Source organism: Camelus bactrianus, chromosome 3, assembly GCF_048773025.1.
Source record: "Camelus bactrianus isolate YW-2024 breed Bactrian camel chromosome 3, ASM4877302v1, whole genome shotgun sequence".
Lineage (NCBI taxonomy): Eukaryota > Metazoa > Chordata > Mammalia > Artiodactyla > Camelidae > Camelus > Camelus bactrianus.
Window position 1 is genome coordinate 10,747,026 of NC_133541.1, and position 72,089 is coordinate 10,819,114.

The 72,089-nt window shown below is 33.7% G+C and overlaps 1 long non-coding RNA gene across 1 annotated transcript; it reads right to left on the reverse strand.

Moving 5' to 3' along the window:
* Positions 1-6,425: 6,425 nt before the first annotated feature.
* On the reverse strand, positions 6,426-21,627 carry LOC141575215 (uncharacterized). Its single transcript, XR_012502628.1, has 5 exons — positions 21,549-21,627; positions 20,316-20,382; positions 11,372-11,463; positions 10,703-10,851; positions 6,426-7,913 (listed from the first exon to the last, which is right to left on the reverse strand). It is a non-coding gene; the product is annotated as an uncharacterized LOC141575215 (long non-coding RNA).
* Positions 21,628-72,089: the final 50,462 nt, after the last annotated feature.

Genomic DNA, 72,089 nt, shown 5'->3' on the forward strand with positions numbered 1-72,089 from the left:
CTCTGTACAATTATCTACAATTATCTACATCTAAACATACTTTATTATTTACTTGTAATTATTCTCTGTATTCATGTCACTTTATTTGTTGTGTGGTATTTCTTTTCCTATTATAAAATGTATTTCAATACCCCCCCTTTGAAGATAATTAATGTGGTTTCTTTATTTTTCTTTATTAAAACAGATATTCGAAAAACATCCAACAGTTATTTATTCTAGCAATGTGGCTCCGAAACAGAAATTGCCGGTCATGTTCAAGATGATGCCATAGCAACATTCCATGTGGTTGTAACTGATGACATGGTTAACAGTGAGCAAAGATTTCTTTTTTCACATTCAGACAAACAAACAAACAACAAAAGAAATGAAAATACAAACAACTAATTTAAACTTTAAAACTTGAATTGAGTCAATGGAAATTGTGAAATAATGTTATATTTTCTCTTGCTCTATTACAAGTGAGAGTAAAATATCTTTTCCTACGTTTACTGCATTATTAAGGTGTCCCTTCTTTTGAGTTAACTGCTCACTTCTCTTTTATTGTGTTGCCTAAATTTACTTATGGGTTTAAAGTATTGTTTATAAAGCTTGGGTACTAATCCTTGGTTCTTACATGCTTGCAAATAATATACACACTCTCGCTTACCTTTTGTTTTGTAACATAATTTTAAAAAGCACTTATTTGATACAAATCTGTCTCTATCAAGATTTTCAATTTTAGTGATTTGGATTGTTTGTAACTTGTGTTATTATTCTACTGTAATGACGAGATTATCCTTTATTCATTCTAAAAATTTGTTCTTTGTGTTTAGGTCTTTTTATTCAACTGTAATACAGTTTTGCACATAGTGTATAAGAAAACTGTTACTCTTATGTATCACTCTACAACTATACATACATGTGTTTTCAGCATAGAAAGACTGTGTCTAGAACCATACATTCACTGGTCCCATATTTTTCCACTGGTTTTCACTAGTGCTCTGTCCCAGAGCAATAGTCATATGATCACATGCCTTTGGCTTGGCTCACTACTTTATTCCAGTTTTCCCATGTCATCCTTGGATACAAGAAAAATTAAATGGGGATCAACGACAAACTTCAGTACATTAAATTATCCTTATAACCAAGTACAATTTTTATGTGAATCTTAAGGAACATGCTTTCAAATAGATATAATAGACTAAAAGGACCAGTTGCCAAAACACTTGAAGAAACCCTTCTAGTGGATTATATCAAGTCCAACAAGCCAATTTAAATTATTGAAAAAATATTAGCATGGAACTGAAAATGAATCACTGTTTAAAAAAACACTCTAACTCACTATTCAGGAATTGCAGTTTTATCTAAACAATATAATTTGTTGTGGACAAATTAGGAAAATTCATGCATTTTTTTATTGGAGTGCAATTTTGTATAGCCATGTTGAAGAAAAATCAGGTGTTTGTAGTAAAATGAAAATCTGCATGCTTCATATTCTAGCACGTCCTCTTCTTGATAAATTCCAAAAAGAAGGAGGCGTACACAAATACAAGCGTCACGAGCAAGCACGCATATCCAACCTGGTTTTCCTAGAAAATTCAAAACATCTTAATTGTTCATCTATACTGTATAAGAGTTCATAAGAATGTAAAAATGCCTTCCTCTCTGTTTTTCCCTCAAAAAGGTTTGCACAAAACTCCCAGTCTCGTCCTCTAAACCCCCTACTGCTCCCTTACCTGCTCCTTTTCCTGGGAAAAGAACCTCAGTGGTCATGACTCCACGTTCATTAGAGATGAGTTTGCTTCAATTCCTTCATCTTTTGTGCTTCCCTTTTTACGACAGCTAGGTCAGTGGAGTTGGCTGCATTCTTACGTACAGTATACAGAAAACTTTTCTGAGAGTTTGTTTCGAAGATACGGATCACTCAAGAGAGAGCCAAGGTGTATAGTTATCAGAGATCCAATCCACATCCTCCTGTTTTGCCAGAGAATTGTTTACTATGGGCTTTGTTCTTCAAATGTGTGAGTCTTAAAATACACTAATGCTTTATTCGCTCTCTAGCGATTTCTGGTCTTTATGCACAATTAATACCATGGGGGTGTATGTCAAATGTACATCTCTAAATTCAGTTTGATTTGTCCATCCATTTTCAAGGACACAGTTGAAGGTGGTTGTCATGATGTTGTCCAAATGTCGACTACAGATAACAATTCTCCATGGTTTTTCCCAGCCAAAGGCTAGAAAACAGTTTAACTGTAACCACTAAAGTTGAACCAACACATATGACTCACCAATTTCACTCTAAGCATATACTTAGAACATGCATGCTAGATCACCAATATACTCACATTGAAATGCTTATAACAATACTATATGAGTGAGACACTGACTGAAAACCATAGCAACTTGTAGAATAATCACATATTGGAAACCTATACTTACTACAAAGAGAACGGACAGTGCAGAACATCATAGATAATCTTCACAACCAAAAAGGAGCTGTACACAAAAAACTAGATATATGCCAAATGATCTCATTTTTTATATATAATGCATAGTCACAATATTGGTGATCCTTGGCGAGGTGGTGACTTAATGATGGCAAGAGGGACAAAGCAGGGAAGTTCAGGGGTGCTAGTAACATTTTTTCTTGTTTTCAATGATATGATATGAGTGTGTTCATTTTGTGAAATCCAATTCAGCAAATCACTTGTGCACTTTCTTTGGGATATGTGTATAATTGTTTAATAAAAAGTAAAAAAAAAAAAAAAAGAACAATTAAAATACAACAAAATAAGGTGCCACTTGAGATGTACCATCCTTTTCCTAGCCTTTTCCCTGGTCCCTTGAATGTTTACTGGAGAACGCAGGTTCTCAGCTATAAATGACCAGGAAGAACTGAGAAACAGTAGAGCGACTGTGACATCATTGCACTTTAAATCTCCTGGAAGAATTAAAACTATTTTTTTGTGGAAGCATGTGCTTCCATGTTAGGTATGGTTTAACAAAGAACAGACTCTCTTGGTTCTAAAACCAATCGCAAAATCAGTAATGCTGTATAGTTGTCTAATGGGAGAAAATCAAAGCACCCAGGTTTTTAAAATTTATATATACACAGCTCTTCCGAGACTTCCATAAACTTTCCACAATGAAAGAGAGAGAAAGAAAGAGAGGGGGAAAGAGAAGAAGAGAGTATAAAAGCAATAAAAATGAGAAATGGACTATAATATTAACAAAAATAGTTTATTTTAATGAGAATGCTATGTGCAGCATTTATGTAAAAATTTTACATAAATTTTTTTTTACACTCTTAAAAATTTCCTACTTTTTAATTTTATCCTATTATTTATGTTGTGGTAAGAACATTTAACATGGGAACTAAACTCCTAATACATTTTTTAGTGTGCAATGTAGTACCGTTAACTACAGGCACTATGATGTACAACAGATCGATAGAAATTATTCATCTTGTGCTACTGAAACTTTATACTGTTGAACTCCCTATTCACCCCTCTCCTCAGTGCCTAGGAATAACCATTCTACTCACTGTCTGCTTCTATGAGTTTGACTATTTTTGGACATCTAAGTGGAATCTTGAAGTTTTCATCTTTTGGTGACTGGGTGATTTCATTTAGCACAACGCCATGTTGTAGAAGGTCGTGTTGTTCAAATGAGCTGCTTCCACATTGATTTTCCTTCTGATCTATCCATTGTTGAAAGTGGGCCATTAAAAGGCTCTACTATTTTTGTATTGCTGTTCATTTCTCCCTTCATTTCTGTCAATGTTTGCTTTGTGTATTTGGGTTCTCTGATGTTGGGTGCATATATATTTATGATTGTTATACCTTCCTGATGAATTGATTTTGTTTTACCATTATATAATGTACTTTTTTGTCTCATGTCAGTTTTTGATTTAAAGTACATGTTGTCTGATGTAAGTATAACTACCCCTACAATCTTTTGGCTACAATTTGCATGGAGTATCTTTTCACTATCTTTTCACTTTCAGTCTACAGGCATACATCATTATATTGCCGTTTGCTTTATCATGCTTTGCAAATGTGGCGTTTTTTACAAATTGAAGATTTGTCACAACTCTGGGTTGAGCAAGTCTATTGGTGCCATTTTTCCAATGGCATTTTCTCACTACGTGTCTCTGTGGTGCGTTTTGATAATTCTTGCAATACTTTAATTTTTTCAGTATTATATATTTCTTAAGGCACCTGTGATCTTTAATGTTACTATTGCAAAAAGATTATGACTTGCTGAAGGCTCAAATGATAGTGTTTTTTTAGCAATAAAATATTTTTTAAATTAAGGTCTGAACTTTTTTTAATAATGCTATTACACACTTAATAGACTACAGTAGAGTATAAACATAACTTTCATACACACTGGGAAACCAAAAAATGTGTGTGACTTGCTTTCTGTAATATTAGCTTTGTTGTAGTGGTCTGGAACTGAACCCATGATACTTCCAAGGTATGCTTGTGTATGTGTACTTAACCCTAAAGTGATTCTCTTAGACAACATAGTTGGATCTTGTTTTATTTAGCTACTCTGTCTTGTGATTTGGAAGTGTAATCCATTTACATTTAAAGTAATTATTGTTAGGGAAGGAAACAATGGTGTCATTTTTAAATTGTTCTCTGCCTATCTTATAGTTTGTCATTTTTTTCCCCTCTATTGCTCTCTTCTCTGTGTTTTGTTGATTTTTTGTAGGGGTGTGATTCGTATTGGTGTCTGCACATTTGAAAAAGTTCATCTCTTCCATTTTTTATAGACAGGCTTTGACAGAGTGAGACCTTTACCAGTCAGCCCAGTTAGCAATTCCTGGGATCCTTTCAATCCTTTTCTATGAGTGCACACTCTCCATTCCTTTCCTTCCCTTTTGGGGAGGAGTTTCAGGGTTGTGTACCTTGTGTGAATCTCTCAGAGCTGATTTGCCACCATTTATTTTCCCTGAGGCAGTGCACTGAAAGGCCAAGGTAGCTGGATGAACATTCAACCTCTCTTTTTTCCTCCCATTTCAATGGGATTGTTTTATGTACTTGTCTAGTGTATTACAACTTCTCAACTAGAAACTCTTCTTCTCATAAAGATATTTTAGTCCACGTATCATTGTTGAATTAGCATTTTTCTGGGGTCTGAGGGCTGGGACTTCCCATTTCCCATTCCACCATCTTGCTGACATGAAGGAAAATTTATCTGTTTCCCAATGTTATACCAACGATTCACGAAAGGAATCTTTCATACTTCAAAAATACATAATTATCATTTCCAAGAGGTGTGTTTTTAACATTTTAAAATATGTTATCATGTATTACATTATGAATGTGATTATAAATTTTAAATATAGTTTCAAAATTTATTAATGTTGTATGCAGCTGGGTATATAGCATGGCCAATGACAAACTGAATGATTCTTTTAGTATATTTTTTCATAAATTCTTCAGTAAAGGTGAATTCATTCAGAGAAAAGTGTTTTTAGTTTGAGGTCCATTTCTGTTTAGTTAACCCTCAAGTTAAATAAAAGATTAGAAGTAAAGTTAACAAAGATCCCATCTGGATTCATGCTTCTCCACATGGAATGAGTTCACATGTCAAGTGGGAGCCTTGTCAAAGTGAAGATTCCAGTTCATTAGATCTGGGAAAGGGCCTGATATTCTGCACTTCTCATAAGCACTCATGTACCAATGCTGTTGGTTCATAAACCACACTCTTTGGTAGTAAGATTCTAGGTAAAGATTCTTCTGAGATCCAAATATATATTTAGAGACAATGTACTTAGTTCCAAGGGAACAACAGGTGAAGAGTGACAGATAAATTTGTTCAAATAAATTATAGCAAACCCTCATCTGGTAAGCTGAAAGAAGCTAAATTTCACTACAATTTTAGGCACAGACTATAGTATTATGTGCTGCACACCTCTTCTCCATCACGTCTAGATAATTAGTCCCATTTTATCTCTTATTCCAGGTACACCTGCAATAACTAGTTTTGCACAACATCCTTCCATCTTCACACAAGTAGATACTGACAGTACGTTGACACAGGATGGTGTTGACTTTTGCTCCTATGTTCAAGACGTCTCTGTTATTACTGCAGTGTGGGCTTCTGAGAAAGCCTATTCAGCACCCATCATATGAAATAAGCAGAATTAATGTCTTACTGGGCAAACTTTTGGACAATGAATAATGAGAGCTGATGTATAAATACATCACTGATTCAGCTTCCCTGTGCTGGGTCCAGCCAGTCATCACCCTTAGCAGTGGTCAACTTGATGATGCTTCCTTCATGTATCCACTTCCTTCCTTGCATCTCTCCTCCACCCCTTCCTTCTGCTTTTGGGATCACATTCCTCAATCAAATGACTTATCAACAAGCCTTCACCTCAGTACTACTTCCCGTTGACACAAGGCTGTTTGGTTAAATGATTTATTTTTTCCAGGATAAAAAAATCACTTATCTAGATTAATTCCATACATAAACAAGGAAAATCAATATTTCTAAGGAATTTGTGTTCTGACCAAAGGGTATTGCAATTTACAGTAAATCCTTTTCACCACAAGCCATCTTTAGCTAATTACAAAATAATTAATTACAATTGTACTGTATTTTCCTAGACTTCTAGTTTTGGCAGTGCTTTCAATTTAATCCTCCTTACTGCTGTGTGATTTTAACTGCTCTCATGGTGGGATAACTCTGTCCTACATAATATATTTAAGAATTTTATTCTGTACATGCTTTGGAGTTTACATTTTCTGGCATCAAGTTCCTCCTTTTGCTTATAATACTGCATCTCATTGAAATTCCACTTTAGTTTCTCTTTATTGATAGCACTAACATTGTCATTTTTCCTCATCAGTTGCATTGATTTTCTTTGATTGAAACTTAGTCATCGTGTATGCCTAAAAACAAACCAACACAAAATAAGGAAGAGAAAGAACAACTTAACCAGTGCTTATGACCAGTTAAAATTCACTGATAGACATCTTCTATATATTACTGTATTTTCAATGAACCTATTTATATCTTATTCAAATAGCCAAAATCTTCTAAGGCTATTTTTTAAATTTTTTTGTTGTTTCTATATTTTTCCATTATCCTTGTATACATATTCCATCCTGGATTGTCACTTCATTGTTGATAATTTTCTAGATGACTGACTAGGAACTCCAGATAGAATTAAACTTACATCACTCTTTTCATGAAATTGGCTACTATCCAACAATTTCCATGTTCTTCTGCTGACACAAGATATTTCTTGAGGTTAGTCTGTTTTTCACCCCTTAGCTATATACCTGACTTTGCATAGATCATCTGTTTAAGTCTGTCAAATAGAATGTAAAATGTAGCATCTCAATAACTTTTCCAGCTTAAAAGTAGCATCATCCATCATACATAATAGCATCCTTTCAAGCACTCAAACACAACGTATTTAAACAATAAACACATGAATCAAAACAAGAGATGACTTGAAAATACTCTCTATTAAGTATACACAGTTAAAATGTTTAGCACCATTGCATAATTATAACCTTTTACTGAAATAAATAATCAAAGTACCAAATTAAATTTAGTTTTCACATTTACAGTAATTCTTGGCTTTCTAAATACAATATTAGACTTTGGTTATACATTTTGTCTTTAATGTTGGGAATAGCATAGATCTTTGGCACCAAAAACTGTCCTCAGGTACCCAAATTCCTTCTAAGGTATTTTCAATACAGCTTTCCCTACTATCCAAAAGTAGAGCATACGTGAAATGGCTAACAGATGCACAAAATAAATCTAAGTAAAGAACAGATGCTCACAGACACAGTTCAAAGCTATGGCATCTTGATCCTGAAATGCTGACTGTAGTTCCCTGGAAAGAAGCTTGAAGGTGTCACTCCACTGTTTGGGGTGCATGCTGCTTTTATAAAGGTTTGCTGCAAAACAAATGCAGAAGAGTATTTTTGCTTTTGGACTTTTTTTTTTTTTGTAATGTCAAAAATTCTCTTTGAATTTCCTTCTGTTAGCAAAAGCTGGTACTAACGTGGTCTTTGGAAAAGTCAAGAGTGTCAAGTGAATTTTCGAAAAGCAAGGAACAGCTGTATACTCATGTTTGCCTTCTAAATGACTTCATTCAGGACCAGAGCTTGGCTGCCTGTTGACTTAGAGTCTAAATTTCCTGTGTCTTTAATATAACTATAGAATTATGGAGCTGAATCACTCACAAGAGCTTGAAAGTCACATACCAAATTAGTCTGTAAACAAAATTTTCAATACAAAGAAAGATAGTTAAGGTGGTCAAACAGAAAATTAATGCATATGTTTCAAATGTGTCAGAAGAAAATGAAAAGATGTCATTACATGGAAAAATAAGAAACTATAAAACTATACAGATAGAAATTTTAGAAGAGATAGAAATAGGATAAAAAAGATCATATAATTTAAAACATATTTACTACAATTAAAATATTGACATATGGATAAATTCTAGTCTGGAAAAATATAAGAGAAAGTTGAAATTGTTCTATGAATTCTCAAGGAGCACAGCTCAGATAACAAGCAGTTTAAAATATATAAAAATATTAAGTTAAGTGGAAGACACATTTAACAGCCTGAGAAAATATCCTATAATGAGACACAAGGGGAAATAGTAAATCAATACAATTTGAAGGGATACTTGCTGAGAATTATTCAAGTGTGAAGAAAAATCATGAATCCTAGGAAAAAATGAGTTCTGAATACAAACTGAAAATGCAAAAGTATCTGTATCTAGACACAAAAGTGTGACTATAGAATGTTATGTACAAAGACATCAGCTAGTGATACTAAAAAAAATTACAAATTATTTTTTAAAATTACAGTTAAATAGTTGACTTAGAGAAAAAGCAACACACAATAAAATTATATCTTAAAAGTAATTAGGGGAAACTCTGGCATACTATGTGTTCTTACCCAGTTAAACTATTATTTAATATTATATAGTATGTAATATAATATAATAATATATAATCTAATATCAGTATTAACAAAACTAAGTTAAAACTTCTAGCATCCTTGTTAAAATTTTATCCACAGCTTTATTTCACCAAGTATTTTACACACACACAGAAAGACTGCAAAAAATTGTGATCTAAGACATGGGTATGTTTCTCTATACACAGCTATCTACATATTCATTTAATTAATTAAGTTAATTACACAGATTAATTTAAAAACATAAAAACACGAATTTCATATTTGGTTTCTGAAGATGAAATTTGCTTTTGGATGAAAATAAAATGTAATATAAGCATGGATAATTATAGATTTCTAAATTTGTTTTATTCTTTTAAATGATTACACATATGTTTTAAAGTTTTAGTATAATAAATATATAATATAAAGTAAAATAACAATCTTATAAACAAAATAATATTCAAAATATTATAGGATACTATTTATCAATAATAAAGTAACAAATAAAAATGATTAAACAGCTTTTATTCACAAATAACAACAAAAATGCTTTCCTAGAAAACTAAGAAGAGAGTTGAACTGTTTAAATTGATAAAATATAGCTATCAGAAACTTAAAATCAGCTTTGTCACCTGGAGAAAGTTTCCAATATGAGGTCAAGAACAAGACAAGTATGTCCTCTGTAACTGCTTCAGTTCAGCACAGTGCATTTGAATTAATTCAATACCATAACATAAAGAAATAAAATAAAATTATAGGGATTGGAGAAAAGAAATAACATCATTTTTATTTATAGACAATATGATTATACACTGAAAAAAGTAGATATTGTATAAATCAACTAGCAATTTGTGCTGAGTATGGTTACTGCATTTTAGATCAACATATAAAAAGTCTTTAGCTCTTATATATAGACTTGAATTGTAACTGAGTATACCATCTATTCATAATGCCAGAGAATATAAAAAGTATAGATGAATCCATGTAAATATGTATGTGGTGTGTTCAGTGAGTAACAAGGAAATATTAAAATTGCATAGACATCTTGAATAAATCTAGATGTCTACAATATTGGTTCATGGATAGAGAGATGAAGTGTAGGAAGGACATCAGTCTTCTCCAAATTAATCTATAATATTTTGCTATACCAGTAGAATTTCACACAAAACTTGGCATGCTGTTCCTAAAATTCACACAGGAAAGTAAAGAGTGAATAAATAGCAATGCAAGTTTAAATAACATACTTTGTGGAGTATTTGTTATAAACCGATATAAAAATACAAAATGTTGTATATATGGATATGTTACTAAATAAAGCATAGAAATATTGGCTGAAAGACAGACAGCAAACAAATAGATTTGAGACTATGTAGAATCACAATATATTATTATGATGACATCATAAGATAGGATGTCTAGATGTACTTTCAAATAAATGTTGTAGAAGCAACTGCTTATCACATGTGGGAAATAAAAACCTAAAAATAACCTACCTTACAGCACACTCAAAAGAGTAACTTAATATAAAGTTCAATTTTTTTATTATAAATTTAATTTTATTTTTAGAGTATACAAATCAGTATTCATTAAAGAAAACAAAATCCATGCCAGATAGCTTAACAGATAGGATTTAATGGAGCAACTGGTCGTAAAACTGATAGAAAAGTTAAAAGCCCATATTAAAGAGATAACCCAGAAACTAGTAATAGCAAAATAGAATTGAAAGGAAGAGTGGAGTAGTTGATGCAACTAGATATGAGGAGAGACTTACAGTGGGGGCTGCCCAGTGGGAACCAAGGTTGTAAAGGGAAGAGCTGAAGACATCATCACCCATTGTCCAATCTTCCCTTTAGTTATGAAGAAACCAAGCTGGCTGGACCTGACCAGAAGCTAGAAAATTTGGGGGAAAGTGTCAACCTTCTGCGAAACAAAACAAAATTAGAAAAATTTGGTAAGGAATATAACAGCAATATGACACAAAAACAAAATGTCAGAATATATTTATTATAAGTAAAGACTGATAGACGTATAAAAAAGAAGGCTAAATAAAATATTTTATAATTGACTACATTCATGTTTTGGCAATTTTTATTGAAGTATAATGTAATATTCATAAAGTAAATGAATTCTTAAATATACAACCCATTTCAAGATGTAGATCATTTCTAGCACCATAAAAATTCAAGTCAGTATATTTACTAATGAGAAAATTATACTATGTATTCATTTTCATCATTTAACAAATAAAGATAATATGAAATACAATACAGTTTATTTTAGGTAAATATTTTCACTAAAATATAATGAAATTAATTTGGGAATTACTCTCCCACTCAAAAAAAAAAAAAACCCCTCATTTGCCAAAACATAACAAGAGAACAGTGCAGTTTAAAATTCATAAATGTAGCAAACTTTGGCAAAAAGAGAGAAGAGGACACACCTGTGACTACTGAGTTGTGTGAAAGTTTCATTTCCTGATGTAAAATTCTAAAGCACTTGGCTTTTGTTCAGGCCAAATCCAAACAGCAACACCTGCCAAGTTTCATACAAATACCATTTAGTTCCCCAGAGCCTCTTGTCAGGAAATCCACACAACTTTTTGAATTTTCTAGTTAAGTGTGTAGTAAAAGATTTTTACAATGTTTTTGATGTATTTCCCTGCAAAATTTAAATGAGATACGTTTAAATCTGAAAATTCTTATCATTAGTATTAACCTTTGATTTTCAGAGAGATTAATGTTCTAAACATTACAAAGATTCTAAAATCTTTCCCCTCTCCTAGTATTTTTTGAAATTTATATGGTAACTCTTCTATAATCATTTTTATCATTTTACAATAGCCTTGTAATCAAGAATTCAAAACGTGACACATTATTCAGTATATATGATCATTAAATTTACTTACAATAGTACAGTGGGTTTGTGTTACAATTTATAGCATCAAACCATGAAGCTCCCTAACAGGTGGCACATAGCTCTGTTTGATGATGTCTGATCATAAGATTAACTCCTTTGTACATATCAATAAATATGCTATAAACTTTTAATTTAAGAAATTTTAATTTAAGTTCCCCAGAAAAAGCTGAAGGAAGGACAAAAGGAGAAAAGAAGAAATGGATACTTTTATATTTGTGGCATATTTTGAAATGTTTTGGTAAATGTAACAGGGAAGTGTGACAATTGTAATATCCTAGATGTGCAATCTCACTCCATAGTGCAAGCCTTTTTAAGTTATTTTATTATTAACTGAAGATTCCTGTGCATGTTTGATCCTGTTACAAAATAAATAATAATTAATGTCAAATTGATGGTTGATTCTATAACCTTATTAATGTTTCTGATGCTTCAACTTTTACCTTCTAGGTTGCTCTGTAGCCAATTCCTCTTCCCTTATCCTCTAAGGGATCATCAAACTAGTCCCATTTCTAGAATTATGAGAGCAAATATAAATTCTACTACACAGGAATGGAACAGAAACTAGAAGGATTCATGTTACTGAAATTCATGTTACTAAAAGATGACAAGTAATATGTTTTCACAAGATTTTTTTTCTCTAGGTATCTAATGGCAAATAATCTGAACTAACTACATCAAATCCGTCATGGGTTGGATATAGCTCATATAACGTTTGAACAATAACAGTTCAGTTGTTTACTTACATATATAAAGGCTTAGATCATGGCATCTTCTAGTCAAGTAGGATTATACTTTAAAATTAAAATTGAACTTAAATGCAATATCTTTCCAATGAACTAAAATGATTCAGTCTTTAGAACTTCAAAAATAATGCCAAGAATTTACCTTTTGTTAAAAAAATTTTTTTTCCCAGAAAACATTGATACTTTGCAGGAAAATTTGGATATAAGAAAATTTTAAAAGGGTCCTATTCCATAAACCCATATAATTTAAATATTCCATGAATGAAAGTGTCACACATTCAAATGTACCACTTAGTTGATGGCTATGAACAATGACTTCTTATTTAAGGACAAAAAAAAAAAAAAAAGATTACATAAAGAAATTGCTTTAAATCACAAAAGATCTACTTATTAAATATATATTAAAGTAGATTATTTTATTGCATTTAATATATTGTGTAAATAATTTATCAAGAATAAAATAGATGTTTTGTGGACTGACAATGGGATTAGAGCCTCTTCTATGAAATTGCTTTTGTTAAAACCATAATGTGCAAATATATTAAAATAAAAAGTATAATAGTAAGAGCTTTTTGAATTCACTAAATGTTAAAATTTTATTGAAAGTTTTTGCTACTGTTCAATTGAGTTGTTACTTGTTGGCGTTACATTATTGTCTAATACTGATATTAGACCATGAAAGACTAGAAAAATACCTGAAAACTAGTATTTTTGAGATCACTTTAAGAATAGAATAAAAAAATAGAGGCAAATCTTTATCTAAGTTTCCTAAATATCAAATATCTAATAATTAATGACAGAGCTGGGATCTAATTCCAGCAGTCCATCTCTAAAATCCACATTCTTAACTACTACTGCATCAAAAATGTATATGATATGTAATTTATAGTAAAAAGTTAATTGTAACTATTTCTGCTTTCCATACCAGTGGGCTGCAATGAGGTAATTCATTAATTCATATCAGTGAAAAGGAAATTCCCAGACTGATTTTTTCTAGTTAGAGATTTAATAAGAGGAAAGAAAAGACTTATCTAGTTCTCTCACAATCCTAAATTGTGAATTCCCAAGTGATGAGTATTTGTTTAAACCTAGAGCTGATTAAGCAGTCAAGACATTAACTCAATTGCGTGATGAAGTGTAAGATATGAATATTAAAGATGTTGCCTCGAGAACAGAAGAGCAAGAAGAGCAAATCAATTAGAGGGAGAAGGAGAGACAGACAGACAGAGGATCCTACTTGTGATTTAACAATTCTATTCCAGGTATAAACAAAACAGAAATGCATGTAAATGTTTACTAAAAGATGTGTGTAAGGAAGACCACAGTGGCAGTGTTCATAACATCCAAAACGGTTAAACTACTCAATGCCCATCAATTGTGAAAGATATTAAAAATTAAAATACATTAATACACTGGAAAACCATACAGAAATGAAAGACAACGAACACTGCATCAACACCGTGGATAAACCTTACAAAGCTAACATGAAGTCAATGAAGTCAAAGTCTTCATTTATATACATTTCAAAACCAAGAAAATCTAGTCTGTGTGATTATACACTAGAATCATATTTCTCCTGGGTAGGAGGAGTAGTAGTAACTGGATTTGACCATAAAGGTAGCTTTTGTGGATCCAACAATGTTCTACTGTTGCCATTGTTGCTTCCCCAGAAAACATCGATACTTTGCAGCATCAGTGCCGATTCACATGATGATTACACGTTTATTATCATTTTGTAAACATTTCTTACAGCAGCACACTTATGATTTGTTTTTCAAGATTGTTGTACATAAATAACATGTTTATATAAAATTGTCATCCAATCAAATATTTCACAAAATTAAAGAGCTGCAAAAGACCACAGGACTGTGATTCTGGAGTGGTGAGAATCACAGAAAGCTTGAATGATTTCAAGCTTCTTTTTCCTTGGGGTTTTGTCAGTCCTGAAACACTACAAATTGGCACTGTGTCAAGGCAGTTGGTCATTACTGGTGTAGAGAAATGAATGGAGTGTTTGGCCTTAATGTCTTCTAAAAATTCATTAATGTTTCCTCTTGGAGATGGAGTCATTTCATCTTCACATATTTTTTGTGAGTTTATTACTTTGATATACCATCCTGGACATTTCAATGATATTTTCAGATAGTCACTATTGCTGGATGTCCACTGAGTTTTATTTTCCTTTAGATTAATTTGCATTTTATTCCTGGAAATTTTGTATTAGGGATTTGTAGTTTACTCTTTGGAATGCTTTTTCTTATGGAAAGTATTCTATGCTTTTATAGCTTTTATCTTTCAAAGTATTTTATTTTCTTGCCAATTCCTATGCTTATTTTCTTTGTTCGTTATTATAGGATTTTAACAAAATTAATTTTTACATATTGTATGCTAACACTTTATCATTTTTTAATTGCCTGAATACTTCCCTACCACAAAATTTTACTTTCTTTTGTGATTCACAATCTGTCTAATAAATGGCATAATGGAAAAACAATCTCTTAACTCTTTTGGGTATTTCAATTTAAAAAATAATTCTTCTGTATAAATGTCATATCACTATAAAAAATGACATCCAATTCCTTCAAAGTCCTTAAATCTCTTTTTATATGATTTCTTTAAATCACTATTATATTCAAGTCTTCATGAGTTGTTTATATTTTTCCAAGAGAAAGGGCATGGAAATTATCAAACATTTTGCATTGCAATAACTTCATTATAAAAGATTGAAAATATTATTTTGGGTTATATACACTGATTTCAAAGACTCGTGTGTGTGTTTGTGTGTGTGTGTGTGTGTGTGTGTGTATTTAAGAATCATTTACTTCTGTGCTTCACTGTGGACAGATTTTGTTTTTTAACCAGAGATTGAAAGTGATTTTCTGCATTTAACACATAACTTTTTCCTCTTATAAGGTAATTTGCAGTATTATTAATATCTCTGCCTAATGGAATAATGGGGAATTAACATAGAATTATGATTGAGTTCTACATGATTGTATCACTGGTATATCTTATAAAAATGATAAGCAATCAAATTTGGCTTCTGACTGAGTACACAATAGGATTCACAATCACATTTCTAAACATCCTCAAAATTGAACAAAACATTAGAAACTTTCTAAAATCAGACAAGAGGCAGTGGAGTGCTATGACTCTTAAGATATGGGAAGCTATAAAGAGAGCTCCATATTCCCCCAGAGTTTTGGGCCATGAAATATTTGCATAGTGGCTGAGGAAGGAGAAACCCAAATAAAACTCTGCAATCTTGCTAAGTTGGAGGAGAAGGTACTAAGAAGAGTTCCAAATATCTGCATAGGTTTGGCCTTGAGCCTTCAGCGTGCATAAGGTGAAATTCTACAAGGAAAGGCTAAGCAAATCCTGAAAAAGAACTGTGAAGCAACTATACTGCAAACAATTCCCAGAGCTCACAAATGGCAGCCAAACTTTCAAATCTCCACCAACCAGCATAGGGTAGCTGGGGAGTTAAATACAGCAGCACTCAGTAGGGATCACTGTGCTTGCAAACTTAGAACAAATATTTCTAGCCCTTCAAAAATAAGATTTCCTTAAAATTGATTCTCTTTCATACTATCTTTACTAGCTTTTGGATTCAATGTGTAATCTTATATAAAATTTAGGAGAATTATTTTTTATCATTCAGAAAGTTTTACAAAAAAGAGAATTTTTATATCTAGAATTTTGAAATTATCCTTCCATAAAATTGTCTGCAACTATAAATTTTCAGGGAGTATCTTTTAAAACAAATCTATTTTTAAAAAAATTCTAGTATATGGCCTCAATATGTTCACTATAATAATATTAAATAAAATATGAGAATACCCCACATTCATGCTCTCTTCTTCAAAACTTTCTTTCTAAACTATACAAAACATATGGTTTTTTCAGATGTGTTAACGTGTTCTAAGATTTGATTACACTGTTACAGTACAAATTGCATTTGTATACTCTCTCACTTTAAAAATATTAGCTATTTAAAACAAACAAACAAACAAAAAACCAACACAATAACAGCAAAACTCAAGCTCATAGAAGTAAAGAATATTTCAGTGGTTGCCTGAGGCAGGGGTGGGGTGTTGGGAGATACAAAAAGAGTGAAAATAATCAAGAGATACACACTTCCAGTTATAAAATAAATAAGTTACAAGGATGTCACACACAGCATGGAGACTATAGTTAATAATACTGTGCTGCATATTTGAAAGTTGCTAAAACAGTAAATCTTAAAAGTTCTCATGGTAAGAAAATAAAATCTGTAGCTATGTATGGTGACTGATGAAAACAGGCTTATTGGGGTGGTCATTCTGAAATATATACAAATATCAAATCATTGTGTCGAACATATGAAATTAACATAATGTTACATGTCAATTATACTGCAATAAAATTTTTAGCTGTTTACTCTCTGGTTTATAATTATAATAAATACATGTATTAAAACACGTGCAAATACATTTGGCAATCACCATTCTTTCTAAATAAATCACCAAGTTACATCTTCCAAAAGAGATGATATGTATTAACATAACAAATTCCTTGCACATTTGCTAAGTTCTTGCTTATAACTCTTAAGATAATATTTTTCTTTTACCTTTGGTTTTCTTTCTAATTCTGCTGCGATGTGTTCTTTTGTTCTTCATTTTAATTTGAGAAGTTTTTAAATTACACATAGGAAGAAATTATAATAGGCACTCACAAATATTCTATCTAGAATGAAATGCAAATGTTAAGTTTTAATACATTTGGTCAAAACTGTTTATTTTAAAATAAATTACAAACTTTACAGGTATTGTTGAATATGTTTTTTAATCCTCCCCAAATCATATTCCTCACTATTCCAAGCTTTCCAAAGCATCACTATTCTTAATTTAGTAGCTTATTTACAATTCATGTTGTTAAGTTTTACTCTTTGCAAATAGATCTATTAAGGATGAGTTGGACAGTTTTACTTAAATTTATATTAATATCATTCTTAAAGTATGATCTGGCATCTTGTTTCTTGATCAACACTTTGACTTTGAAATCTAGCCAATGTTAAAAGTACAGTCCATACATTTCAACTGTTTCTACAATACACTAAGTTATGGCAATGAAATTTATTCACATTCTCCTAGTGATGGACTTTTTGGTATTGCTATTTCTGAACTCTGCTACAAAAAGATGTTATAATAAAAATCTTTGAGTATGTCTCTAATTCATAAAACTTGAGTTGAATTATTCAGCTGTTGGATATACAAAACTAGATTGAATATTGCTCAATTATTTCCAAATTATGTATAACAAGTCATCCTTGCTCAAGCAATGTATGAATATTGCCATTAATTTATTCAATCCAGAATTGCTCAGTTTTTCCCTCCCATTTCTCCCAAATCTGATAAGTGAATGAGTAATGTATAATACGTATATTTGCATTTGATTATCTGTCAGGATTTGTTAAATGTATTAAGAAGCTTTGCTATCATATGAAAATATGTGTATTGCTATGTATTATGAATTGATCCTTAGTCATCTTGAAAATTTGTCTTTATCTATGCTAATGTATGTTATCTCTGAACATCTATTTTGACTGTTTAATGTAACCATTAGTGCCTTCTTATGCTCAATTCTTATCCATCATTTTACTTTCATCTTTATTTTTAGAAGGTGTATCCTATAAATTGCTTATAGTAGGTCTTGTTTTATTTTAAATCAAATGAAAATCTCTGCCTTGTGATTAGCTCATTCAGTCCATCTATATTTAATTTAGTTGTTATTTGAAGACTTCATATCCAACCTTGCTATTTTTTTCTCCCTTTTCAATTTATTTGTTATTCTTTGTTTCAAACGTCTTGCTTTATTTTGGGATACTTGTTATTTTCCATATTCCATTAAATTTCCTTTATTGGCTTATAGCTGACCTATTGGTTTGTTTGTTTGTTTGTTTATACTTTAGTGACTGCTCTGGGAATATAAAAAATCACCACTAACTTATTATTGTCTATTTCAGGTTAATGGGTAGCATTTTATGCAACATGTAAGAATGTTGTAGCAGCACAATTTCATTTGCTAGCATTCTGTCTTTTGTAACAGTATTTTCTTATAATGTTACCTCTATACGTGATAACATACTAATAGTAAAATGTTGTGATTTTTATACATTGTGTTGGCTTGTAAGTAAATCAACAGGTGAATAAAAAAAAAAAGATATTCTTGGACTCTCATTGCCTGCAGAGATGGAGTAATAGAGGCCAGAATTGTGCTTCCAGTTGAAATAACAAACAAACAAATGAAAACCTGGACAAAATAAATGTGAACCGTTTTCTACCTCCACAAAACATCAGGCAATAAAGAGCAGTGACCTCTGAGAGATGGGGAACAAATGATGTGAGTCCTAATGTGCTGCAGCTTAGCTGCCTTGAGAGTTTCCAGCCTGCAGCCCTGGAAGGAGAACCTAGATGGAGTCCTGCAGACTCGAGTTGAGGAGCTGAAACTGAGATTCCAAAGCATCTAGATGTAAGACAGAGCACCAGAGACCTTCTGAGGTAATGTACAGCCCCCACTCCCATGGGTATTCAACAGATTACTGATTGGTCTAATCATGTGAGGAAGTTCCTGAAAGCATAAAGAGAACAGCATGCTACAGCGCTATACAAGTTCTGGGACACTTCTTGTTTCCACCATCCAGCTTGGAAACTTACTAAATAATGAACCATGTGGTAGAGGATTTAGAAGTTTCTAACCTTAGTAGTGGGCAATAATTAAGACCTAGGCCAAAAATTATTCAGCTCTCACCAAACAAATTTTAAGGACAAGATGAAAAGTGATCAAGTAACTTGAAAGCTAAATGATATCTATTTGAATATATGTATATGCAAACTTATTTAGCATTCAAACAAAATAAAATTTATAATATGTGACAACCAATTAAAATGTTAAAGGCATGCTAAGAAACAGGAAAATATGACCATGATGATGGAAAAAAATGAACCTGTTGAAATAGTCCCAGAAATGACACAGATCTTAGATTAGAAAACAAGGGAAATAGAAAGTATGCTCAAATGTTACATTTAGACATGTTCATTATAAATAAACCAGAATCAAACTTCTAGAAATTAAAATCACAACGTTTGAGATGAAAAATAAACTGGATAGACTAATGGCAGATTTAACAGCGCAGAAGAAAAGATTAGTGAATAAGAAGACACAGCAGGAACTCATAAAACAAGAAATAAGGAAAAAATAATAACTAGAGAATCAGTGAGTGTGGGAAAACTTCATTAAGTGTAATGAAGCATGATCGGCATTCCCACGGGGAGGAGGAGGAGAATCACTGGAGAAACAGCAGCTGAAAATGTCCCAAATTTGAATGAAAATGATAAACCCTTAGATCCAAGCACTTCAAAGAATCTTCAGGACAAGAAGAAGGAAGAGGAAGACAGAGAGAGGGAGGAAATTACACCCAAGGGCAAAATAATAAGATTTTCCAAAACCAGTGATAAAAATAAAATCTTAAAAGAAGTCAAATATGAAAGACACATAATGTATTAAGAAACAAAAATAAAAATGTCAGTAAATTACTCATCGAAAACAATGCAAGTAAAAAGAGAAAAGGGAGTGATATCTTTAACACAAGAAAGAAAAAGCAATCTTTCATCTTAGACTTTCTATATCCATCGGAAAGAAAATCTTTTAAAATGAGGACAAAATAAAAGACTTTTTCAAACTTACAGAACCTGAGGGATTCATCTCCAGCAGGTCTGCAGCGCAAAAAAGCTTGTACTCATTGAAGGCAGCTCTTCAGGCAGAAGGAAAAGACACCAGATGAATATGGATATTCACAAGGAAATAAAAAGTACAGGAAAGGAGATCTACATGAATAAATATGTAAGTATATATTGTAATTTAAGTATCTTTAAAATTCAATTTACTCTTTAAAACAAAATCAATAGCATATATTATTTATTTATGAATCATAAGCATTACATCCTTAGGAAAACAGGACGTAAAAATGTAAATTTGTAGAAACACAACACACTTGTTACTCACCTTGAAACATCTTATTGAAGAGATATTTCACTTTGCAAAGCAATGCCTAATTTTTCTTTAAGTAGAAATTTTTGTTTTAAGTTACCTTTAAGTTTTTTTTTTTTTTAACAAATAAGAATGCTTAACAATTAGAATATCAAAATATGAATCTCCCTAGCTATCAGTAATAAGCAATATATGCAGCCTCTGGAGTTATTCTGAAAGTTGCAATTAAAACTGTGACTTTCATAAATGTTTGATAAACATTTTACTGTTCAGAAATTTAACTCAGTTACCAAAACATATATCTGTATTTATCTTTGATTTTACAGTAGAGTATTTTAGTTTCCAAATGTTTGATAAACATTTTACTGTTCAGAAATTTAACTCAGTTACCAAAACATATATCTGTATTTATCTTTGATTTTACAGTAGAGTATTTTAGTTTCCATCTACTTTTTTTATGCTCTACAATATTGATAATTATTCTTTCCTTCACTGATTATGCTGTTTCATTATTAAACTATGTGAGCAGTGATTTGCAATTTTTTTTCCTTTGAGACACTTATTGCCCATATTCCACATAATTCCTCTTTCCTCATCACCGCCCCTATATTTTTTCCCTAAGATAAATCTTATTACATCACTTCTCTCCTTAAAAATCTCACAAACTTCTTTTTTCAGTAACGTTATTGTCTGGTCCCAGTTCAATGAACTGTCACATACAAAGAGCACTGGCAGCACCTGCACATAGTAGTGTTCAAAACATGTCAGTCCCTTGAATAACTTTATCCCACAACACTCCACCTCATCTATCATTTACTCCAACTATAGTGAACCCTCACTGTTATCTGAACACAGTTCCAAAGGCATCCTTCTTCACCACGTTATGCCTTTGTACATGTTATGCCCTCTGCTTCAAACACCTGTACTCACCCTTGACCTTTTAATGGTTTCACAGTAAAGATCCAGTGTGTTCCTGATGTGGAGCGGTTACTTCCTCCTCTGAATTCTCGGTCCTTTGCTTGAAAAAAGCTAAAGCAGTGGTTTACATGTCTTGTCATTTGTACATTTTCAACACCCATAAAAGCATTGCATATATTTAGGACTGTGAGTGATTTCTGAAACCATGGCATCAAAATAACATAGAAATGTATTTATGGAACTAAATAAACTCTGGTTAGCCTTTAGAAGTAGTTCCAATGGGCTCATTTATAAAATATATTTCTACCCTTTAAATATTGACATCCCTACAGCTGGCCTTGTAAACAATTCAACTGGCAAGAGAACCAGGTACTATAGGAGAAAAAATGATTTTTAGATGCAATATGATTGTGTGTTAGACTAAGATGACATGTGGCAGGTATTTAAAAAGTCTTTGCACTGACAATTTACTACAAATTTGAATATCTTACAAATGACTTTGGATAACGTTCTTTCAAAGACAGTTCCCAGAATGTGTGCTAGAAACTGTGAGTGGATAATCCTCAACCCAGGTGACACATCGGGACCTGGGGATCTCAAGAGTTACAGGACAGCAAGACATGAAGAGGCGCCTCAGGTGTGTTTAGATTGTAAACACTTCAGTCGTCTTGAGGAGCACTTTAACCCATCCTTCGCAGAGAGCTGCTAACACACTTAGTGTAACCCTGTGGCCTATTTTTTGCTTATTGAGAAATGTAATTTCCAGATGTGCTTTTGGTTATGCCAAAATTTTGCAGTCAACATATTTACAGGTGGCACAAAGTACAGAAATGTGACTGACAATTTGAGTGTCAAACTAAAAGTTTAATCATAATATAGACATTGAACTTAAAAATCACATAGTACTAAAAGCATTATATCAAAAACATCCGTTTTTTTTTTGTAATCCACATAACCATGCCCAGCCTGTTTCCAAGAATTAGTGACTTTCACTTCTACATTTTGATCTCTCTATTTTAGGCAATATGTCTATGATTTTTTTTCCTTATTGTGGGAGTCCATGATTGGGTTAACACATTGTAACAGACCCCAGCAGCTTATCTCCTTAAAGAAGAGCAAATGTGCTTAGTAACCGACTTGCTTGCATAGTTGAGGTTTTAGCAATGACCCAGGCCCTCGGCTATAAACGCTGGGCGTGCCTGCTGTTAGATAGTCTTCTATCCCCAAAACAGCCTTGGGCTGGAATGGTAAACAAGTTATAAAAAGCTGCAGACTCAGAGGTGAGAAGGCTGGTTAGCCAGTGACCGGTAAGATCCCCTGAGGGGGGCAACCTGAGACAGGCACAGCCTGAGCAGCTGATTCTCCTGCGTTCCGCCCTGGTAAGCTGAAAGGCTCAACACGAATATGATTTACCAAAAAGGGCCTTCTGACCTTGAGCCAAATGCCAACAATTAGCAAAGCCTTTGTACTCATTGTGATCCCACCCTGTCCTTCCCTAAATTCCTGCTTTCCACCTTTGACTGTACACAATAAATATGGGAGCATTTGAGAGGCTCATGGAGTTGGCTCCCGACTCCCTCTCACTCTTTTGACTTTTTTCCACAAAAACCAACAAACAAAAAAACCCAGTTGTGGGTTCTGGCCAGCAGAAGTCCCACCGAGACGGAATGAATTACTCACGACTCTGTGGAAAAGTCAAGAGAGTGAGAGGGAGTCAGGAGCCAACTTCCTGAGCCTCTCAAATGCTCCCATATTTATTGAGTACAGTCGAAGCAGGAATTTAGGGAAGGACAGGGTGGGATCACAATGAGTACAAAGGCTTTGCTTATTGTTGGCATTTGGCTCAAGGTCAGAAGGCCCTTTTTGGTAAATCATATTCGTGTTGAGCCTTTCAGCTTACCAGGGCGGAACGCAGGAGAATCAGCTGCTCAGGCTGTGCCTGTCTCAGGTTGCCCCCCTCAGGGGATCTTACCGGTCACTGGCCAACCAGCCTTCTCACGTCTGAGTCTGCAGCTTTTTATAACTTGTTTACCATTCCAGCCCAAGGCTGTTTTGGGGATAGAAGACTATCTAACAGCAGGCACGCCCAGCGTTTATAGCCGAGGGCCTGGGTCATTGCTAAAACCTCAACTATGCAAGCAAGTCGGTTACTAAGCACATTTGCTCTATAAGGAGATAAGCGGCTGGGGTCTGTTACAATGTGTTAACCCAGTCATGGGCTCTCAGACCTTATGTCATCAATTTTAAACAGCATTCATCTTTTGGCTTTTAATCTATTGGTTAAAGGATTTCTCTTGGTTAGACAAGAATTCTCATCTCTGTTTTCCTCAGTTATCTAAAATTCAGCTCCATTACAGTATTTGGTTTTATGCTCTTATTATTTTACATTATTATCACATTGAGGATCACATTCGATGTTGGCCCAAGTGATCTAGTATGATTGTTCCCTTTTCTGTATAATTTTTGTTTTTCCTTTAATTAACAAATTAAATTAAGTTTTTTTTTTTTTTTTACTTTTACCCATAGCAGCTGCTAAACTACTCTTGAAAGAACTGTCAATCACCTAGAAGTTACTGTTCGGATGTTTAAACGTTTTTTCAATGGTTTGTCAGTGCTGTTTCATTGGGTCGTTTGCAGTAACTCCCTCACCAAGGATGCTACACTTTTGATATGAGTTGGTCTCTGGACCTGGCATTCACTCTACCATTCTCTTCAGCTGAATCTTCTGTTTCTTGGATTACAAGTCTTGGTTTTTAATTTGCTTCCTCTTCTTAGTGGCACGTGCTCTCCAGAAGTTTCCTGTGTAAGAGGAGGGGCCCTGCGCCAGTTGTGATGGACTGCGCTGTGCAGCATTAGGATATGACCGCCAAGTCCCAGGACTTCACAAACAAGCGACCCTTTTAACTCGGGCTGCTTTTCTAACAGGCGACAGCAAGGAGCTCTGCTCACTGTGGTCCACCAGGGACCCAGGCTGCTGCAGGCTTCTGTTCCACAAGCTTCCACATCCCCCCAGAGATGGGAGTGGAAGGAGGATGTGGCCAACCTCACATTGGCTTTGAAAGCCCTGAACAAGAAGGAGCACACTTTATTTTCATTCACATTTTCTTAGTCAAAGTAAGTTAGAAGACCAACAGATAGATGTAAGTATGGAAGAAAATCCTACTACGGGCTTGGGAAATATTGGAAATATTTAGGGAAACAGAAATTAGGACCCAAACCATAGTCAACCTCTGTGAAGTTCCTTTGAGATCAGCTAGTGCTTTGATGCCTGTTAGACTGTTTGGGTTCTCCCCACCAAGTCAAAGACAGAATTAACTTCCATTCTGATGCTTTCATTACCCAGTTACTTTCACATTTAGCCACTCCTCCTTCAATGCCATGTGCAGATAAGGACATTAACTTATCTTTCTGACCACACAGATGGTGTCATCATCCATCTCTTACACAGAACATGACAACACCCACCCATACTCAATCTAATTCATTTCTTCATCTCTCTTTTCAGACAACATTGCTTAGCAACCTAGGACATTTTTTCCCCTATACCCACTATACCAATGATGTTCTGCTTGTCCCAGCTCCCCTATGCTCGTGACCTTTAAAAACAATAACAAAACCTGTAATGGCCAAGTTATGAGATTACTGAGAAGCAATTTCAGTAAGATGTATGTTTATATAATCATCTTGCCTTGAATGCCCCGTGTGTCTCCAAATGACTAAAATCACCAACTTAATGTGATCACTTGCTCCATTGCCGTGTTTTGTCTGGGGTCAGAATTGGAATGTGAGTGAGCTTCAGTTATTCAGTGCACAGTTCCACTGCCTCTTATAGATCTAACTTCCAGATTTTTTTTTCAATTATTGGGCTACTAAACATGCTTTCAGTAATTTCCCCAGAAGCCTGAAATATTAAGGCACCCTCCAAAACTGGGGCTAGTCATGCCCATACTGAAAACAAAAATTTCAGTCTCATTACCAAGTTATTGGTAAAAATGCCAAAAGGCTATTATAATTGTTTCTACTTTAAACTGACATTGAACTATTTGTCTCTCCTCTTTAGCATAATCCTTCTATCATTTGGAAATCCACAAAGCTGCATCTGAGCCTAAATGATTTTTAACTTGATTGATGAGTAGATCGTTTTAGACAGAATCAAAGCCTTCTTTACAGTTAATTTCACTGCCATGAGAATATTATTTTTCTCAATAATAGGGAGCTGGAGGAAAATATTCACAATTTAATGCACACTGGTTGCAGTGAGTAATGCAAATGCACCCAATGATTGATGATCTATTTATCCAATGTCAGACACTTTGAAACATTCTTTTAGCAGTGTGTTCTGAAAAAAAAAATCTACTTGTGTATGTAGGAAAACAAGGATATCATTTTATTTAATTTTTAGTAAATAAGAGATATGTTCAAAACTCCAAAGCGAAGGACCAATGTCTTACCTCAGTAAAGGCCTGGTATAAAATAATATAATAATGCAATCACAGTGTCGTCTTAAAACATCTAGCACCATGATACTTGCAAAACTTCACACAGTTCAAAAGCTTAGGAATAAGAGTTCGGTTGCTATTTCAACGTTGCATGATAGCTCTTCAGTGCATAGTATTAAAGATAGTTGAAGCCTATAACTTATTCCATTTTAACCCATGCCTTTTTAGTTAGAGCTATTTCCTCTTCTTTCAGTTACTGATGATTGAGACTTTGTTTTAGATTTATTTTAAAATAAGTTCCTTTAACTACTACTCAGCCCCTAATAAAATCACGAAGAGGTAAAGCTTGAGTCCAAAAGCCAACATTTTGCCACTAATTAATAAAATATTTCCAGAATGTATCCAATTTTGAGCAGTAATTAGTAAGAGTGAATTTCTTTCCATTGTGGCCTTATTTGAGCAGGAATGATTGCTTTTGTGTCCTCTGATTTCTGTAAGTCCCTCCACAGAGTTTTCAAGGTCACCATGGCTTTGACAATCCAGGTGTAACCCTCAGGTGTTTATGCCACATATATAAATTGAACATCCCCCCATTCAGATATGTCCAAGCTTTACTTACTCATTCATTCATTTATTTTCAGCCATTCACTGATCACCCGCAGATTAATTTTTCCAATGCCGGGTTTTGGACAATAGGGAAATAAGCTTTCTTGATACTTCCCTAGGTCAGAAAGATGTTTTCCAGTCTTCTTTAAAGAATAAGGCTACTTTCTTGCAAATTTCTGTCTTGCAAAAGCTTAGGTCAGTTCTGCTTACTATTTTGAAACTGTGCCCATGCCTCTGTAGGTAGACTCTCCCCACTTCACATACTTTTCGCATCAGGGAAGCTGATCTGTTTTGGTGACATCAAAGCCCTTCCATGACACCTGTCCTATTTTTGTTTGGTCAATGGAAAGCACTGTCAGGAACTGAATGGGGAGAGAAAAATGAGGTCAGTGTGACTAATTATGACCCTGGATCCACCTCTGCCCAGTTGCCTTTCTCTAACTGGCTCTATCTATAGCAGAATATCTCACCACTTATCAAGTGGTCCTTTCCGCAGAACCCCCTCCATCTCTGCATCCATGTAACACAGCCTTCCTTCTACCCATCAGACACAGGATTAGTAACAGTTCAGGTCAGCAGCCCAGGGTACTCTAAGATCCTGTGTGAGCTCACCACCCTATGTCTATATCTTATTCGATCAATTCTTTAAGTAAAATTTCCTCAAAGTCTCTAATTTGAGTGTGCCATGTTTCTTGTTTGGACTGTGATTGATTCAATAATCCTAATGCCTAGAATTTATTAATACAGAGATGTATTTGTTTTCTTATTTTGTTTTATCTGGTCAAGCATCTCTCTTTCCGTGTGTGTGTGTGTGTGTGTGTGTGTGTGTTACAAGAGAGTGAGGACATTCTCTACAACTGTATTGGTAGAAATTTACTACTAATATACACACCCTGCATGCCAATGGCAACATGAGTAGTCACTCACGCAGAGCTTAGAAAGAAAATGCTGTATTATCATTTTCCCCACTATGGAGAGTACAGAGCTGAGTCAAAGCCCAAGGATCAATGGGCTTTTTAGATAAATAAAGAAGAACAAATGGGCAAATCCATCTTAAATTTTGGGGAATGAGCTATTCCTTATTCAACTGATTTTGTCTTCCATTTTAGGGTAGGAAATTAAATTATTCAGAAAACTTCTTACAATAACTGCTGTGCTTGAAATTGGCTGACACTGTAATAATATATTTTAATTACCAAAGACCAGGTAAGTAAAATATTTGACTTACAAATTCTCTTATAAATTGTAATGCAGAGAAAAATGATGCCTAAGGAGAGGGTGGTAATGGAGAGAAGATCAGTCAAGACGGGTGATTGAAGGAAAGGCAGAAACATGGAGCAGACAACAACTCATGTGGTGATCATTGCTCAAGGCATCTCACGAAGTCCAGGACGTCAAAGACAGTTCCCTGCAATTTGTGAGATACGCAAGTACACAGTTAGGCTGTAGTTGATTAAAATTTGTATCAGGAACATCTACTAATCATCCTGAGGTCTACATTTTCCTGAGTCAGGTCAGAATGACCCTCGACAGAGAGAAATGGTTTCTCAGTAGCAGGTGCAGACAAACTAATCTAATTTTCCTGAGCCCTGCTCTCATCCTAAGATTATTCCTCCTTGTCAAAATATTTTAACTTTTCTTTGGTTTCTTCCAGGAAAAGTTTACTGTAGCAGTGATTCTATTTGGCTATGTAAAGACTTTTCCATTTTGCTCCTTCAAGGAGATTTATAGAAAATTTCAGAACTTATTTTATAGAAATAAATATACAAAAGAATTATGCAGAGGGCGTTCTTCAAGTTTCAGTACAGCAGGCAAAGAAATATTGCCACACAGTATAAGTATTATCAACAGTGGCTTCTGATTCTCAGAAGGAAGATGAAGTTGAAAGATCTAGTAAGACTTGGTAGCAGGTCAAGCTGAAATGGAAAATATCAATCTGCTCAGAGCTGTATATTAAAAACAGTGGTAATTATGGCTGAAATGTATTGATTGCTCATTTTGAGAAAGGTGTAGACATAGTTCAAAGACCTTTCTCTGTACTAACACAGACTTTTTTTTACACATTTTCTTCTCTAGTGACATACTAACATGAATATAGTATAATTAAAAAAAACCAAAGTAGATAAGGGTAAAATTCCCTTCATTCCACATTTTCCCACATAGACCTAATAAGCATCATTCATTTGGAATAAAATAATACAGTTATTTTTGTATTTTCTATATCATAATACACTTTTATATATGTTCAAATATTGTGATATCTCTTTAGGCAGGTTTACACATTATTTCCCCCCCCCAAATTATGCGGGCTATTGTTGATATTTCTGTTCTCAAATTCTTTGGAAATCCACTTGAGATTTTCATTACTTTCTAACATGTTGTATTACTCAGTTTACTCAGATCTCCTTTTCGCTTGTGAGCTAGAAACAGAAAGAGAAAGAGAGAAATAATAATTCTCATGTAAAGATACTGAAAACTTCCTGTTTGGCTTAAAAAAGAGAATAAACACATTTTTAGAAAATGCTCTTTTATTCTGAGACACACTATCATGTTGGTTTAGATTGTGGACTGGAAGAGCAAATATCCCTAAATTCAAGTCTTAATTTTGTCCCTAATTGGCTGTTTATTAATATTTCTAAGCCTCATTAACTGCATTATGAAATGAAGACAAATGGTAGCATCTGAACCAGTCATTTTTTGAACATAAGTCATAATGCAGTTAGAATAACAGGGGCTTGGAAATGTCAATACTTTTTGTCACCATTCTGTAGAGAGTTAGTTTAGGTGACTTTTTATTCATAGTACATTTAAGTTGACAGTTGTTTATATTAGATTATAATCTAAGCTCTCAAATAAAAATAAAGAACTTTCTATTTCACCCTGTTGTCCTTTCAAAATGTTCCAGGACCGTAATACAAAATGAAAAATTTAACATCTCAGATAAAAAGGACATTAAACCATCCCAAACACTTTACTTCATGCACCCATAAAGATAATTAGGAGACGGACGGATGGAACTTTGCAAGTGTTTATATTTATAAAATAGATAAAGCAAAATGCATCAAAGAAACAAAATCAAATTATGAAAACAATAAAATGCATGCTTAACTTGTTAAATAATGTAAACTATAAAAAAGATATGAACTAGATTTATAAAAATAATTTTAAAAGAGCAGATTCAGGATTCACAAGGCATTTAAAATAATTAAATAATTATAAGACTAACTATGTTTGTAGGCTATGTTAAAAAAAAATCCAACTAACAAAAAAATAAAAAACCTTTCAAAGACCTTTGTTATTTGTACTGACTGGATGTTGAAAAAATATTACTTATATGTGACTTATGGTAATCATTGTGATTCTGGAGATGGCATACTAAAATGGACACAAAAATTCACTTTGATAAGAAAAATTATTATACAATACACAAAACAAGGTCTTTTATCGGAGAGATACAGCTCTTCTGCATAAGAATGAGGTGGCATATTGGAATTTCTTATATTTGTAGAGATGTGTCAAGTACCAAAAATACTGGAATTGTTCCATATCCTTCAGATGTACTGTAGCTGGTTAAAAACAGGCCTCTCCAAGAACGGAAGATCTATCTTATAAATTGGCAAGCTTCTAATCCTTGTAAGTATTCATGCAGTGCTTAAATTCCTATTTACTTGTTATGCTGGGAAAATAAGTCTCAAGAATTTCTAAACTCTCTTTTAATGATAGAATTTTGTGATGTTATGCCCATGCCAATGACGTCTCACTAGAGAGTATATGCTTAATTTGGATTTAAAATGTAATAAACCATGGTTTTACAAACAAATAAACAGTTAATATAAGCAGGGATCAGTAAATATGAGTTTGGAATTAAGGAACAGAAAAGACAAATTGCTATGAAAGGCTAGGATAATTCTCAGCTCGTATAAATTACATTTTTATATAAAATATGTGTCAGGAAGATTGAAAAGCAGCCCAAGAGGCTTTCTGACTCCAGTTATCTATTCACAGTGTTTATTTCTTACTATGGTTGGCGTCCTTGTGGTAATGGGATTACTGCAGTAAAATTCAGGGCAGCATGCTTCCTCATTAAGTCCTGCCAGATTATAATGATGCTTCCTGAAATTCTCCCAGAAAAAAAGTAACCTTCTTTCCCAGAAGTTGCAAACTTGCCTCTTTTCACATTATCACCGGCTCAAATAGACTGCTCTTTTTTGCTTAAATATTGTAACAAGAGTTATGAAACTGTTCTGATGCATTTTATCACAACTTAGTCCGGGAGTTTTGATTTGCATTTTTCTGAAAATGAAGTATCACCTCACACTGATTAGAATGGCCATCATTAAAAAGCCCACAAATGATAAATACTGGAGCGAGTGTGGCGACAAGGGATCCCTCCTACACTGTTGGTGGGGATGTAATTTGGTGCAGACACTGTGGAAAACTGTATGGAGATCCCTTAAAAAAAAAAAGCAAAAAAAAAAACCAAGAAAAAACTAAAAATAGACTTACTATATGATCCAGTAAATCCACTCCTGGGCATATATCCAGAGGAAACTCTAATTTGAAAAGATACAGGCACCCCAGTGTTCTTAGTAGCACTGTTTACAATAGCCAAGACATGGAAACAACCTAAATGTCCATCAACAGATGACTGGATAAAGAAGATGTGGTATATTTATACAATGGATACTACTCAGCCATAAAAAAGAATGAAATATTGCCATTTGCATCAACACGGATGGATCTAGAGATTGTTATTCTAAGTGAAGTAAGCCAGAAAGAGAAAGAAAAATACCATATAATATCACTTATATGTGAAATCTGAAATATGACACAAATGAACTTACAAAACAGAAACAGACTCACAGACACAGAAAACAAGCTTATAGTTACTGGGTGGGGGATGGATCAATTAGGAGGTTCGGATTGCAGATACACACTATTATATACAAAACAAATAAACAACAAGGTTATACTATATAGCACAAGGAACTGTATCCAATATCCTGTAATAATTTATAATGAAAAAGAATAGGAAAATGAAGATATAAATCTCTCTCTCTATATATATATGAATCACTATGCTGTACACCAGAAACTAACATAACATTGCAAATAGACTGCAAGTCAAATAAGACAAAACAAAACAAAACAAAAAACTTAGTCCTGGAAATGGATGTGGAGTCATGTTATGTTAGAACTCATGTGGTACATGGGAAAAGTGAATATTTGAGTAAAACAAGAGTTATGTGTGGAGGGAAAAAAGGGAAGGGAAAGAGTTGATTCTGGAGAGGCAGCAAAAGGTTATACAATAGTCACCAAAGAAGTCAGCTTGTTTAAGTAATACATTTGACAGAAACAAAACATGTACTCCACTTACAAGATGATATTATGGTCATATTTTTATAGCCAAATTAGTGGTGTCAACCAAATAGTGAAAATCTCCATAAATCTTTACAAAATCTTCCAAAACGTTTTATGCATCGTACTAAACTATATAAAAAGTTATGCCTTCAGCAAAGCTAGAAGAGATGGAATCTTAAAAACTTTAATAAGCTAATAAGTTAAAAATAACTATTTGTAGCAGAGAAAACACTTGAGGGTGCGTGGCAAGCTGGGAAAGCAAAACAAAACAAAAACAGACAAAAAACAAAATCAACAAATTTAAAACAACAACAACAAAGGCAGATGGAGAAGAGAAAGCATATTGATATATGGACACCAGTGAGGCAGGCTTGGGAGGGCAGTGCTTCTGAAGGAGAGCGGATATAAAGGAAGCTGGAGGTGAGCTCTGAAACCAGATGATGAAAGAAAAAAGGAAACAGGAGAGGGAAGCTCGTGATCCAGAAGGACAAGATGTGGGCAAAAGGTGGAGGGTGAGCAGTAAGTGCACTCAACTGCACACTGAAGACTCAAATATAGCAGAGAAGAAGGCAGAAAAATAACACACGAGTGTTTTTCGTACCGTTACAATAGAAATAAAGCAACTAGAACAATGGGAGAAGAGCAAAGACGAATATAGGTGGAAGGAGAATAAACACGTTAATTGTGTAGGCAGTAGGTGGGAGTAAAGGCACATTTACTTCTGACACAGTGGTAACAAAAGATTAAACAAGGAAATAGGAGCATAAGGGCATCAGAAGAGTGTAAACTCAAAGGTAAACAAAACTATGACCATCTTAACTTCCAAAACCATTTATAAAAAGCAAAGAAAACACATCACATAATGAAGTAAAACAAACATAATATACACAGAATAATAAGGCAGAGCAGACATCAAACTGATTTTGCCAATAAATGCAAGTAACATTAACCGACTATTTAAAATATATTTTCAATTTCACTGATGGAGAAAGACCTAAGCGTATGCTGCACGTGAAGCACAAACATGTAACACAAGATAATTCGAATGTCTAAAAATAAAGCCTGGTCAAAACACGGAAGGGAGGTCAAAATGAAAGAAAAGCAGGATTTGTGATCTTCATTTCAAACAAATTAAAATGGAAGCCAAAAATCACTGAAGGAGCCAAGGAAAGACATGTTTTAATGTTAAAACCAAAATTTAAAATAAAGCTATTAACAGGAATATGCAAGCATCAGATAACACAGCTACTTGAAAAATCAGAAACTGCAGTAATTGCGAGGAGCTGTATATGGAAATACAATAATACAAATTTAAAAAAAATACAAGGTGTTAAGTCAGCTTTATTAGCATAAAATAAATAAAATTAATAAATATAAATAGAGAATACCTAACTACATTTTGATAAGGTGGATAGTAGATGCATGTGCCAAATGATACACTCAGTAATACAGAATAACATGCCTTCTATTCACATGTACTTTGAACACTCACAAAATTACTTACATATAAGGTTATAAAGAGACCATAAGTAAATACCAGACGGTATAGTAGAGATACTCTATGCTAGAAACAGTGCATTAAAATTAGACATCTAATAAAACTCACAAAACAAAAAGATCATTTTAATGGGAAATTAAATTTAAAATCTATTAAACAGCTCATGCTTGAAATAGGATATATAAACTAAAATTACAGAATCTGTTAAAAATAATAATGTTAAGACAAACCTATCACTATTTATGGAATATGTTTGAAGAAGTGAACACATATTTTAAACTATAAACACTAATGAAAATAAGAAAATACATGAGTAGAAAATGAATTCAAATCCTATCTCAACAAGAAAAAAAAGCAAAGTACAAAGATAGAAATCATAAATATGAAATCAGAAATCTGAGATAGGAGATAAAAAAAACAGAATCCAATGAAGGTATACCTTCTTTTTGATAAAAATAACAAAATAAATAATTCAATATCTAATTTAACCAGTAAAAAATGGAGGACAATGTATATATGTAAAAAAATTAATAATAAGTTAGGACAAGAAGAAATAATTATTGAAGTAAAATATACTAAAAATAAAAAAGAATCCTTTGTAATCTTTATGGAAATAAGTTGGAAAAAAAATCAAATAATACAATACAATTTGCTAAATTTGACCCATTAAAAAGAAAAAGCTCAAAGAGATCAATTGCTGTAAATGAACAATAAAGTTATTAAAAACCTACACCTCATTAAGATGCTCATAGCAGAGAGTTTGGTCTTCCAAGACCCCAGGCTCAATGCTCAATAAATTGTTTTGGAGCATATAAAATGAAGAAAACTGTACAAAGCCTTTTCATGACACAAGAAAATCAGTAATATCTAAATCTGATAAGACAGCACAAAGAAAGAAAGCCACAGGTCAATTCCAATTTTGTTATTGCATAAGCCCATTTGTATAAATGGTATATGACTCAATCTATCCACTTTTTATAATTTTTCATATAATTTTACTTTCTCTGTGAATGCTCTCTGTACAGAATAATTTCTATATGTTTCACAGTTTTTAACACTATTGAGTTTTTTTTTTCATTTTACATGATTTGCCTAATTGGTTATGAAGATCCAAGAGCAATGAGATTTTCCTTTCAATTAATCTTAAATCTGGCAAACTCGAAACTGCCTCAGATATTTCAGGTGAACTACTTCCTAGTTTTCATTGGTTTTCTCTTGTAGATGTTGGTAATCAGAGACCAAGGCAGCATCAGGATGAAACATTAAACAAAATAAATATACACTTCACAGTAGACAAGAGGTTCTCAACTGGGGACTATTTTCTGTCCCAGCTCCCCTCCAGGGAACATTTAGTAATATCCAGACACATTTTTGGTTGTCACAAAAATATTTGGGCATGCCACAGTCACCTAATACTAAAAATGCTACTAAACATTCTACAAAGCACAGAACAGATCCCCCAAAGAATTATCCAGGCCCAAATGTTGTCACTAATGCCAAGATTAAGAAACTCTAGCACAGAACATCAATATTTGTACAGAATCCATTGCGCATCATGCATGGGAAAGCGTTCACCCAGTTTCTATACTACAAGGAAATTGCAAAATTATACAAGAAAATTCAATTAGTTCTACTTTCTTCATTCAGCTCTATTTTAAAGATCTTGCTTCAAGAAATTGAGTTATCAATTAATCTTTCTATTAGCTTGATAAATTCCAAGGTAATTCAATTCCACCAGGTGTTGTAAAATACAGTTCCATAAAATAACAAATTCTATAAGCAGGAGAAGAATTTGACAAATTAGATAAGGGAAATACTTATTAAATAATGTTCTTTTAACATGCATATAGTTGTAGAGGTATACTACAAATAATGCATACATAAGCATACAACATTCCATTTAGAATGTAGTCCTCAGTTTCATACACACATAATTTCAAATGCACTTCATTTCTTTTGAGTATTTTAAATAGAAAATAGAGGAAAGTAGCAAAAATAACTTTCTGAGATTATGTAAAATCTTCTGAGATTATGTAAAAATGAGAAAATCCAAGAATGGCTTTTTATATGCAATGCAGTAATAAGAAAAAGTACAGTTTCATTTATGTTGGTGTAGTAAAAACTAAATTTTATATAGAATCACAAAAGACCCAGAATTGCCAAAGCAATACTGCAAGTTTGTTCTATCCAATATTGAAAATGGAGCATTCAAGTCTGCAACATACAGACTGACCTTTCTATCATACAAGGTCTATCTTTATATCTGGTAACATTTTTTGTTCCAATGTCTCCTGTGCCCTATATTTTTATAGCCCCTCTGACTTTCCTATGGTTGCTGTTTGCATGATTTCAATAGAGAATTATGTCTTATTGATGCCATACATTTAATGAAACTGTACTAAAAAAGTATTATTATTAGAATTAGAAAATTCAAAACATGAATTTCATAAGATAAATTACTATGCACACAACTGAAACTAATATAATATTGTATGTTAACTTCACCTTAATAAAAAATAAAAAAGGGGAAATTAAAAAATTAAAAGTGTAAAAGTTTGAAGATACTTGTAGCTTGATTGGCAGTTTTTTGGTGCCAGAATACTTAAAGCAGTTTGGAATTTTATCATTTTAAATATTCATTGTTACAGGAATAGGGTTATGGAAGTTTTTGACCATTAACAAAAATAAAAACATTAGATTTCTTTTTATACATTTATTAAATTATGACAAATGGAAACAGTTATTTAACATTACAATAAATAGATATTTGAGTATATAACTAATTCAAACTAATCGATTGGACACCAGGAAGTGATTGAACATATAATACTGAATAAAGAAACCTATGAAAGAAGAGAAATTATGAAAGCAAGAATTATGCTATTCTCTCAGGCTCTACAATTGGCAGTTTCCAGAACAAAACGCTAAGCCTGTGTGATGAACCATATGAGATAATATTTTCTGTGACAGAAATGATAAATAGAATGAAAATCTTTTGACTTTATTCATTCCTGGAACTTGATCAAATGATGTTTATAAATCCTTGTGGATTGATTGTGATTATAAGTTGACAAATGTAAAACAGCTTTTAAATATAAAATTTTAATAATGTCATAATTTTAAGAGACATTAAATATAAAAGCTGATGCAAAAATTGATAAGTAGATTAGACTATATTAGCATACAGAAGGTAAATTTCTTATGAGCTGGAGTACATATAAACTATCTAACTGACTACTTTTAGAGTATATCTAAGGTATTCAGGCATTGCTAACTTTGCACAGATGACATTAAAAGACAGAAGAAAAAAGAGTTGGTGTGATTTCCACCTAATAAGTTTAATTATTTCTCTTAGCTTCAGCTTGAGTTAATGGCATTAATTTATAGAATATGATGAATTTCCATTTGACCTTATTTATAAGTGAATGCATTTATTTATTAGAGAAAGTCAGATCTTATTTTGGCCAAACATTATTCATTCATTATTGAGTATAAACTTTTGTGGAAATGGAATTTCAAACAAAACACCCACAATATCCTTAGAAAAATATAGTACATATGCATGATTTGATTTGCAGTGTGATGTTACCTCTCTTATCTCAGATTTTTACTATTTAATATTCTATCCCCCTATACACAATATCCTATGCTCTATTTTTAAATGGAATTAGTGCCCTTATAAAAGAGACTTGGAGAGATCCCTTGTTTCTTTCTGCCATGTGAGGACACAGGAAAATACGGCATATTGAAACTCCAAAGAGGAATTGAGAAACATTGGAATATATGTTAAAATATACACTTTCAAATATTATTTGGATTTATCTTATGAGGCATAGCATCTATATATCCACTTTCATTTGTAATATTGATTTTGAATATTAGGACTCAAGAAGACTCATCACTGTTGCCCTCATTTGTCTCAGTTGCTATAACACAGTATCATAGACTGAGTGGCTTAGAAACAATAGGAATGTATTGGTTACAATTCTGGAGGCTATAAGCCTGAGATCAGAACACCAATACAGTCAGGTTCTTGTGAAAGTCCTCCTTGGAGTTTTAATATGCCGTCTTTTCCTGTGTCTTCATGTGGCTGAAGGAGACAAGGGAGCTCTCTAGAGTCTCTTTTATAAGGGCACTAATACCATTTGTGGGGGGTCCATCCACATGACCTCGGCTACACCTAATTATAATGCCACACCTCCTAACACCATCACACTGGGGAGTCCTTTCCAACATATGAATCAGCACTGAATCTATAACCACCGTCAAATATTTTATCACCATAGGAAAGCTACTGAATGTTTAAAGAACATGTAATACAAAGTGTGATTTATATAGTTGTTCTGTTTTTTTTTTGGTTTTTTTTTTTTTACTTTTATCTAATATAATTAAATTTAGGGGCCACTAATCCAAGTTTCAATGGCTGACTCTATTCTTGTCAGGTCTAGTGTTCTAGAAGCTCACAATTTTGAAATCCCAGTCTATCCCTTCCCACCCTCCACCCCCTTGGTAACCACAAGTCTGTATTCTCTGTCTGTGAGTCTATTCCTGTCCTGTATTTACGCTTTGTTTTGTTTTTGTTTTTTAGATTCCACATATGAGCGATTTCATATGGTATTTTTCTTTCTCTTTCTGGCTTACTTCACTTAGAATGACATTCTCCAGGAGCATCCATGTTGCTGCAAATGGCATTATGTTGTCGGTTTTTATGGCTGAGTAGTATTCCATTGTATAAATATACCACCTCTTCTTTATCCAGTCACCTGTTGATGGACATTTAGGCTGTTTCCATGTTTTGGCTATTGTAAATAGTGCTGCTATGAAAATTGGGGTGCAGGTGTCATCCTGAAGTAGATTTCCTTCTGGATACAAGCCCAGGAGTGGGATTCCTGGGTCATATGGTAAGTCTATTCCTAGTCTTTTGAGGAATCTCCACACTGTTTTCCATAGTGGCTGCACCAAAATGCATTCCCACCAGCAGTGTAGGAGGGTTCCCCTTTCTCCACAGCCTCTCCAGCATTTGTCATTTGTGGATTTTTGAATGACGGCCATTCTGACTGGTGTGAGGTGATACCTCATTGTAGTTTTGATTTGCATTTCTCTGATAATTAGTGATATTGAGCATTTTTTCATGTGCTTTTTGATCATTTATATGTCTTCCTTGGAGAATTGCTTGAAATAGATTATATTCTTAAAACACAAAAAATCATAATACCCTATTTACGAAGCCTTTTCTGTTTAACCATCTGGTAATTATGTCACTGTTCCTGGCTCTTTCATAATCTCAGTGTTCTTTACAATAATTTGTCTTGTGTAAGGTGTATCTTGAATTTTTCACATTTTTATCACTCACAAGTCTAAAATGTAATCATATCTCAAATGACACTTGTTCAACAGCTTTTAAATGATCAGTCATCTCTGTCAAAGTCTTTGCATGAATTCCTAACTAAACCAAAATTGGACTGGTCTAATTCTGGTTTCCAAACAGCCTGAATTCATTCAGAACTTTCTGCCACTATGGTACACAATTTGCTTTGAGTGGACCCAGGGAACTATTGAATGTCCTTATGCTCTTTAAGCTCAAATTGGCTAAACAATGTTTTTTAAAGAAAAAAGAAATATACCATTAAATATATTGTAAAGCAATTGACAAGAGAAAAAAAAGATAAACTACAGCTATCAGATGTGACTGTTTGGGGTGGTGGTTTTGACATGTCATTGATTGGTGTGCCTCTTGTATTAAGTCTTCTGTCTCTGTCCGGATGTGTCAAGAAAAATATGACAGCCTCCTGCCAAATTGCCATATGACATCGATGCGGGGTTGTTTTTGACAGGAAAATGCAAGTCCCTCAGGTACTGACTAGAATTGTTCTCAAATACACTTTAAATGTCTATATTAAACATGATTTTAGAAGCTGAGAGTGAAGAGATGGAAAAGATATTCCATGCCAATGACAACAAAAAGAGAGCAGGGATGCCCATACTTGCTTCAGACAAACTAGACCTTGAGTCAAAAACTATCACAAGAGATAAAGAAGGTCATTGTATAATCATAGAAGGATCAGTTCATCAGGAAGATAGAACAACTTTATATATAAAACAAACACCGACAGATCTGAAGGAAAAGTTAGACAACAGGACAGTAACAGTAGGAGACGTCAATACCCTAATTTCAATAATAAATGGAACGTCCAAACAGAAAATTAATAAGGAAACAGAAGACTTGAACAACACTGTAGACCAGACAGAACTAACAGAGCATTCCTTTCAACAGCAGCGGAATACACATCCTTCTCAATCGCGCTCGGAATAATTCTCCAGGAGAGATCACATGTTAAATCACAAAGCACATTTAAGAAGATTGCAATCATACTTAGTATCTTTTCTGACCACAGTGGAATGAAACTAGAAATCAATAATAAAAGTAAAACTAGAAAATGCACAAATAAGGGAAATTAAACAATTCACTCTTGAATAACCAATAGGTCAAAGAGAAATTTAAAGGGAAATTAGATAATAATGGTGTATTTATTTTCCGAGTCCTTTCTTATTTTCCCTTTATCCAAAAGTGGATTAGCAGATTTAGTAACATTATTTTCTACTATAAAAGTTGTACGTGATCACTAGATAATTTTGATGACATATTAAGTATAAATTAGTAGATGACCAGTTATTATGGCATATAAATATCAGAGGCTTTCATTAGGCGAATATTGGTGGGAAGTGCTGGTTTTCTATTGTGTGTTTTAAGCCTCAGACCAGTCTATGGCACATGCATTGCTATTTTACTGGTTTACGATACAACTAAGTAAGGTCGCAGAGACTAAGTGATTTTCCCCAACACCTATTGCTCACAGAAGGCAAAGCTCTCACCTGTGCCACAGTATCCCAGCCCAACAGCTTGCAAAGTTCAACACTTATAGAGAAAAAACCTGCTGGTGCCCCACAGCGTCCCTAACCATCTGCAAAAAATGCTCTTTTTTTATTACAGAAATGTAAGTGAGGATTTTGAAATGAAAAAAGTAAATTGGTTGCTTGTCAAAACAGAATTCTTTCAAAAATTCCAATTTTTTTTTATGATAACTACTTGAGTATTGAAGAGTCCCCAAGTCTTTGAAAGAATGTATAAGTATCATTTACATGAAAATATTGTTTGAAAAATCATACTCAAACATAATCATGTAAAATAGTGTCATCTTCTCACTTCTATTAGAGAATAAATTAGCTTTCCAGATAACCAGTTTTTATAAAATGGCTTCCACATAATGAAAAGATAAAAATCGTTGCAGATTTCAAAAATGTGATGAAAGACATAATAATTTTCAGTACTTACTCAAGAGTAGAAGACATGCAAATAGATAGAAAAATATTCTATGTTGATGAAGTGAAACTCTGCATGATGACGTAAAATGTTATTTTTATCTGCTTACAATAAAATTTAACTTCTTACATTGTTTTTTATATTTTAATTAGTTTTTAGTTAAGATGTTTATTTATTTGATTAACAATTCATTATATTAAGTAAGGCAATGAATGAGGATGGTTCATTCTGTACTAAAGAGGTATACTAGGGTTTTGTGGTATATAGTATACAAAAGCAAAAAAATAACTGCAGATACTTGAGTGACATAAGTAAGTGGAAATCAGCGATTGTACTGAAAATTTCATGCCATAGTGAATGACAAAAACAATCACTGAAAATAGTCAGTGAATGTGGAGGGGAGCAATGGTCACTCCATTTCAGCATGTTGGTTGTTTTGATAAATAAGAGCCTTTCTAGACTGCTAATTTTTTCTAACAAATTATTAACACATAACTTAAAATTTCAAGATCTAAACCTGCTACCAAAACTTATTCAAGTGTATTGTTATAGACCATGGTTTGCGAAAGTATATCCAAAGGAATCTTGTTCTGCTACATTATCTTTAAAACAAACAAACAAAAACAAACCGAAAAACACAAAATGTCTGGAATTCTGTATATTTGGAAAATACAAAACGTTTTCCCTCTTATAGAAAATTATAAATTAACTTTAGCATAATACAATTTTCAAAAGTTCTATGGTAGTAAAGTAATGTCAACTTTGTTAAAAATACCCATAAATGTAGACCTTCCATTGACTGCAGGAGAGGACTATCCTGAGAACATGGTAATCTGATTAGCTGCCTTCATGTCTCACTTATAATTTCTCCACTTTTAATACCATGACTAAAATTTGAGTGTTTTTCAGTTCTGTTTTTCTCCTAAGACGAAAAACTTAATCCTTGTTTTTGAAAAATGGAATTTCCTAACAAATAAATATAAGCCTGGACATTTTATTCTATGCATTGGTTTGACCATTTGACAAAGCCTTTTACATATCAAACTTTCAGAGTCATTAATTCATTCCCTAGAGGGCTTTCAACACCTATTTCCCATTTCAATAAAAAGTATATATTCTTGATATGTGATGCACATGTCCTTAGACATAGATATGCGTATGTAAGCATATATATATATATATATACTTGAACATCAAAGGTTATGTATTGAGTGTATACAGTTTAATCTATTAAAAAGATAAGTTGTCATATAAATCTCATCCTCTGTCTTACATTCCTCACTGAATGGTATGTTTTTAAAATACGTTCAGGACTGTGTGGCTATAGACCTTGGCTTCTGCCTGTTGCATAGTATATTGTAATGATTATCAATAAACTTTTACAGATTTACTCCCTTTTGCTGGTCATTGTTAGGTCCATCTGACTACTAGCACAATCACTAAGTAAGTGATTAGATTTGTACATAGGACTTTGCCCCTGTGTGAGCATTTCTCTGGAAAAATACAGATTCAGAAATGTAACTCCTGTATTACAATGTATATTTAATTTTCATGAATATTTAATTTTTATTATTTATGCTGGATCTTAGTAATTTTCCACTTTTATTATATACTTTGTTCTTTATTTGGTGTCTCTCTGCTGTCTATCTCTGTCTCTTTGTCTCTCTCTGTCTAATCAATATTAACATACATTTATGCAACTTCATATTTTATTTTATTTTATTTTTTAAAATTTTATTGAGTTATAGTCGGTTTACAATGTTGTGTCAATTTCTGGTGTACAGAACAATTTTTCAATCATACATCAATATACATACATTCATTTTCATATTCTTTTTCACCATGCACTATTACAAGATCTTGTATATATTTCCCTGTGCTATACAGTATAAACTTGTTTATAACTTCCTATTTTCAAATAATGATGTTTTAGAGGAACTGTAGTGTGACACTAAACCAAAGTTTCTGTCCTTTGAGGCGATGTATTACCTATCTATCATGCCCTAGCCTGGAAACTGCCCTGAGAATTACGTCACCTGTGTTGTCATGTGTTAACAGAATACAGCCTGGCCTCTACCAGCCAACAGTGCAATGAAAAGTGAGTGTTCGGAGAGCAACTTTTATCCGTAGACATGTGATAAGGATTTGTAATTACATTACACATCAATAGTCTTTCTCTTATCTTTGATTCTGCCCTAAAACGAATCTAATATACAGCTGTATCTCCTGTTGTTTGCCATAGATCCATGAGGTTTGAAAGAAATATTCATATAGGAAATAAATGGTGCTTAATTTGTTCCGTGCTAAGCAAAATGTTGCTGACTAGTTGATGCTATTCTTTAGAATTTAAAAATTATAGTGTCATAGTCAACATTGAGCTTTAAATCAGTTTGGAGATACTATGCAATAGATCACCTTTAAGTGATACATTTAAGCATGATTTTTTTCTCATTTAAAAAAAATAATATTCCACTTGCCTGGTGATATCTGCTATCTTCCCTAAGCACTTTTCACTTTGTCCACATATATACTGGGTGTCCTCCTTGTCTACTGAATATTGTGAAGGACCTGGAAAGGCAGGATTCCTTTGCAGTAGATTTCCTGCTGAGGCTTGTTCACTCTCTGCTGCGGTTTTCCTGCCTTCAGATTTAGTGTGTTGTATGTTTACGTTCTCCTTGTTGTAGCATTTGGAGCCCCAAGGGCTTTTGGCGGCTCTTCATTTGTATATGTGCATATTCACTACTCTATTTAGGATTAAGTTTTTTTTCCTTCTCGACTTTATTTGTTATTTGAATGCCCAGATCCCCCAATGCCGCTATCTCACTTCAGTTTCTGCCAGCTGGGGCTGTGCCTTTGGGTCCCACGCTCTGGCCGTCAGCTGGGGTTTCTCCCTGGCTGGTCTGCCTCTTCGTGATTTCCCAGTGGCTTACATCCTGCTTGGCTGCTGGAGAGTTCTGCCTTCTGCTTGTTTGTTGCAAGGCTCATTGGATTTTACTCATAAACATGGTTTAATTTTCTTTTCTAAGGGAATTCATACCTTTTTTCTCCCCTTTTGTATTGCTATTGTCCCTGTATCTGCAGACAATTATTTCATTATTTTTTATATTTTTTTATAGATGTTTTCAAATATTTTTACACAGCTGTGTCCGAGCCTTTCAGATCTTTGAAATTTTGGTTTTATAGTAATTTAAATTATATTTGTTTTCTTTAGAACAAACTTTATTTTCAGACAATGCTCTATTACACTGAAAAGAGCTATAGGGATAAAGGATAAAATCAAATATGAGGTAAAATTATCATTGTCCAACCGATAATTATGAAAGGTGAACATTATTTCATGTAAATGACTTTATCATTTTAATTACTCACTTTTTATCTTAAAATAGACTATATATTTATAACAATATGTATTTAAACATTGTTTCATTTAACATTTTTATCACAATTGTTTTGTATATATTAAATACCAAGTAATGGTACAAGTTTATCATTAAAAAGAGTACTCCTGAGTCCCCATCTTCCAAATTACTAGAAACTTTATTTATATATAGAATGGTTTTTTTAAAATAGTATGCTCATACCAATATTTAAATATATGTTTTCAAATTTACACAGTAATTATCAGCTAAAGAACATTAGGATTTAGATCTTATACACAAATCTCCATTATAGATTCTCCTTTTTCTTAAGCTAATTATATACTATATAATTCTCTCTTTCTATGGATAGGCAGATATACAGTTAGCTAAATTATTAAATGCTTGTATGAGTAGGGTGATATAACAGTATTTTCATATAAACCACACACTGTACCATGTTTCTATTTCTTTTTCTGTAAAATTTTTGGTCTCTTCTCTGCATTTTATCATTACCTCATACTTATTTTGTTTTCTTAGTCTCATACATGTCTTTGATTATATCACAAGCAAACTCTCTAACTGGTCTAAAATCTTTGTCAATATGACCTTACAGCGTAGTAACCTTCAATTGTTCGTTAAGTGTTTCAATCTTAAAGCTTAATGACCATTTTTTAAGGTAGATTTAATGTAGATGCCATTGGCCATACACTGCCAGTTGGATAGGGGACTGGACTGTTTCTTGAAAATGTTTGGCTACATTTCAATAATTTAATTAATATCTAAGTGTGATGATTATTGATTTAAAAAGTAAATCATTTTGGTTGAATCAGTTAGCCTCTCTCCACTAGACATTATGTCTTAGTTATCAGTTCAGCTACTTTGTTATTTCCAGAACAAAGAATAAAATTTCAAATTTGACATTATCTACTGTTTATTTCAGGACAGATGTGTTGACCATATGTCATATCTGAATATCTTTCATAAATGATCTGGAAAACCAGCCATTCCTAAACTTAGAAAATCCCAACATATTTTTTTCAATTCTAATTTGGCCTGAAATATACTAGCCTCCCAATTAATAGAAAGGGAGGTAATTAAAACTATATATATATAATTCTATTTTAAGAATTTTAATAAAATAGAATATTGTTCAAGATAATCCATTTTTCAATAATATTTGTGGCACTTCTCATTACATACCTGCATTTTATTAGCCTCACTTTACTTAAAAAGAAATTGAAATTTACTTAACTTATTTTATGTTTCATAACATGATCCATAAAATATATAACTGGAATTTAAGTTTCCTGAATTTTATATCAATGTTCTTAGATTATAGTACCCCAGAATTTTGAAAGCCCAATTTTAAGCTTTTTTCATTTCCTATGTTCAGAATCTCGAGTTACAGGTTAGGTCTGTCCCAATGTACCAGAATAAAATATTGTTTCTTACTTCTAGTTTTATTGAGACATAACTGGCATACAACACTGTATAAGTTTAAGGTATACAACTTAATGACCCAGCGTATGTATATATTGTGAAATGATAGCCACAATAGGTTTAACTTCCACATTCTCATATATGTATAATTAAAAAATTTTTTCTTTGTAAAGAGAGATTTCAAGATCTATTCTCATAGCAACTTGCAAATATACCATGCAGCATTGTTAACTGCAGTCATCATGTTGTAAGCTAAATCCCCAGTACTTATCTTACAACCGAAATTTTGTACCTTTTGACCACTTTTACCTAATCCCCCCTTCTTCCACCCTTACCTTTTGCAATCACAAGTCTCATCTCTTTTTCTGTGAGGTTTTTTTTTTTTTAATTCCATATATAAGTGAGATCATACAGTATATGTCTTTCTCTGTCCGACTTATTTCACTTAGCATGATACCCTCAAGTCCCAATCATGATGTCACAAATGGTAGGGTTTCCTTTTTAATGATGAATAATATTTCATTGTGTAAACACACACACACACACACACACACACACACACACACACATATATATATACATCACATTTTCTTTATCCATTCATTTGTTAGTAGACACTTAGGTTGTTTCCATATTCTTGGCTATTCTAAATAATACTGCAATGAAAAATAGATGAAAGTGCAGATACCTTTTCAACATCATAATTTTATTTCTTTTAGGCGTACACTAGAGAGAGATTGCTGGTAGCTCTGTTGTTAACTTTTTGAGAAAACTCCACAATATTTTCCATACTGGTTGTACTAATTTATATTGTCACCAAAAGTGCACTAGTGTTCCCACTTCTCCGCATTCACACAGGCATTTGTTATCTCTTGTCGTTTTGGTGCCAGTCATTCTAGCAGGCAGGTGATGATACCTTGCTGAGGTTTTGATTTGCATTTTTCTCTAATTACTGATGACGTTTAGTACTCTTCCATGCACACGTTAGCCATCTGAATATCTAATTTGAAACTTGTTTCGTTTCTTTGTTCATTTTTAATTGGATTACTTGTGGTTTTTTTTGTTTTTGTTTTTGTTTTTTTTTTGAGTTGTAAGAGATATTTATATATTTTGGATACTAACCTCTTATCAGATATATGATTCACAAATATTTTTACCATTACATAGCTTGCCTTTTCATTTTGTTGATTGGTTCTTTTATGGTACAGAGGCTTTTTAGTTTAATATAGTCCCACATGTTTATTTTTCATTTTGTTTCTTGTGCTTTAAGTGTCATATTCAAGAATTATTGCCAAGACTCCTCTCAAGAAGTGTTTTTGCCAAATGTCCTTCTATGATTTTCGTGGTTTCAGTTCTCAGCATTTAAGTCTTTAACTCATTCCTCTCACCACGATGAAATCAGAAAGAAATAGGATATCTGAACAGACTAATCATTAATAAGGGCATTGAATCAGTAATCAGAATTCTTCCACACTAGAAAATATTTACTTAATACAAAGGAAGCAATACAGGAGGAATAGAGGCACGCACAAAAAACACATGGAAAATATAGAAAACCAAAGGAAATTCACAGATGCAAATCCACCTATGTCAATAATAACATTAAATGTGAATATATTACACAATCAAATCAAAACATCAAAATTGTCAGACTGGATAATAAGAAAACAATATTCAACTATCTGCTATCGAAGGAGACACAGATTCAATAGGCTAAAATCAAAAGGAAGGAATAAGATCTATCATGCAAACAGCAACCACAGGAAAGTCAGAGGGGCTATAAAAATATAGGGCACAGGAGACATTGGAACAAAAAATGTTACCGGATATAAAGATAGACCTGGTATGATAGAAAGGTCAGTCTGTGTGTTGCAGACTTGAATGCTCCATTTTCAGTATTGGATAGAACAAATTTGCAGTATTGCTTTGGCAATTCTGGGTCTTTTGTGATTCTATATAAAATTAAGTATTATTTATTCTAGTTCTGTGAAAAATGTCCTGGGTAATTTGATAGGGATCGCATTAAATCTGTAGATTGCCTCGAGCAGTAAGGCCATTTTAACAATATTGATTCTTCCAATCCCAGAGCATGGGATATCTTTCCATATCTTTAAGTCATCTTTAATTTCCTTAATCAGTATTTTGTAGTTCTCCATGTATAAGTTTTTAACCTCCTTGGTCAGATTTATTCCTAGGTATCTTATTGTTTTGGATGTGATTTTAAAAGGGATTGTTTCTTTACTTTCTTTTCCTGCTATTTCATTGTTAGTGTAAAGAAATGAAAATTATAGAGTAATACTTGGTATCAAACTAAAATGCACCATCCCGCTGGGTGCTATCTCAGTAGCTTATTCTTCAGCTTTTCCTGAAAAAGACCCTTAAAAATGTGCTACTCATGACACTGAGATGAAAAAAATACATATCAATGTTATTTTATTATTTAATAGTTAAGAAGTCTTTGTACATTTAACGTATAAAGCCAGCACATTAAAATACTTGATTTTTTTCATTGAATAAATGCCTCTTGAAAGAAAAAAAAAAAGAATTTAATGGTAATAGTGACACTCAAAAGCAAGGCAACTGTGTTTTTAAACAGTACAGAAATGCAAAAATGTAAGAAAGGGTTGAGGCTGTTGGATTATTGGCCTGGAATAAAGTAGGGAAAGGTGAGTTTTTCTCTCTTCAGGAGTTTGATACTAAATGTTTATGATGTGAAATTTGAGATTTCAGCCAAAGTGAATGAGAGAAGAGGTGGCTGTCTAATTCATGAAAAAGTTTGACCAAGTTGTCTCCTGCTGTTGCCTGGGGACCTGGCTTCATGAAATGTGCAGCCCAAGGAAGATGGAAGGCAGAGAACAGCCTGCTATCAGGAATTGAGTCTAACATACACAGGCCGAGTGACTGGATTTTAGATGTCATGACTGAAACTCAAAGATCTAATTCTGAATTAGGGTCCTTGGATCTCCCAGTGAATCCAACCTCAGGACATCATGCAAGAGTTAGGGAAGGATGACAAGATAAAAGAGACCAAAAGCAAGTACCTAGAAATGCACACAAGTTAAATGTGTAAGCTAGAATGGCATGAAGAAATATAAGAATCAGAAATTAGATTCACTCTGGAATATATGCAAACATTCTCAGATATACAGAGACACAAGTAGTATACACACCCACAGTCACATCCACACACAAGGAAATATTAAAGAATAGATTTTACCAAGAAGAATATGGAAACAAGTAGAAAAAATAAGAATGAGCAAATGAATTCCCTAATGCATGACAAAGTAATAAATTATTGACTTTGAAACATATATTTTTCAATAATTTTAAAAGGAAACGGACACTGTAGATTTCATTAAAAAGATATATTCGGGCTGTGGATCTGAGGTTTTGTGGTGTTAGTCAAAGTAAACGAAAATAGGTAAATGGGAAAAGGGTAGAGATTTAGAAATACTTAAAACTTTTAGAAAGTATCCTAAAATATGAATTTTAAAAATGGTATGTAGACACTATAGGGATAAAATATGTTGTATTGTTCCTAAAACAGCAGAGGCAATGCTTTAGGGGAGAAGATTATAGAAAGAAAGGTAACTTTGAGAAACTATGCAGTGAAAGGAAAAAGGAGAACATGGGGAATTTAGCTTCCTGGAAGAAGAAAAGATTACCAAAAAAAAACCGAAACAGAACAAAACAAAAAGTATTCTTTTATGCTACCCTCCACGGTAACAAAAAACCGTGGAGGGTAACAAAAAACAGAAGTCCCCATACTTTGCTACACTGACAGCTCACGCTAAAGAGAAATCCCATAAATGAGCTGAAAGTACCTCCCCACAAACATCTTTCTAATTATGAAGGGGAAGATAGTAATTTACAGTGAAGAAAACTGGCACACACTTCTTCAACCAAGTGATTACAGTTAATGTCACCACTAATGAGGCCCATCCATATAAAGTACCCCCTAATCTAAGGCATTGAGAAGAACACAGAGTCTGTTCAGTGATGTTGATGCAAAAAATATATTACCTGAATCAAATCATGAAGGCACATCAGAAAAATCTAACTGAAAGGGTATTTTATATAAGATAATGGTGTCCTGTCTGCAACTCTGCAATGTGCTGCCAAATGATTCAGAAAAATATAGAAGGCAGGACAGAGAGAGAGAAAGAGAGGAACATAAGAGCATTCAAAACTTACAGCTAATACAGCAGAATCCCTGACAGTAGGGGACGTGGGTGAAATATACGTGTGCAAGAATTTTGTACTATTCTTGTAACTATCCTTTAAGCTTGAAATTTCATCAAAATAATTGTTTTACTTTAAAAGAACAGTGTACAAGTGATGCTAGAAGTGTATCAACAATTATAAAGTTTTAAAAACTGTACAGTAAAATATTAAGACTGGAATTTAGTAAGATTCCTTAATGAACTCTTTTGAGGTAAAAATTAAAATAAAATGACAAGGAATGTAATAACTAAAGAATGAGAAGTATAAATTAAAAAAAACACAAAACAAAAACAAACAAAAAAAGAATGGAAAGTAAAAAAAATGAAAAGAGGGAGTAATGCCACAAGAATGCAAAATAACTATGGACTTGTAGGCATTAATATACACTCAAAAAGTGAAAGTACTAGAAGAATAATTCTATACAATATGTTATTGGTAGAATTAGCATATTTACATCTTCTTGAACCAGACAACTAGAAGATAAACCATTTTTTTTCCAAACATGAAGTGAATATTAAAAAAACCTGTTCATTGTCACAAAAATGTGTGATAAATTAAAAAATGTAAATATAACACTGATTATAATTATATTTTCTAATCAAAATGAAATTAGTTTAAATATCAATGATCAAAGTTAGACAAGTCCTAGTATGTTTAGAGATTTAAACTTACAATATTAAATACATTATTTTATGAATTTACTCTGTATTCACATTAAGGTTATTCAAATAATTTACAAAAATAAAATATTATAGGCCCCCTTATTTATAAATTTAAGCATAAATATTTTGAGTTAATTATAAACTTGCCAGTTGGGAAAATAACATATATAGTTAGTACTTTAAAATCCATCACTAATATCCAGTTTCTGGTCTAACATGTAAAGTCACCACTCCCATCCTCACAACAAGGAAAAAGTTGAAAAACCTGAAAATCAACAACTCTTCTTAAATGATCAGAGAATTTAAGTCACAGGGCAAACCTCGTAAACTGAAGATACAGGCAGAAAAAGAGAAGGATTGTTTACTGGGAGAAGAAACCATCATTAGGGCCAAGACTGAATAGCAATATTTATAGGATAATTGATTAATTGCTGTAGGTTAAACATGAGCAAGCTTGAGAGGTTAAGAACTCCTGGAGGAATAACAGCCTTTTGGGGGTCCCCACATTTTCATAAGCCTGACTCTCAAAATTCTTACCAGATGACAATGGTAAGAATTAGAGAAAAATCCCCACATGCTTTCAGCAGAAAAAGAGAAAAAGTAACCATTTAGACATATGCTTAGAGTGTTTTATGCTTCTTAACAAGGATCTGACCTCAATGGAAACTATAATGCCAAATAACTGACATAAGTTAGCTCATATGCAGGGGGAGACCACTCAGTTCCAGCCCCCTTGAGTCTTTCCATCTCACATAAGAGTTTAAAAAAATAAAGAAAAAACTTGAGAAGCAATTGTGAAGGTCACAAATGGTGGTACAGTGGCTCACTACAGATAGAGAACTAATCATGGGATTATAGAAGGCATCTTCTGTCCTGCATTTTACCACACCATCAACAGAGATCCTGTAAAAATACAGAGTATTATGGCTGAGAAAAGGTTCTGAACCTGTATAAGAAGGAGTCATCAGGAAAACCCCAAGATTTCGGGGGAAACAAAAAGGAGACTGGAGAAATTGAAGCCTCTGATATCTACAGGTACAGTAAGTAATAAATACAGCCTAACTCCTAGCCAGATAAACATAAAGCCTCACACCAAAGGCCAGCTTACCTCAGTGTCTTTTCCTCAATACCTTAAGTACAGCTGTCAAAAATCAAGGCATATTCAAAGGCAGAAATTACCAAAAAAGTTGAAGAGACAATACAAATAGCAGAAGCAGACTGAGACATGGCAGAATTTTTGGAAATATCAGACCAGGAGTATAAAATATCTATGAGTGATATACTTAGAACACTAATGGAAAAAGTGGACAACGTGCAAGAACAAATGGGTAATATAAGCAGGGAGATGGAAATGGTAAGAAATAATCTAAATAAAATGTTAGAAATAAAAACACTGTAACAGAAAGGAGAAGCAATTTCTATGGACCCATCAGTAGACTGTACACAGCTAAGAAAAGAATGCGATATTGAAAACATATTAATAGAAACTTCTCAACCTTAAAAACAAAAAAAGATAAAAGGCTGGACAAAATGGGACAGAATACCTAAGAAACTTGGGGCAATTACAAAAGGTGTGATACACAAATAATGAGTATAGCAGAAGGAGAAGAAAGAAAATAAGGGAAAAAAACCCAAATATTTGAAGTAATACAGACCGAGAAATCCCCATAATTATTGGCAGACACCAAACTATAAATCCAGGAAACTTACAGAACTCCAAGCAGGATGAATACCAAAACCAAACCAAACCAAACCAAACCAAACCAAAACAAAAACCCAACAGCTAGGCCTATCACATACAAAATATAGAAAATCAAAACCAAACATAAACTCTTCAAAGAAGCCAGTGGTGGAGGAAACACCTGCCTTATAGAGGAACAAAGATAAGAATTATATCTGACTTTTCTAGAACCCATGTAAGCAAGAATGGAATGGAGTTAAATAAATAAACTGTTAAAATGAATTTTTTTAAAAAAACTTCAAAATCTAGAACTCTTAATCCAGCAAAAATATCCTCAAAAGTAAAGGAGAAATAATGACTCAAAAATAATTGAAGAAAATTGTTGACAGCAGATCTATTTTACAAGAAATGGCCAAAGGTTTTATAGAGAAAAGGAAAATGATAGAAGTCAGAAACTCAGATTCACATCAAGAAAGCAAGAGTGTTCAAGAAGGAATAAATATTTTTTCTTTTTCTTACTATAACAGATAAGTTTATTCAAAATAATAATAGCAACAATGTAAGCAATGATTATGACTTATGAATAATTGAAATAAATGGTGGCAATGATATAAGGAGGGGAGAATTAGGAACATTTTGTTATAGAGTAGTGCACTACCTGTGAGATAGCATGGTGGCAATTAAAAGTGGACTTATATTAGTTGTAAATATATATTGAAAACTTTGGGGCAACTAATAAAAAAGGTTTTTTTAAAGGTATATAATTGGTATATCAATAAAAGAGAAAAAAATGGAATCAGTAAAATGCTCAATTAAAACCACTAAAGGCAAAAAAAAAGTGAAAAACAAAAAAGGAACAAAGAATAAAGATAAGTATTAGAAAACATGAATGAAAATGGTAGATATCAATCAAACTATATCAATAATCACATGTGTTAGAATGGCTAAGATCTAAAATACATACAAGACTAAATGCTGGTGAAGGTGTGGAGCGATATGAACTCTCAGTGCTGGTTGGATTCGAAATAGTACCCACTTCACACTTTGTCACTATGGAAGACAGTCTGGCAGTTTCTTACAAAGCCAAATCTCAATTTACCATACAATTCTCTGATCATTTTCCTAGCTATTTACCCAAATGTATTGAAAATAGACGTCCACACAAAAACTTGCATCTGAATATTTGTAACATCTTTACATATAATAGCCAAAAATTAGAAGCAACCACGATATCCTTCAATAGGTAAGTGTATGAAAATAAAAATGAGCTATCAAGCCATGTACAGACATTGCAGAAACTTAAATGTATTTGCTGTATTAGTTTGTTAGGGCTGCTTTAACAAAGTATCACAGATTGAAAATATATTTTTCACAACACTGAGGGTGGGAATCCAAAATCAAGGTGCCAGCAGGTTTGGTTTCTCCTCAGGTGTCTCTCCTTGGCTTGCAGACGGCTGTCTTCTCTCCGTGTCCTAACTTTCTCTCTGCTTGCACATCCTTGGTGTTTCCTCCTTCTTATAAGGACACCAGTCGTATTGGTGTATTGATTGAGGCTGCATCCTCATGACCTCATTTAACCTTAATACCTCTTCAAAGGCCATGTCTGCTAATACAGTCACATTGGTAGTTAGGGCTTCAGTGTAAGAAATCTAGGGGACACACATCAGTCCATACAGCTGCTGAGTGAAAGTCCAGGCTAAAACGGCTACACACTGTGTGCTTCCAACTATATAATATTCTGGGAAATGCAAAATGATGGATGCGGTAACAGGATTGGTGTTTGGTGGGTGGGTGCAGGTGGAAGGAATGGGGTGAGTCTGTGGAGCACAAGTCATTGCTGAAGCAGTAAAATGCTTCCCTATCAATCTGTGCAGGTACATACATGATATTATACATTTGTCAATACCTACAGAATGTACACCACCAAGAAGGAACTGCAATGTAAACTCTGGACCTCAGCTAATAATACTGTATCTGTATTGGTTCCTCAGCGGTTGCAAACGTATCACATAATGCAGTGTTAATTACAGAAGAAACTACATGGAGGGTAGGAACTCTGGGTACATCTGTGTAATATTTCTGTAAAACTAAACCTGAACAAATTAAATCTACTAGTGGAAAAAAAATTAATGAAAATGAAATTTTCATGTGAGAAATGCAATAACGTTCACTTAAAATAGTCTAAATGAGGAAAAACACTACTTAGCTAGTCTCACCCTACATGTAAAACAAATTGTAAGCAGTAACTAATAATTCATGATGAAGTTTTAATTGCAAACAGAAAAGAAATATTATTAACCCAATAATCATTTTCTATGTACAACCCTTAACAAACACCATCCACTTTGGTGCATATTTCACGTCATTCCTGTCGGATCCATAAACCATCATTTGTGTACTCTGACCACTTCTATTCACTATTATATTGGAGGTGACAATCAATGCAATGAGTTTAGAGTTTTCAAATAAAAATGGAATTTGTTAAGAAAATTTATGATTCAAGAAAATATTGTCTACCTACTAAACACTGGTGGGCATACAAACTATAAGAAATAGCAAAATGATCAGCATTAAAATTAAAAAAAAAGTCAATAGCATTATTGGATATCAATAAGAAAACATAGGAGAAAAATATAATAGATGCTAGGAAAGGAAATAGGTAACCAATTTAACAAAAAAATATCTTCAGGGTTCTTGCTACATACACACACACACACACGTAACTATGAGGTGATGGATGGATGTTTAACTTGATTGTGGTAATTATTTCATGATGTGTATGCATATCAAAACATCTCATTGTACATTTTAATTACATACAAATTTTAGTTGTCAGTTATACCTCAATAAAACTTTTTATAAAGTCCCACTGAATGCCTAAATGGTATCTCTTGAATGACATTTGGAAGAAACTGACTGACATCCCAATGGTGGAGCTCACGGACTTTTGAAGGTCAAAGCAAGACTGCCTACTATTCTAGTAAATGAATGCAATGGGATAGATTTTGATGCTTCTATGTGTATTTGCGTACACACATAATTTTTAAACAGAAAATGTGTCAGTAGTATTGGAATCTAAATTTAACACAATTTGAAAATAATTAAGTTGGATGATTTCAATTTAAATTTGTTTTCTCTATATACAGAATCTGGTATAGTATGTTTTGCACAGAACAAGAATAGGTAACGAGAAAGTATGACTTTGTGAATATTTATTTTCATTTAGTTTCTCTTTATATTAAGTTAAATAAGTGATGTTAAGAAATATACACAAAGAAAATTAATTTAGTGGCCTTCTCCTTTTAATTTTTCTACTTTTTGTTCTTAATTTAGGGCCAATGTATACAATTATACTATGTCTCCCAGTGCTTTGTGTGTTCTCAAAGAGAACTAAAAGGTTCTATCCAAATTTAAGGGATTTTAGATATGATTTTAAGAAAGTAGCCTTATTATCCATCTCCATGTTTATTCACATACATATGCTTTTGCATTGCCCTCAGTTACTCCATTTCAGGGTTATGGGGGAAAATGAAAAGAAATCACGGTTTAATTTTTACCACCTTGAAACTACATTTTCCCTGGACATTTTGATAATGATCCTCAAAGAGAGATTCAAGATTACATCATTTATTTTTATATTTTCTGGGGAAAATAAGAATGTGTCTACTTTAGCCCACTGTTCATGAATTTCTCTACGTCTATTTGCTAAAATCTCAAACACAGTAAAACAGAATTGACCTATTTCTCTAGCTTTTATTACTCCTTGCCTCCCAAAGAAACAGCAATAACAAGCTATGTATGTGCCTGGGGAATGTGAAAATGATGTCAGTGATCAGCCTTCCATTGTCTTTTTTTTGACTAAGCTGAAATCCAAATGGGAAGAGAGCACATTATATTACCATATAATTTAACATGACAAAGGCAAAAGATCTGAAACTGGAAATGGGAACATTGATTGACCTTTAAATAAAACTCTCTGGCTATGTTTCTATCCATAAGGCTCATACTGACAGGATAGATCCTGAAACACTATCAGCTTAAGATACTGGAGTTAAGATATAATAAATACCATTTTATGAAACTGTAAATATAACACTCAACTTGGTTAAAGATGTGATTCATGAGTCACAGTTTAATTATTTCCACCTTTATTGTTTAATCAATATCCACTTCACCTCTTATCGCTGGAGGCAGAGATAAAACCAACACATTAAAACATTACTGTGATATTGGAATGTATTTATTGAGAATTATTTCAATAAACTTTCGATAGCTTATCTCTTTTCTACATTTATTAAAATTCTGTCAGAGGATTACACTTTTGACTGAGTGAAACATAACAAGAAATCTGTTTTTGGGTGTGAGATGATACTTATTTTTGGAAGGGGCTATTTAGGATCAGGCTATCAGGTAAAATTTGCCTTTATTTACCTGGATAGCATTACATTCATTTGGAAGGCAATTCTCATTTTTAAGGATCTGCCTCATAAAAAAGTAAAAGGCATTTAACTATGATGAAAGACTAGACTATTTTCTCATGAGAGTCCATGTAGTTTCAGATTGAATTTTAAGATAATCAAATCACTGAATGTGCTTTAACATGAATTTTAAGATAATCAAATCTCTGAATGTGCTTTAACAGTCGATCGGTGAAGCACTGCAGGATCTCAGGTGTATTTCAAGAACTTTGAACCCAACAAGCTACTAAGTATCCTCATCAGTAACTACCTCTAAAGAATCCCAAGGCATATTATACCATCGGAGTATAAATGCTTAAAGTGGAGCTTGTCACACATTTGACTAAAGAAGAAGTTCTAAGTCTTTCTGAATTTACAGCAAAGCTTGTCACATGGCAGCACCATTCACTTTTAGTGAGTCTCTCACATCTCTGACTTCTGTCTTTGATACTGTTTATTTTGATCTTGCCTTTTGTCTTCTGTTGAGCATCTCCATTCTTTGTCCTGATGGCTTCCTTCTGTTATCATCTGTCAGGAGGATGGGAAATGATATTTCAGCGCAAGGCACTGAGGGGATGTATAATTCATTTAGAAAGTCTTGATGTCAGAAGTACTTTAAGAATCACATTAAATGATTTACCCAAGCAAAATCTGAGCCAAAGCAGGATGCCCTTTAAGATAAAATAGCTGACTATGACCATCATCTATGGGGCAAACATGGTACCTTTAATATAATTATAAAAATTATAGAAATGAAATTTATTAAATTTAAATACTTTCTTAGATTTCAATTTTGACAATAAAATCATTACAGCACAATATTTCTAAGAGGAAATACCAAATCTAAATCAAAAATAATATTAATTTCTTCTTAATTTCTATATTGTTTCCTTCCTCCCTTCCCTCCTTTTTCCTTCCTTCCTTCCTTTCTTTCTCTTCTTTCATCCAAAATTTACTGAATGCTTACTGCATGCCAGATACTGTTTTAGATACATAAGTAAATCATAATTCTAGCCATAATTATAATAATAAAAGATTTCTGCCAAGTGTAGCTTATATTCAGTTTGGAATAGTCAGAAAAAAAATCTATAATAAATTTTAAATGGCATGATATATTAGAAGATGATATGTGCTACTGAAAAATAGGAAAATTTAAAAGGATTATCAATTATTTATAATCAGAGTAAATACTTTTGAAATGTGAAAATAATCCAAGAATAGTGGAACAGGATAGATATAATTGTATGATCATCTTCCATAGACAGAGAAAAATATTTTACCACAATTCAATGCCTTTTAAAGATATAATGAAAATAATTCTCTTCGTAAAGTAGAGAGAGACTTGTTTAGAGATTTTATGAAATGGTCAAGGGACAGCGAGTAATTTATTTATTTTGATGGATACTGGAATTCAGGGAAACATCTGATTATAAATTTTGAAAGCATCAGCAGTGAGATGATACTTAAAACCATGAGACTGGATGAGTTCATGTAGAAAAGTGAGTGTAGACAGAGATTTTGGAAGACAGATCCTGTGAGGTTGAAAAGATAAGGAGAAAAATGTCAAAGTAGGCTAACAAGTCTAGTTCAATTGGAGAAAAAAAGCCAAGGAGAGTATGTTTACTACTGTCCAATGAAACACTGGTTAAGTTGAGAAAAAACTTTGTTAAATGATGTTAGCAAATCATGTAATATAGTACTGAGAAATAAATTAAAAATAAATTGGAAGAAGATAAAACATAAAACATTGCATAATTTATTTGAAAATCACTCTAAGAAATTATATTCCTCCTCACATGGTCACGTCTCATAGATGGAGAAAGTAAGTTTCCATAATTCAATACCCATTAAAGATAAAAAGGGTCAGTTACACCGAGGTGTATAGTAATCCTTTATTTTCCTATTGTTTCAATACCATGAAGACACCAAATTGGCCAGATGTCACACTGAATTTATGGAATCATTGTGAACTTTGAAAGAAAAATATCAAAACCGATCAAATGGTGGGTAGGTAAGGAAAATTTTTAAATGAGGGTATTTTAGACTTACTAATAATAGGATCCATTCACACTTGGGACCCCTTATTTTTATCATACTTCACATTTTTATTGTTAATCTGACTGATTTTCTGGGTTTATTAAGCCATGAAGATGAGTTTCTGCTATTTTCAAAGCCTAGAAAAGTAGTGAGGATAACTCGGAACATTCCAAACTTATGTTTTCTCCAAATTTGCCTGTATATTGTTGGCTACTATAATTTTATATTATTGGCTACTATAATGTTTAGCATCATCCTTTATTAAAAAATAAATATTCAAATATAGCTTTGCTATTCTGTGACATTTTTCTTCTTCAAATTACTGAGTTTTAATTAGATTAGTAGCCTAAAATGAGAATTTTGATTCCTATAAAAATTTCCTACACGTATCTAATAGGGTATTCTGACTAAAATGGCAAGATTAGAAAAAATAATTTAATATTGAAATTTTTTGAGTCTACCTTCATTTTTAAATTTGCATTTATACAATATAAACTAGTTTTTTGTTTACTTCAACTTGATTCTTGGTGATGTAGCCAACATTTTCTCGGTACACTGTCTCATAACAATCATTAAACCTTCAAAGGCGAATTTATTTTTTATTTCACATTTACTGTGTTTTCAAAATGTAAGATCTGGTTTTATTAGTAAACATTTCATTTAAAGCAGTGTATTTTAATAAATTATCCCTCTGTTCTTTCCTTTTAGTGCATGATTGCATAAAATATACATTAAGATGTGGTCTCTAATTTTTATACTCTTTGAAACAGGAATATTTGCCTTTTTTAAGAAGGTAAAATTTATAACAATCATCTATTTTAATATTTCCACGTAGCTTCAAGTTTGGAAAGTGAAGATTTTTATCATGTTTTTAAGGATTTTTACAAGCTGACCATGCTTTCTCAGTTTGCTTTTTGACAGTTACTATGTTGCCACAAAACCGACTTCTGTACCCTGAAAGCCAGATTGAGACTCAGAGTTAGAGTTTTTGGAGAAAAAGAACAGCTTTATTGCTTTGCCAGACAAAGGGGAGTTAATGTCTTAAAGACTGTGTATCTGTCTGGGGGTGTGGTCTTGAGGTTTTATAGAAAAACTGGATGGATCCAAAAAGGTGATAAAAGTCAGTGCATTTTACAGGATGCTAGTACATTCCTCTTAACCTCCCCATCTCGGGGAACTGCAGAGGGTCTGTGCATTCTGCTGAGATTATCAGCCTGCTTCTCCAAACAGACCTGTGAATTTAATTATTTGCACCCCGTATTGAGGTTTTGAAGGAGTAAGAAAGGAACTAAACCTCCCTGATGCTAAAACAGCTTGCTGATTCTGACTGAGAAATCCTGCATTTGCTTTCTCTCCCTTACTGCTTTTGTGCTAAGCAACCCCACACTTCTCCCTCACGTTCTTTATAATAGCTTTAACCCAGAGGCTGCGCTCCAGGAAGAAGGTACTGGGTTGATAATCTCAGAATGGACAGACCCTCTGCGGTTCCCCATGACTCCAAGGTTAAGGGGAATGTAGCAGCAGCTTGTAAAGCTCCCTGACTGTTACCAACTTTTCTGTTCCATCCAGTTTTTCTATAAAACCTCAAGACCCCACCCGCAAGATGGATTCACAGTCTCCAAGACATGAGCCTTCTATGACTCCCCTTTGCCTGGCAAAGCAATAAAGCTGTTCTTTTTCTCCCGAAACTCTGCCTCTGAGTCTCAGTCTGGCTTTTGGGGTGCAGAGGTCGGTTTTGCGGCAACAGTTTCACAGTATACAGATGGACATCAATACCTCACAAGAGAGCTGTAAACATTTGTGGGGGAAAAAGTACGTTGAGAACTTGGCACAGTACGTGGCAACAATAATCACTTGCTGAATAATGGCAATTTTTAAACGAACATTTAAAGTTTTAATTGAAGGATTTACACTGATTATTACATCTTTTGAAGTTTGTAATTGTTACCAGGTGGAAGGACCCCTAAGTTAGGAAGCCCACCTAAGTGTGCATTCTTGCCACGGGCTGTGAAAGAATTCGCACAGCAGAGGCAGAGGGACAAAGCTTTATTGCTCCAAAGGGGAAAAGGAAGGAAAGTGCTCCAGCAGGGAGAAGGGAAGATGAGCACCTGAGAGAGGATGAGGTGCTTGAGCTGGGAGCTGCCAGCCAGGCTGGCTCTGGCCTGGGTCGGGCCATGCGGGCTTTTATGGGAAGCTTCTGCCACCATGCCCTCCTTCTGGGTGTGATGAGCCAATCAGTCCTTGTTCGAGTTTTTTGGTCCTTGTATATGGACTTTTCTGGTTGTTGTCATGGTAATCGTCAACTCTCATGTGCTGGTGAGTGTGTCATTTAGGATGCTCATGCATTCCAGTGAGCGTGTAATGAGGCTCAAGGTCCGCTGGAAGTCAAAGCCTCCACCACCTTGGACGCCAATGGTTCTGACCAGTTCCTGTTTCTTTCTTCAGCTGCCTCCTGAGACTTAGTCAGTTTCTAGATGAGGGAGGGGCAGGAGTATGATCCTGGGGGCAACAGCCTTAGCAACAAAAAGGAAAGTTGCTTTTAATCAGAATGCCTGTAATCTGGTGGATCCAGCACCCCACCCCCCATCCCCCTCAAATCATCTCCAAAAACTCTGTTCAGCCATGAAAGTTCTAAAGGGAGATGAAGGAATAATCCCAATTAATTGTTGAAATAGGTGGACGGAGTCATTGTCATCCCCCAGTGCTTGCAGGCTTGTCCTCAACTGCTTGAGCCTGCTCTTCTATGACTCAGGGAGGCCTGGGAGACCAGCCTTTCTATAAATAAGAGGCAGGGGTTCAGAGGGGAGAGCACAGGGTTTGCCTCCCTTTCATAATAATAGCATAATTTTATTTTGTTTTTTATGTTGGGAAATATAGTTCCTATTTTAAAATACCTTTGAAATATACTTTGTTCTATTGTTTAAAGTTTTTAAAATATATTTCTTTTCTGATTTACTAACAATAAAAAAGAAAACAGGTAAAGCAAATTGATATTCATTGAAGTTTAGTGACATAATTGATGACAATCAGAAATAAATTTCCTAAGCAGGGACTGAAATATAGGGATTTTCACTACAAATTTACTACTTTCCCTGCTATACAATTTTCCTTTTTAATAATTATCATTAAGATTTGACTAATTTTATTAGAACTGTGTAAGAACTTTTTATAAATATAATAACATTTTAATATATCATCTTTATAAGAGAATCAGAAAGGAATTGATCATTATGGATCTCAGTTTGTATCACTTGCTTATTAAATTATCATGATAATATAAGTACAAGTTAATGCTTCAATCCAATATGAAGGAAGAAATACTACTCAGGAAATACCATTATCTTCACTAGAGAATGATAAAAAAGAGCTTTAACTTTTATTTTTTTTTTGCTGTTATCTTGGTAAAATAAAGTTTAAGTCAAAGAAAGAATCTGTTGAAGTGTAACTTAATCAGGTTTGAGCATCACTCATTCCTAATAAGCAACATGAACCCTGCAGTGTCTTTTTAATTCCTGTAACTAATTTATCATTCAAATCCACCCTGCCTCTAAGTTATATAGAGTAAATTACAACTTTTTTTTTTTACTTTTCACATGCCCTTTGGCTTATAACTACATCAAAGATAGATCTGAGTTGCTCAGAAAAAAAATGCTTTCATGTCAGAATACATGCCACGTTATTTTTAAAGATGTTACAACATGGCTTATTTGACAAGACCACAGGATTTATTTTAAGAAGTGATAATAGCACATTGGCTTTGATTTTTATTTCTGTATTTAACATGACTTTGATAGAATAAGCATATTAATTTGGTCCACTTAAAAACTTTATAATTGCTTTTCTATGTGAAGCTATGGAATAATAAGAAAACTGAATCTTTGCCAGAAATCTGGATGAAAATGTAACAGACGAACCTCATCTCACGTGTACTCGTGAGCATTACTCAGGCTCCTAATCTGCAATATATAAAAATAGAATCTTTGGTGAATGAGAAAAATCATCATTTTTTGTTTTAATTCTTCACATAGCATTAATTAAATAAAATAATAAGTGACACAAATACGAATCATAAATGAGAATATAAATGAATTATTTTTTAGGTTTATTAAGTCTAAAACACCGATTTATTTCTTGGGTCCTGAAGATTAATCTGCAGGCATTTGGGACCATACCACTTCTAGTACCAAGAATTGTAGATTCTGATGAATTCTCTTATCAGTGAAAAAAGATGGTGGGCCCCCTTCTAATTCTCTTTGTGAGCATACGCTTAGGTATCAATGTCATCTCTTTCAAGAGACAACACTCAAATTTAATCTGTTAAATATCGATGTTTGTCTGTGGCAAGTTTGTTTAAATAATTAGCTTTGTAAAATGAGACCGTAGCTTCAGGGTTAGCCAAGATTAGTTAACCTATGTTGTAGGACAAATTTGAGGTATTCATTAAGTGCTTAAAGAAGGTCTAGAATCATGTCATATGCTGTGCACAGATGTCTATATTTATTTATTTTACTTTGCTTCTATAGAAAATATGGACCACACATATGCCTGGATAATGGGTATTTACTAAATCTTATATTTTATAAAGTTGGCATTATTTTTTTAAAACTGATTGAAACATTTTTATAATCTGGATTTTGTAAATTTAATAATTCTGAAGAGGAAAACCTAAAACTTAAGGTTGTGTTCATTGCACAAGTTTTAAAATATAAAAACAATGCTTCTCTCAAAAATCTTTGCATGTAATTTTATCACTGCCTTGTTTCTTTGCATGAAATTATTAATCATTCTGTGAGGGCACCGTTGTGTGGCTAATAAAAGTGGCATTCTAATTTTTAAAGTATACAAAATTTCTGTTGGCATTTTAACAAGCAGATAGGCTTATATTCTATTTCAAAAGTGCTCCTACTTTTTCATAAAGCTAGTAATTACCATGAAAGCTTTGGGTATCTTGGAAAATCCTTAGACAAATGAATTAAAAAATGATGATGAGTACAGCTGAACTTGGCACAAATTAACAAAGTCAATGCACAGCTTAGACCCAACGTTTTACTTTTAGAATATTAGTATCTTTCAATGGACGTGTTTATTCCCAAATTTCAAAAAATCAAAATCTTAGCCAAAGTGTTCCTCCTGAGAATACCTGGAAGCATATGGTTGTACCTCCAAGTGCAGCAAACAGTCAGGACTCCTTTATAAGGGTCAAGCCTTTAAAGGGATATTTGTAGCCATCTGTGCCAAGTATTTTTCCATATCTCTGAATGAGAGTGCTATGCTCCTCTGTGCACTGTGCTATCCCAGTGTCGCATGGAAGAATTGTCTCAGCTGTACTGTCTCTGGATTCTTTTTCTTTTTTAATTTTTAATGCATCCAGCTTATTTATTAATCTTATTGGAGTAAGAACACTTAACAAATCTTAAGTGTGCAATACAGTATTATTAACTGTACTTCAGCTCTTCTCATCTCTCTCTGTCAAGAGGTGTATTATTAATATAATGTGTCTTAGGATTCAAATCCTGCCTCCACTTTTAATAGGCTACCTGACAGTGAACAAACCAATCAACGTTTATGAGCTTCTGTTTACTCATCGTTAAGATAAATATATGACAAAGGAGCCAAGAACATACACTGGAGAAAGGAAAGTCTCCTCAATAAATCATGTTGGGGAAACTGAATAGTAACATGCAAAAGAATGAAACTCAACCACTGTCTTACATCGTTCACCAGAATTAACTCAAAATGCATTGAAGATTTGAATATTAGATTTGAAACCATAAAATAACTAGAAGAAAACATGGGCAGTACACACTTTAACATCAGTCTTAGTAATATCCTTTTGGATATGTCTCTTAAGAAATGGAAACAAAAGCAAAAATAAACAAGTGGGACTCCATTAAGCTAAGAAGCTTTTGCATTGCAAAGGAAACCATCAACAATATGAAAAGATAACTATCAAATGGGAGAGGACGTTTGAAAGTCATATATCCAATAAGGGGTTAATGTCTAAAATACATTTTAAAAACTCACACAACTCAACAACATAAAAACAACAATCCAATTAAAAAATGAGCAGAGGCTCTGAATAAACATTTTTCCAAAGAAGATACACAGATGGCCAACAGGCACATGAAAAGATGTTCAATGTCACTAATTATTAGAGAAATGCAAATCAAGACCACAATGAGATATCACCTCACACCTGTCAGAATGACTATATCAAAAAGACAAGAAATAAGTGTTGGCAAGGATATGAGAAAAGGAAGCTCTTGTGAACTGTTAGTGGGAATGTAAATTGGTCCAGCTGCTATGGAGAACAGCATGGAAATTCATCCAAAAATTAGGAATAGAACTACCATATGATCCAGCTTTTCCACTTCTGGGTACTTACCCCCAAAATACAAAAACCACTAATTAAAAAAATATATGCATGCTCACATTCATCCCAGTATTATTTACATTAGCCAAGCTATGGAAATAACCTAAGTCCCCATGGATGGATGAATGGATGAAGATGCCATATATATATACATACAATAGGATACATTCAGCCATTGAAAAAAAGATGAAATCTTTCCATTTGCAACAACAGGAGGGTGTTATGCTAAGAGAAAAATGTCAGACAGAAAAAGACAAATACCATATGAGTTCATTCATATATGGTATATATGTGGAAAAAGAACATAGACAAACCAAAGAAAACAAATACTTAGATACAGAGAACAGATTGATGTTTACCAGAGAGGAAGAGGGTTAGGGTAGGGAAAAATTAGTAAAGGGAGTGAATTGTATGGTGATAGCTGGAAACTAGAATTTTAGTGGCATGCTGTAGTGTGTCAGAAGTCCAATTATAATGTACATGGGAAACATGTATACTGTAAATCAGTTACCTCAATAAAAACAAACCTCAAAATTTTTTTGATAATATTGCCTGTTTATACTCACCCACTAGCAAGTATAATATCAAAAGAAATATCACTCATATGATTAGATGCTAAACACTGGAATTCTATGAATATATAAAATGTTCTGAATTCAAATCTTTATGTATGAGATGTTTATCTCTAACCTCTGAAGCATCCTCTGAAACAGTGCACAATAAAATATTTAAATTCCTGTCAGTATTATTTCTCTTAAAATAGAATTAAATAGACAGAAAAATACCAAGAGTTTTATTTTCTTCATTCGGCCATTTAATTTCCCTAAAACATTAAAAAATGTCTGTTGACCAGACTCATAGACTCAGGTACTCTGCTCTAATTATTCACTATTCAAGGCAAATAAGAAAAATTTCATTGCATTTTATGTAGAGCCTTGCAACTACTGAATCAGAAAATTTGGCACGCCTGCCTCAGACAGGAGAGAGATATAAATAGAATGCATTCAACTTTTTGGAGGCGCAGTCCCTGTAAAGAGAAAAAAATATATATTTACAGCTATCGGGACAAATGCTCTTCTTGATAAGATGTAAGCTTCTTTTTTTGCAGTTCATCATTTTGTTCTTCTTACAATAATGCTTATTTTGTTGTCAGTCAACCAGAATGTATACCTGAGATCAATTGAAAACAGGGAAGTCCCAGCTGCCATACCCACTTCGTATTGATAATCTTTTCATGTTATTTGCACAAGCAGCTTGGATCGTTCTAATAGATCAGTAGATCAAACATGAATCATGGAAAGGAAGTTAATAGGTAGTTTGATAAGAGTCAACCAAATTTACTTGAACTTTCATCAAATTATTGGAATAAATTTCATAAATTATTTGAATAAATTTCATCAAGCTATTTGAATCAACTATTTGAGTGATGTCACCAAGATGGCAGACTAGAATACTCCAGGCCTGTCCACCAACAAAGGTTCACATTTAGACAGCTTTTCACAAACCAGAACTCTCTGGGAGAGCTCTGGAGTTCCAATTAAGAAATTCCAGCAACCCAGTAGAAGAAAAATGCCTGAGAATAATCACACAAAAAGGGAAGGAAAAACAACTCCGTTTTCCCTATGTAATCCCATCCACCAAGCCAGCATTGCTCAGTGCCAAGAGGGGACTCCACAGCCAAAAGAGCTTCCCTGGCCTTCCAGGGCACCCCATCCAGAGACTGGCAAAGCTGAGACGTAGAGATGGCTAAGAACAAGTGAGAAAAGCAGTTATCAGTGCCAGTCAATGCATCAGAGCAATCCTTATAAGCAACACGTTGACTGATCAGAATTCCAAATCAGATAACACGTGCAATTCACAAAAACAAAACCATTTATAGCGTTTGCATATAGAAGATGCTAAATAGAGATTAAAAATTCTTGAGTACCCATGCTCAACATTTTCTGTTCTTTAGTAAGTCAGCATTAGTTGTTTACTTCATAGCAGGTAAGTATAGGGATAGGACCCTTAAAGCATCAGAATATGACTATACTTGGGGATAGGACCTTTAAAGCAGTAATTAAATTTAAATGATATCATATAGATCCTAATCCAATCTGATTAATGTCCTTGTAACAAGAGGAAAGCTGTACACACAAAGAGTCACCAGGAACGTGTGTGCGCAGAGGAAATAACGTGAGCACACCAGGAGAAGGCGGCCGTCTGCGAGCCAAGGAGTGAGGCCTCCGGGAGGCCAAACTTGCCACAGTTTGATCTTGAGCTCACTGGATCTTACGCCGCTGGAACTGCGAGACAATGCATTCCTAAATGTTTAAGCCACCCAGCCCGTGGTATCTTGTTAAGGCAGCTCTAGCAAACTGGTACAAACACCTTGCTCTGAAGTAGAGGAGCCACGAAGCCAGGTGGAAATGGTAATGAAGAGACAGACATTGGAGCACACGCAGCTTAGGCCCATGTTAGCCAGCAGTTAGCAGAAATGCTAGGAAGAGAGGAGTGAACAAGACGACTCAGTCCCAGCTCTTATCGGTCTTGTATGCTAAGGACTACAACCTGGATCTTTAACATAAGTACATGCACATTAACATGTGTTGTGCCCCAAATCCCTGTTCTTTCACTTGCAGATCTATTCTGATTTGGTAAATGTAGATACACAGCACTGTTTTTAACAGGCGCACAGTCTCACATTTTATGAGATATAATAGTTTGATTAACAATACTAATTTTTGATTGGGAGTTCGAGATTTGCAGATGCTAACTACTATATATAAAATAGATAAATGACAAGTTTATACTGTATAGCACAGGGAACTATATTCATTATCTTGTAGTAACTTATAATTAAAAAGAATACGTATGTTCCTATACGACTGAAGCATTGTGCTGTGCACCAGAAATTGACACAACATTGTAAACTGACTATACTTCAATAAAAATATATTAATAAAAGAATTGTTCAACTAACTTCCCTAGTGATCAGAAATTAAAATTAAAAAAATACTACTTTTTGACAATTAGACTGTTTCTAAGCATCACTGTTATAAAAGTTTAAGATATTAGGTTTGCCTGCGACCAAACTTTTACTTCTGAGAATTTTTACTGCTACCAGGTTAATGTATTTTTGGTGTATTAAAGTGGAATTGGGAAAAGTTTCCGAAAACTCTCCGAAGCAATCAATGAACCAGCTCTAGAGTGAGGCAGCAGTTTTAAGATGTGACAAGACTCTTTACAAAAATTCTTATTATTCAACATATGATTTAAGGAGTGACACTACTGTGAAAATAAATTTAGTCAAACATTGTATTTGTTATTGAAATATCATCATATTGCCCATTGAATATTAAGACTGAGATTTCTTGTCATTTTATACAATATTATTAGTGTTTTATTCCTCATTGATTAGTGCACTGAAATTCAGTACCATTGCGATATGTTTTTGTAATTTTTGGAATATATCTTAATAATTTTATACATAATGAAATGTTGTTTGCTACATATCACAAATGTCAAAAGTCTTAAGAGATAGTTCCCTGAAACTGTCATAAAATGTTTATATACTTACTAGAAAATCAAGAAACCTTTTCTTCCTTGCTTTCACTGTGAAAAGGGTCATTTTGGCTATGTTTACAAAAAAACAGGAAACAAATTTCATGTGTTATGAGTTGTTTGTGGATGGATTCAATTTCCTCACTTTCCTTTCATTTTTTTAAAATCACGTTATATTTATTTTCATTTAGGAGAATAATCTCACTTACAGTCAGTTTAATTTACTAGTTCATGAACTATTCCATTAAAATATTTTTATTCCATTTTAACAGAACTTCAATTCTTCTGCCATTTATATCTTGCCATTAGAGTCTTTTAAGACATCTTTCTTTGAAATGTATTTCTATATATCTGACTAAAGCTTCCTGTAACAATGCAATTTCTTTTGAATATGATTCATTCATCTTGTGAACTTCTAATATGGTGCACATTAGACAGGCTTTGAAAAAGAGACAGGCTAAGTAAAATTCATTGACATTTTCTTGGATATATTTGGATTATCCACCTTTCAGTGTATTTACAGCTGTCATTTTAGGATACCTTCTTTTAATGCAGCTAAATAATTTATGTAGCGAAAAATACATGATTTTCAGGGTAATAGCACTTGGCCTCCTTATTTTTTCCTGTCTTTTTAAAAGGGGCAGAAGCACCATAACAAAATACACCAAGAATTTGGTTTGTCTTCTCCCAGTCTGGAGAAATTCAGCATACTGTCAAGAGACCCAACGGGTAGTATATAGTATATGATTTGAAAGGAGAACCAAAAGCATGCTGCAAGAGGAAAACATACAATATGTATGAATAATGAGTTCCTTCTTATGTTTTCTTTGCTTTTGTTAGGTTCTTAGCATCAACCAAGTAGCAGATGAGTAAATCATGATGAGTCTGCCCAAACGTGTGTATTTCCCAGAGTGGTTTGAGGAAGAGGAGAATATATATTTAAAAAAAAAGATCTGTTATAAAAATGCCATCAACTCTGTTTTGAAGTGGCTTGTTACGTGTGCGGTGGCATGTTCGTCTTGCAAATGAACCTCAGGCTTCTTGGCTGCGCCTCTGCTTCCTGTCTGATTCTGGAGCATCTGGGGACAATTTAGGGGGAGTTCAAGGTACTCTGCCCTCACTCCTGAGTCAAGGTTGGGTTGGATTTCTCAGTGTGCTGCATGAGGTTGTTAAATTTCAGGCTTCTCCTGGAGTCTGCTGTCTTCATCCGTCTGTCTCTTTTGGGATCCAGGCTAGAAAGGAGCTCCTTCTCCACAAAGTAAGGAGGTCCACTCACTCTCCCTCCCTGAACAGGAGGAAGTCCCACCTGTGGCTGCCCCCGGAAGAAGTGATTCTTTATTTCCCACTTCCGGTCTCCAAACATGGAGCAGGTGTAAAGGAAACAGGGAACAAATAACTGGGGCCTGAAATTCTTTGCCTGAGCTAAACAGCCGCAAGTTCAAGAGCAGTGGCTTCTGTAAGAAAGCTCTGTAGACTGGACGCTTTGGCTCTGCCTGCTGTCAGTGGAGTCTTCGCATCAGGGATGTGCAGGTGTGGGGCAAGGCTACAGCACAAGTGGTAGAGCGCATGCTCAGCACCCAAGAGGTCAGGGGTTCAACCCCCAGTACCTCCTCCAAGCAGAAATCAATGAAGAAACCTAATTACCTCGCCCTCACAAAACAAACGATGCAAGGAATGTGCAGGTGCCTCTGTGACGTCACGTGTTCTAAGGCAGCTTGACCAGAGCTGAGGTTTTCCTCCAGGGGTTTAAGTCTACACTCCAGCACGTTTTATGTGAAGGTGTATTTACCTGTGTGTTCAGGTGTAGGTGAACCTACTGGTGCATCTGAAGATGATTTAAACAGTAGTAAACAGATGCTTAAGAATTTACAGGCTTGATCACTGTCAAATATTTGCTTCACAAACAGCATCATAAGAAAGCAGGCTTAACGTGCAGTAGAAAGAGGGGAATGTGATGAAAGAAAAAATCCTCAATTTAAGAGGGTAAATCCTCTGCTTTGGGAAAATTCTCTAACATCCAAGCTGGTTATCCACTGAGCAGTATTCTGTGGGGAAATTAGCACTCTTTTGACTGTGCTGTTAGGAATTCTCTAGGCGCCAGGAATGGTCACTCTAACATAGATGAAGTTAATCTGGAAAGGCATTTGACTTTGTGCTGTGAGTCTTTTGTGGGTCCACATGTCTCCAACATTGGGTGTTTTTACACATTCCATGTTAAGGTACTGGCAGGTCACCTCCATACACACAAAAAAGAGTATGCACAGTTGACTAGAAAAAGTATGTAGTGTCCTGTTTGAAGGTGGAGAAAGCTGTTTCCTGAATCAGAACAAATAGTGCAGTACTGAGATGCTGAAAATACAAAGACCAAGAAATAAAATGTCAAAAGGGAGACAGAAGGGCTTAGCAAAAAGATGAAATGTAAATATAACAAGGAAACATCAAGGAAGAAGGGAGGACTGGTGAAGCTATATTGGAAATGTGTAAATGCTATAAAGAGGCAGGACTACTGACAGGCCCCTCCTGTGACAAGGGGTCACTGTATTACACATTGTATTGCTGGCCTGGCATGGTTTGTGATATGCTGTTATTATGTTCAACTTGGAGAAGCAGATGGACCCCGAATTTGGCTTGGATTTTGAGACTGATGAACACAAACACACACACACACCCCCCAAGATGGCATGTAAAGGTTAAGTACTTATATAATCGGTATCTCCAGGGAGAGCAAGATGAGCCCCTCATGCAAGCATGCCATGTCTTGAGAGATAAGGAAAGGAGACTGGCCCGGCTGAGGTCTGGGTGAGCATTCCTATGGTGGACAGGGGCTTCTGGGGTTGGATTCTCCAGCTGACACCAAGAGAGGGAGCACCCAGGCTTTCTTATTAGCTTGCCACATGGGAAAAAAATGCAACATCCTAGACAAAAGATGCAAGGAACATATTAATGACAAATTTATAGTTAGAAAGAATACTAAAGTAGTATAAACTGGTTTTATTTTCAAATATTTAACAATTAATGAGCAGTTAAAGATATGTAATAGTGATAAAACAAATACAAAATATTCAAATATACATTAAGGGCATATAAATTGTGTATTATAATATTAAATAGAAAGTTATTTTTATATGTATGCTTTATTGATATAAATTACACATGATTGATTATAGAAATTAGATTGGCAAGGTTTATTTCTGATCAAATTTTGTATTGACGAATTTGTCAGGACTTAAGCAGTCCCTCACTCTATTTGTTTTGGGCAAGGAAAAGGCAAATAGTCTATGTGAAGATCAATTTGACAATAAAGTCAAATAAATTCTGAAGTGACTGATTCAACCATTAAGAAATGATTCTGGTAGATTTCAAAACTACAGCTACATGGCTCTGTGTAAATTGGAAAATTATTATTTACAAGTAGAAAATTGGCTAGATACAATCATATTAAGGGATAATATTCGTTCATTAAACCTATAGATTACCTTGGGTAACAAGTATGTAAATATTGAATTTAAAACTGAAGGAGTAAATGCAGTTAGATTTGGTTCATTTGGAGTG